The sequence below is a fragment of the Nicotiana sylvestris genome, chromosome 6 (assembly GCF_000393655.2).
Source record: "Nicotiana sylvestris chromosome 6, ASM39365v2, whole genome shotgun sequence".
Classification (NCBI taxonomy): Eukaryota; Viridiplantae; Streptophyta; class Magnoliopsida; order Solanales; family Solanaceae; genus Nicotiana; species Nicotiana sylvestris.
The window spans coordinates 207,500,231-207,572,319 of record NC_091062.1 but is presented as its reverse complement, the minus strand read 5'-3'; the positions used below and the strand labels follow the sequence as shown (position 1 = coordinate 207,572,319).

The 72,089-nt window shown below is 37.9% G+C and overlaps 3 protein-coding genes and 1 non-coding gene across 5 annotated transcripts; all 4 read left to right on the top strand.

The window, feature by feature from the left end:
* The first annotated feature begins 27,967 nt into the window (after positions 1 to 27,967).
* Positions 27,968 to 28,040, top strand: TRNAK-CUU (transfer RNA lysine (anticodon CUU)). Its single transcript has one exon. It is a non-coding gene; the product is annotated as a tRNA-Lys (tRNA).
* Positions 28,041 to 28,398: 358 nt separating this feature from the next.
* Positions 28,399 to 33,422, top strand: LOC104226916 (uncharacterized). Of its 2 annotated transcripts, XM_009779017.2 has the most exons (6): positions 28,400 to 28,609; positions 31,283 to 31,577; positions 31,752 to 31,847; positions 31,926 to 31,988; positions 32,114 to 32,209; positions 32,288 to 33,420. In XM_009779017.2, the coding sequence occupies exons 1-6, from the start codon at positions 28,451 to 28,453 to the stop codon at positions 32,359 to 32,361; spliced, it is 783 nt and encodes a 260-aa protein (XP_009777319.1). In that variant the 5' UTR covers positions 28,400 to 28,450; the 3' UTR covers positions 32,362 to 33,420. The 2 variants fall into 2 exon arrangements, with proteins under 2 accessions (XP_009777321.1, XP_009777319.1); XM_009779019.2 differs by lacking the exon at positions 31,752 to 31,847 and having other exon boundaries at positions 28,399 to 28,609; positions 32,288 to 33,422.
* On the top strand, positions 33,311 to 36,198 carry LOC138871982 (uncharacterized). Its single transcript, XM_070149911.1, has 5 exons — positions 33,311 to 33,455; positions 33,745 to 34,021; positions 34,393 to 35,355; positions 35,528 to 35,751; positions 36,194 to 36,198. The coding sequence occupies exons 1-5, from the start codon at positions 33,311 to 33,313 to the stop codon at positions 36,196 to 36,198; spliced, it is 1,614 nt and encodes a 537-aa protein (XP_070006012.1).
* A 6,815-nt stretch (positions 36,199 to 43,013) lies between these two features.
* On the top strand, positions 43,014 to 43,987 carry LOC104222142 (uncharacterized). The gene has a single exon (XM_009773339.2). The coding sequence runs from the start codon at positions 43,152 to 43,154 to the stop codon at positions 43,719 to 43,721; it is 570 nt and encodes a 189-aa protein (XP_009771641.2). The 5' UTR covers positions 43,014 to 43,151; the 3' UTR covers positions 43,722 to 43,987.
* The last annotated feature ends 28,102 nt before the right edge of the window (positions 43,988 to 72,089 follow it).

The following is a 72,089-nucleotide window of genomic DNA, read 5'->3' as shown; positions in this document are numbered from 1 at the left end:
GAGAACCTCTTGGAGATGGTGATGATAGTGGTGATGGTGACGGCGGCGATGAAGCCGAATGAAGAATGTTGCCCTTTATTTTTATTTCCATTTCATTTGTTAACTATTGTGTTTGTTTTGTTTTTTTCTTTGGTTTGCCTGGGCCATATGTAAGCGACGGTAGCCCGCACTATGACTTTGCATAATTAAAAGTTCTTTTCTTCGCTATTTTCCTTGTACTTCACTTTTTATTTGAATTGTTCATGGCTTCGATGTGAAATAGATGCTCGTCTGACGAGTCCCGATTTTTCTTTTCTTCCGATGGTTGTAGACCCTCAAGGGGTCGTTTCGAGCTTATCGAAATATCGACCCGTCTTAGTTAGATCGAGGTCGCACCCATATCCTTTTTTTTGTGAAGGCCCTTGGCCTTGAAGGGTGTTATTTCGAATCTTATCGAAATAACAGCCCATCGTCGTTCGATCGAGGTTGAGCTCTTCTTCTCTTTTGGCGAAGGCTCTTAGCCTTAAAGGGTGTTATTTCGAACTTTCGAAATAACAGCCCGTCGTCGTTCGAACGAGGTCGAACTTTTCTTCTCTTTTGGCGAAGGCCCTTAGCCTTAAAGGGTGTTATTTCGAACTTATCGAAATAACAACTCGTCGTCGTTCGAGCGAGGCCGAACTCTTCTTCTCTTTTGGCGAAGGCCCTTAGACTTAAAGGGTGTTATTTCAAACTTATCGAAATAACAACCTGTCGTCGTTCGAGCGAGGTCGAACTCTTCTTCTCTTTTGGCGAAGGCCCTTTGCCTAAACGGGTGTTATTTCGAACTTATCAAAATAACAGCCCGTCGTTGTTCGAGCGATGTTGAACTCTTCTTCTCTTTTGGCGAAGGCCCTTAGCCTTAAAGGGTGTTATTTCGAACTTATCGAAATAATAGCCCGTCGTCGTTCGAGCGAGATCGAACTTTTCTTCTCTTTTGGCGAAGGCCCTTAGCCTTAAAGGGTGTTATTTCGAACTTATCAAAATAACAGACCGTCGTCGTTTGAGCGAGGTCGAACTCTTCTTCTCTTTTGGCGAAGGCCCTTAGCCTTAAAGGGTGTTATTTCGAACTTATCGAAATAACAACCCGTCATCGTTCGAGTGAGGTCGAACTCTTCTTCTCTTTTGGCGAAGGCCCTTAGCCTTAAAGGGTGTTATTTCGAACTTATCGAAATAATAGCCCGTCGTCGTTCGAGCGAGGTCGAACTCTTCTTCTCTTTTGGCGAAGGCCCTTAGGCTTAAAGGGTGTTATTTCGAACTTATCGAAATAACAGCCCCTCGTTGTTCGAGCGAGGTCGAACTCTTCTTCTCTTTTGGTGAAGACTCTTAGCCTTAAAAGGTGTTATTTCGAACTTATCGAAATAATACCCCGTCATCAGTCCCGATTTCTGGAGAGTCAGTCATCTTCCGTGGGAGTTCCAGTACCTTTGGCATTGCTTGCACTGGACGGTACAATACTGGTGAATACGAGGTGTTGATGTTTCGTTTAGGTTCGTGCTGTGTACGCCCCATAGTTTTCTTGTCTGACTCCTGCCGTCCAGCTCGGAGATGTTGCCGGCAGGAGGTATTTTAGCTGTGTTAAAGCAATTTTTGTCCTTCAGTTGAGATGTTCCAGTGTACGTTTGTCCATGCGAGTCTTGTGTGCTTTCCCAGACAAAGAGTGAGAGGTGAGGATGAGATTTCCTTCGAACTTGCCCGGTGATCCGGTGGGGGAATACAGGTTGGTAATATCGCTTGCTTTGTTTAGTATATCGATGGTTGATGGGGCGAAGATTTTCGAGCCCGGTGATCTTGCTTGGCTCTTCTTCCTCTTCTGCGCTGTTTTTGAGTCTCGCGTGGGTTAGGTTTTTCCTCCGCGCTCCTTTTGGTGAGTGATTGTACTTCTTGGTTTCGATCTGAGAGAAACTAGGAAATTCTTACTAAGAAATCCCCACAGACGACACCATATTGTTTGACTCAAAAGATATTAAAACCTTCTTGAACAAATCAATCAAAAATGAAGGGGTAAATCTTAGCCGAATATAATTAATTCCGGATCGAAGCGTTAATGATAATGATTGCATATGAGACGGAAGAGGCATGATTGATCTTATTAAAATTCAACTTTTCCTTCTTCATCAATCGATGAGAAAGTAAATTTATATGTATTCTTCGAGGTCATCTCCCTATGTTTCTAGGATACAAGAAAGGAACTTTTTGTTTTACTCTCCTTGAAAGAATCCAAAAAAAAAACCCATTTTGAGAGCTCCTTTTGGCTATATATAGTCGAGGCCCTTTTACCCTTTGCTTGATTCGACACTTTCTTGTCACTAATGTGTCCTGGTTGTGATTTTAGGCGTTACTACTTTCGATTCGTCGATTGGCACAGAGGAGAAATGGAGTGGGCTCTATTGACTTTCACTACCCAATTACTGAGGTGAGGTGTCGAACAACCTGGTCGTGGTGGTCAAATTTTGACCAATACAATAATAAATACTGATAAAGCTGACCAGTGCAGCTAAATAGAGAAGAACTATTGATCAGATCATCTCATACGAAAAGAGAATGTTTCACCCTTCGAAAACAGTTCTATATAGGGGCGGCAAACGGGAGAAATTCAAAAATAGCCAGATTTATAAGTGGTCAGTCAAAAATAGCCACAGTTTCAAAAGTAATCGAATTTTAGCCACTTTTCATGTAAAGATAAATTTGAACGAAAACACTGTTCAAAATTCGGAAAAATACTCCAGTATATTATACTGGAACTTTCCGCGTGTTGGAGTTCCAGTATAATATGCTGGAAGTTCAGACACAGGTGCACCAATCTCCAGTATATTATGCTGGAACTTTTCGTGTTGCAGCAAAATAGTGACTATTTTTCAATGACTTTGCAAACGCTGGTTATTTTTGAATGACCAGTCCGAAAACTGGCTAAACCCGTGCTATTTTTACGCGGCAAATGCACAGGTCAGGTCGTATGTGGGAGGGCCGAAAGTGGAATACGTAAAAACAGATAAAATATCCGACTACCCATTTTTGATACAGATAATATAATTATCCATATTATCTATGACTTCTTGAATATTTTCATTTTTGATTTCTTGTCCAACTGCATACCACAGTACATCATTTAAGCTCATCAAATGATAAATAGATAATTACTCCTCTCAAAGAGATTGCGCCCATCACCAACAAATACACAACCTGCTCTTAGTACATCAACGAAATCAGTCACCAGAATAATCCACAAGACATAATATTAGGTAATCTATAAACTGGTGGACCTTCAATTATCTCCAATGTACTATTTGTATTTGTGAGAAAGTAGTTTCTCAACTCCTTCAGCTCCATATAGTTAAAGTTCTGCAATTTAACTTTCTTTAACTCATGCCTCCAACATTGCCAGGCTAGAGATGCACAACAAGGTTTCTCATCTTCATCATCAGCTGCATCTTTGTATGTAAACTACAAAACCAGAAGAAAAAAAACAAGTTAGAATCGAAATACACGACAGGGCTAGAGATAATGGATTTCTTCATGAAAAATGAATCATGCAACCAGAATTAGTCCAATTGGTACAATTTGTCTACATGTTAACAGATCAACCAAGAACGTAACCCCTAACTCTTAACCAATCAACAAACCAACATGTTTGCAAATAATTTCGGCCAAACTAGTTTGTAATAAAACAACTGTTATAAAGAATTTTTGTAACCTTGTTAATCCTTATAATAGGCTGAAAATCACTATTTTGTAGGTAACTTAGAATTTTGCATATGTGGTTAGCTGACTTATACCTTTTGGCTAATCTTGTCATAATTGGACTGTTCGGTAAACAAAAGATTTTAAACATAGTATGAAAGCTTTGTCACTAAAATAAAGAATCAAAAAGCATGTAAAAAGAACAACTAATTGCAAGAAAACCTTACAGGAAAAGGTGCAAGGAAAGACAATATGTGCTCCAAAATTGGCTGTGGCAGTTTCAAAACTAGATCTGTTCCTTCCATTGCTGCCAAAATATTTTCTATAACCTTTAACACAAAGGAGCTACCTGACACAGAATAAATAAAGAAATAACATATGTATGACTTGCACAAATTTATCTAAATAACAGAGTATATTCCGAATTTATTAAAAAAATTCGTAACAAATTTACGGCCAGTTGACTCTATGTATAAATATTAAACAGTCACATATTAATAACTATTGGGCCTTGATAGAATTTCTTTTTTAAATATAAAGAATAAATAAAATTTATATATTATTAAAAGCAAAAAAAAAGGTACCAATTAAGCCAAGTGACAGCCTAAAAAAAGCCACATGGCGTAATTAATTAGTAATTAGCTATTTAGTTAATACTTATTTACTGGTTATTGTTTCTGAATTTAAATATTTATAAAATAATTTCTTTGTTTCTTTTTTAAAAAAAATCGTTTTTATTTTTGAATTAAAAAGTGTATTCACATTAAAATTCAGACAATATTATTGATAATAATATATTAAAATTAAATAAATATCTATCTATATAGAATAGGAGAAGCAAATCAATGTGATGATGCCAAATGTAATAACAAAAATTTAATAAGTGTCAAATTTTAAGATAAACCTCCAACAAATTTGGAGATTCAAAAATTATTTTTAAAAAAATAAAAAATAATATGAAAAAATGAAAAGAAATACACAAAGAAATATTTTGGTTTAGGTTTAAAATTAACTACTCAAACATGGGTGAAGTTTGGTTTAGGTTAGTTAATTTCTTTGTTTCTTTTTTTTATCTAAATCATTTTTGTTTTTCTTTTTTTGAAATAAAAAGTGTATTTATTCATTAAAATTTAGACAATAATATTGAAAACAATAGAATAAAATTTTAATAAATAAAATATTTCAAGAGGAATAATTAATTAATATATATATATATATATATATTACAAAAAGAAAGTAGTAGACAACAATATTAAGCAAATTAATATTCTAATAAAAGTTTCTATTAATAATATAATTATACTAAACATTGGATAATATAATAAATAAAAATACAAAATAAAAAAGTTATTTGATGATTATATAAGTCCCTTTAATTTAATAGAAATTTTATTCATAAAAATTCAGATAATATTAATTTATATAGAGTAGGAGAAATAAATCAACTTGATGATACCAAGTGTAAACATCCAACAAATTTGGAGATTCAGAATATTTTTTTAAAAAAAGAAAAGAACTGATTAAATAAATTTAGAAAAAAAAAGATACAAAGAAAGTAACTTCCTAAAATTAACTACTCAAATATGGACGAGAGTTGGTTTAGGTTAGTTAATTTCTTTGTTTCTTTTCTTTAAAATCAATTTTTGATTTTCTTTTTTAAAATATAAAAAGTGTATTTATTTATTTAAATTCAGAAAATATTATTGAGAAAGATAGAATAAAATATAAATTAAAAAAATATTTTAAGAGTAATAAAACATATATCTTTTATTATATTACAGAAATAATTAAAGTAGTAGGTAAAAATATTAAACAAAGTAATATGCTAATAAAAGTTTCTATTAACAATGCAATTATACTAAACATTGGATAATATAATAAAGAAAAATACAGAACAAAAAAGTTATTCGATGACTGTATAAGTTCCTTTAATTTAATATAGATTTTATTTATTAAAATTCAGATGATATTATTGAGAATAATAGATTAAAATAAAAAATAAAAAAATAGTTCACGAGTAATAAAATATACATCTTCTATTATATTACAAAAAGAAAGTAGTAGACAAAAATATTAAATAAGGTAATATGCTAATACAAATTTCTATTAACTAAATATTGGATAATATAATAAAGAAAAATACAGAACGAACTCGATCACAATTTAATTTAATTAATTTTTTTTAATATTGAACCTTTTGAATAAAAAGGTGTGTTTTAAGTTGGTCTTTTTTTTCATTATACTTGTTATGTCTAGATTTGTTTCTCCTCCAAATTCTTTTTTTTCTTCTCCAAGTTGTGCACTTAAAAGCCATAAAATATTTTTTTTTGGTGCAAAGGAAACTATTTTATAGCATACTAAGGTGGAACATTACAAGTAGCAGGAGACAGCAAACACAACATTTTAGGGGGACGATCTCGGGATGAGTCGTGACAAAAAAAAGGGGTGCTAGGGGTAAACTAGTAGTTGCAGAAATCGTTCCTGAAGGATAACAAAAAACCCCGACAGGGGTGCTAGTCGGACAATGCAGTGGTAGATTCCTAACAAAAGAGGTTCCCAGGCGGTCGTCTTCAAGCATCTTGTGTACAAAGTGCGGTGGTTGAGCAAAAACAGTGATGTTTGGGGAAGTCTCCATCTGCAATCCATGTTTAGCTAAAGAGTCTGCTACTTGGTTTTGTTCCCTGTACGTGTGTAGATAACTGGGTCATGCAACTGGGCGATCAGGGACCTACAATCAAAGATAATGTTAGCATAAAGTGGATGGGAAGTATTAAGTAGAGGAATAATAGCCTTGGCATCTAAATTAACTTTAATGGGTATATATCCGTGAGTGAAGGCCAATCTGAGGCCATGGTATAGTGCTAGTAGCTCAACTTCCAAGCTTCCATGGATGAGTTGATGACTCGCGATCAGAAGCCATTTTCCTGTGGGGGTCACGAATGACCCCACCAATTCCCCCATGCATAGAGTGATGGAAGGCGGATCCATCTATATTAAGTTTATAGTAACCTGGTCTAGGAGGGTGCCACTTGACCTGTATAGGGATACGTGTAGACATGCGAGGACGGGGGAAACGATATAGTAGAATTCCGCAGCCATACAAAGAATAAGAGATGCGGAGAGGGGTTGAGGGTGGGAGCGAAAAAGCTTCCCATTACGGGCCGGCCAGATGTGCCATAGGGCGAAAGGGATAAGAATGTCGTTGGGGATATATAAGGAGATATATAAGGAATTCGACGTAGTAGTATGCAAAAGGAAATGTTTAAGCCATATGAGCGGGGTGTCAACATTGGTGTAGAGGGCCGTAATGGCTGGTAACATGGATAAAGCTGACCAAAGATGGACTGCAACTGGGCAGTGGAGGAATAAATGAGTGACTGTTTCAGGGTGGGTGTGGCAGAGGGCGCAGGTGTCATTAGCTAGAAATCCTATGTAGTGGTAATGGGTAGCAGTAGGGAGACATTTATGGCTAAGCAACCAGAGAAAGTGTGTGATTTTTGGCGGGAGTTGGAGTTTCCAAAGCCAAAGACGGTCTGGAGTAGTTAGGTAGTAAGCATTGATAGAGGGATTTTGTGGTGAAAGTTCCTCTTGAATCTAAGGTCCAGGCAAAAAAGTCGGGATTAGAAGTGTTAAGAGGGAAGATATGTGTTGAGGATTTACTGTAGGAGGTCTTGCGGTAATTCAAAAAGGACGTTGGTGAAGTCCCATTGATGACGTGTAAGATAAATGGATATGGTAGCATTAAGGGCGTGGTGTGGTAGAGGCCCAATAAGTCTTTTTCGCAAGGGTTGATTAGATCTGAGCCAGGAATCGTACCAGAAATACTTCTTGCTTTTCTATCCAGATTTGTCATCTATCGCATAATAGTATCTCTACCTTCCCATGGTAGGGATAAGATCTGGATATATATTACTTTTGTCATGCCCTACATTGCGGGAATATACTAAGTATGTTATTGTTGTAAAAGACTTACATATTCTTTTGTGTTCTTCATTCATTGTTTTATGGATTCATATTTTTCAACAATTTAAAAGAAGTATTTTGTTACGAAGAAGATATTCACTGCTAAGGAGAATTCAAAAGATTGATTCCTGATCAAACAAAGAAAGGAGAAAATATCACAATTAGGACGTGCTTGATTTGATGAAGTAGATTATCAGAGTATTGTATTCTCCATCTTCCTTGTGATGTTAAAATAAGGGTGTCTAACGGGCCGGGTTTAATCGTAACCGGACAGGCATAAGGGGTTCGGGTGGGGCTAGGTTAATGGGGTAAGGGGGTTGGTCCGTTTACGTTGGGGCTACCGGTTAACTGGCCCGGTCAAACCTAGTCAATGGTTTTTACTGTAGAACCGATTAACCGGCTCGGACCGGACCGACCCAGACCGGTATAACGGCTACTTAAATTTTTTAGTTTTTATTTTTATAGTGGGGCCTTTTTCTTCTGGCCTTGGAGTCGTTGTCCAACGGCAGATTTGCACAAATAGCCCATTTTGGGCCTTTTTAAAAAAATATAAATACTTTTTGTAATCACCTAATTAGCCCTTTAAAAAACTATAAATACATCCCCCATCTTCTTTATTTCTTCACTCATATCTCATTTCTCAAACTTATATTCTCAATAATTATTCTTTCATTCTTCACCTAAAGTGCAATTACGTATTTGGCTCTCATTTTTTTTGGAATTTCATTTATCGTATTATTTAATATTTTTGAAGTTTGAACAATTGACATTTCTTCGTGATAATATTGGAGTTGCGAAATTATCAAGTGTTCAATTTATTGCCGAATTCGGTGCACTCCCTCAAATTCTTTCTCTTATTTACTATTTTATTTGCATATTTAATTTTTGCTAGTAGTTAAATTTTCACGATGTGTTTAATGCTGCAAAAAGAGTTTGTAATAAGGTTACTAATGGGGGAAATAAAAAAAGAGATTTTACTTCTGCTTCAGTATCTGGTAGTAATTTAATTGACTCTACACATATTCCTGAAACATTAACTGATAATAATATGGATTATGAACAATTATAGGAAAATTTCGGTATAGAAGATAATGAATTAGAAATGGAAGATGAGATACCACTTACACCTAGTAGTGTTGGAGCTGGTAGCAGGGGTGGTGGTCGTGGTGCTAGTAGTAGACCACCTGTGGCCCCGACTACTAATCGAAGAAAAAGAAGTAAGGTTTGGAAATTTTTTGACGAAATAGAGGGTATTGATAGAGTTAAATGCAAACTTTGTAATGATACTTTTAAATATAAGACTGGAGGACAATTAGAGGGGACTGGGACACTTAGTAGACATATGAGAATTGAACATCTAATAGAATGAGACTCTGATGGAGATGAAAATCAAGCAACTCTAAATTAATGAATGCTTTAAGAAAAAAGAAAAATATAGGAATGTTGTTGAACAAATGCAAGCAAAATTCAAAAAATATTTCTTTCCAATTCCTCCAATTTACTTAATTGGTATTGTTTTAAATCCTTCTATTATGATGTCTGATTGTCACCAATTAATGAATGCTTTATATACTTATATGGAGATTGAACCAACTGAAACCCCAGATATATATGTTTGTATGAACAAGCTAAATGATTCTTTACAATTATTATATAATTATTATGCAAATATAATTGATGATGTTGCTTGTAATGTAGACAATGTTAATCCCACTATGCACTGTACCACTTCTACTATTGTGGATGATGATGAAAGCCTTGATAGCTTTAATATTTTTTCTACATTTTCTAACACTCAAACCAGTAGCAAGAACATTGATGAACTTCAATTCTATTTGCAGAAGCAAAAAAAGCAAAAAGAGCCTCACACAAAGGAATTTTCACCGTTAAAATGGTGGTATGAAAATGGAAAGCAATTTCCTGTTCTTTCTGCTATTGCTCGGGATGTGCTGAATGTGCCAATTTCAACTGTTGCATCAGAGAGTGCATTTAGCCAAGCAAGACAATAACTTGGAGACATCCGTCACTCATTGGGAAGTAATACTTTAAAATTTTTAGTATGTTTTATAGATTGGATTAGATCGGAACGAAGAAATCAAGGACGTGAAGATGTTGATAGCCCAGAAGACGAGGAACTTGGAGATATATTAACTATCACAACCCAAAATCCACTAAGGGTCGTGATGGCGCCGGACACCGCTGTCAGGCAAGCCAACCATAAATACTTAATTAAATTCTCATTTAAACAATTGTGAAAAACTTTGATTTTACTTTAATTTTTACTAGTAAAAGATACTCAGTTCAAATTAATTATACATTTCAAGAAGTCAATACGAAATACCCCATAACTTTCCCAGAACCTAGTGTCACAAGTGCATGAGCTATTTCTAGGAAGCAATATAATACAACAGCTGTCCGAAATACAAATTGGACAGAAAGTAAATATAGTAATCTGAAAGAGACTCTATTGGTTGCGGGCCATCTCGAGAAGTGCAGCTCACCTAAGTCTACGTATTAACCATGCTGCTACGCCTACTAGGCCACTAGAGATGCATGTGCCTGTGCAACAAAAATGCACAACAAGTGTAGTATAAGTACGAAAATAATGTATACGCAATGAGTATCCCGCCTAACCTCAGAGAGGTAGTGACGAGGGGTCGAATTAGGCACTTGCTAAAGGTCAATTAAGATTTCCAGGTGAAATGATAAGCATAAATGTTACTACCAAATAGCATATAGCAGTAGAGAGGGCAAGTTCTTCCATAAAGTACAAACTTTAAATTTTTGTCATTTTTCTTAGTAGGCAAGTATTAAATCCAGGCTGGTAAACAACTAAAAATCACCAATAGTTTGCAGCAATTATCATGCGCAAGCAATGCCGAGGGTTGAACGGCGCGGAACAACAATAATAAAATGTGCACTGCCGAGGGTCGAACGGCTCGAACCATAGATGCATCTATTTACCCCACTTGCGAATCGTACATGCGACACGGTCCCCGCTCGCGAATCATACATGCGACGCGACCACACATAATAATAGAGTTACCCTGCTCGCGAATCATACGTGTGACTCAGGTACTCATAAATACACATATTTCCACATTAAGTTCACATTTTTATCAGGAAAGCAGTTACTCAAGAAAGAGGTAAAATTCTCTTTAAATGAACATGAAGATAGCATTTCGAATCATTTCTGGGAATTTATTTGCCAAGTTTAGTAATGTTTAAATATTATAAGTTTATCAGGAATACAATTATCCACAGAAGAATCAATTCTCTCTCCGAATGATTAAGAAAGTAAACTCATTTTTTTTCTTAGATATTCAAATACTCATTTGATCATATTAACAGTCTAGTGTTTTTGACAAGATTAGCAGTACAACACGTAAAGCATGCTAGTGGGTCCTAGGCTACCCAAACACAAGTATGATAGTTGCTACGTACGGACTCCCGTCACCTCGTACATACGTAGCCCCCGTAAATAGTAGCACATAATTGATTAGTTCACTTATGGGGACAATTCCCCCTCACGAAGTTAGAAAGGAGACTCACCTCGCTCCGAAGATCCATAACCGGCATTCCACGCCCTTCCGAAGACTCGAATCGATGCTAAATGCTCCAAAACTAGTCAATAATTATGCAAATCCATTCATACTTGCTCAATTACTCATTACAATTCAATTTATAACAATTCCTAACCCCGATCGAAAAGTTGACAAAAATTGCCCTGGGGCCCACGTGCCCGGATTCCAAAATTTTTCGAAGATAAAGTTTACCCATGAACTTACGAACTCAATTATATGATTTTCTCCTAATTCATACCCAAAATCGTGGTCAATTTCCAAGAATACGAATTTTCTAAGTTTTCCCTCAAACCCCAAGTTTTTACCAAATTTTCATGCTCAAATCCGCACATAATCAACGTATTTAACTCAAGATAGGTGGGGTTAGCTTACCTTATCGTTGATGAAGAAAATCCCCTCTTGAAGCTCTCCAAAAATCGCCCCAACAAGAGTAAAATGGAGGAAAATTGTCAAAACCCGATTTTTAAAACACCTACTGCCTCCAGCACTTTCCGCACATACGGTCTCCTGATCGCTTCTGCGGTTCCGCAGGTGCGAGACCAATTACCGCTTCTGCGGTCCGAGGTTTCCCAGCCCATCTTACTTCTGCGCCCTCTCTACCGCAGATGCGGTTCCGCTTCTGCGGCTGCTCGAACGCATCTGCGGTCCCCTTCACTTTTTGTCCAAACCGCATCTGCGGCTCCTCTGGCTGCTTTTGCGGCTCTGCACCTACAGCCAATTCTCGTAGGTGCAGTTATATCAGCAACTTCAGCCTTCCGAAAATTCCATTTTCGATCCGTTAACCACCCGAAGTCCACCTGAGGCCCACGGGACCCCAACCAATCATACCAATCAGTCCCAAAATATATTACGGACTTGCTTGAGGCCTCAAATCATATCAAACAATGCTAAAACCATGAATCGACCTCCAATCCAAGCTTTATGAACTTTAGGATTTCAAACTTCTACTATCAATGTTTAAACCTATCAAATTACGTCCGATTGACCTCAAATTTTGCACACAAGTCATATTTGACATTACAGACCTACTCCAACTTCCGAAATCGGAATCCGACCCCGATATCAATAAGTCCACTTCCGGTCAAATTTCTCAAAAACCTTCAAATTTCTATCTTTAGCCAAATGACTTCAAAATGACCTACGGACCACCGAATTCACTTCTGATCGCGCTCCCAACACCAAAATCACCATACGGAGCTATTCCCAGACTCGGAATCCCAAACGGACATCGATAACACTGAAATGCGCTTCAACCCAAACTTATGAAATTTCTTTCAAAAATGCTAACTTCCACAATAGGCGCCAAAACGCTCTCGGGTCATCCAAAACCCGACCCGGACATACGCCCAAGTCCGAAATCATCATACAAACCTGCTGGAACTTTCGAATCCTGATTTCGAGGTCATTTACTCAAAAATTCAATCTTAGCTAATTCTTTCAACTTAAAGCTTCTAAAATGAGAATTTTCTTTCCAAATCAACTCCGAACTTCCTGAAGTTCAATTCCGACCACACGTGCAAGTCATAATACCTGGATGAAGTTGTTCATGGCCTCAAACTGCTGAACGGCGTGCTAGAGCTCAAAACGACCGGTCGGGTCATTACATTCTCTCCTACTTAAACAAACGTTTGTCCTCAAACGTTCTAATAACTGTTCCGAGGTTGTCCGAAATCACTGTTCAACACCTCGTGCACCTACCCGCGCTACCACAACCCAGTTGAGCATATTAGCTCGATCAATCTGGAGATATCCTTTTTCACTTAAGCAAATAAGCCTTAGAGCCCAATTCAACCATCCAGAATTCTCTGCCAGGCCTGTTCCAACATATGCTCACCGTATCAATAACTTCACGCAGCACCAGAACATGACTGCATACCTTAGATGAATTCACAACTTGTACCTCGTTATTCACAAGACCACAATAACATTCTCTGATCAAATAATTCGAAAATTCCACGAATCTGATGCTCTCATTGCACGTCATGACCTATATAGGTCTTGCTCTAACTCTTACAATACCGCCACGACGGAAGAGGTGTGTAGAAATTCATACCCAACTATCGAATCACAAATCATTGGGCTATACTCCTGACAAGAATCATTACTTTATTCTGAACCAAATAATGGTATTTTCTCTTTCACATACTTCATATAATCCGATCGCGTTGATCCTAGATCCAATAATCTCGTCTCACCCAGTACGAACTACTCAGGCAATAAGCTATCCCGGACATATCAAAAGTCGCATATAATGCCACCATGTGTCAATAGGCTACCAATTCGAATGTGATCCAAAGAAAAACGAACTCTGAAAAGGAAATCCAATTGCCCCGCTCGTGAATCATACATGTGACGCGGTCAACATAATTAAACAAATACCCTGCTCGTGAATCATACATGCGACGCTGGCACACAACTAATATGAGTTTTCCTTAGAAAGATAGGAAACAAAACACATAAAAAAAGATATAGGAATCTGTACTCAACATCACACTGTTGCAGCTCGCAACCCGATCCAAACATCATACCCATGGCGGCGTGCCACCCGATCCACACATAAAATTCATAAAGGAGTTTTGAGCCAGATTGCTCATTACAACAAAATACCGAATGTCAGTCACCAGCACGTCAAGTGCATAATACCATCCCTGAGGAGACATATAGCGTTATAAGCTACAAACTCAAGCACAACTGAGGTGCGATATACGATTTGAATCTCGAGAGCCATTCTGCTCATATCATCTTTACGCAGAACCTCAACACATAAGCAATTCACCAAGTCATCTCACGACTCACACGGCGCAACACATGATTACATGAAATAGCTGACGACGAAATAACATCCACATCTGAATACTCCTTCATAAGGAGCGCTATGCTGAAATAAACATATCCGGCTTGATGTAAGGCCCACATTCATACTTAAATCCATTCACAACCCTCAAACTGATTCTGATTGTATCGGACTGGGTCCATAATAACCCCTTTTTCCTCATAACGCACAAGAATAACCATCATAACCGGAGCAATCCTTCACACTCCATAACCCAATAAACGAAGTGCCTTCCAGGCATAAATTCTGAGATTAACGATATCGCCACAATCTTCATACTTGGTTTCATTCTTAAATCATTCAAGTGACTACATGCCACAATTATACAACCTTCCCGTGGGGCACACCCCCACAACCTTCCGTAACAGATAACAAGTCTATATATCCAAACCACCGATCGTACTAACGCTGAAAGCGATCAAGAATCCTTAACCAGGATGCAAAGTCCTTTTTCACAAAACACCGATCTCAGGTGACGCTGAAGACAATACCAATTTACTCTAATCATCCAAACTCCTTCCCTGCTCATCCGAGCTTGCGACATCCCTGTCAACACCGAACCGCAACCTTGATCCCCACTTTCAAATTTCATACCGCTTACTGCACCTAACAAGCCAATATGCGATAGTACAAAAATTTCATTATAACTCCTGAACCATTATTAAGGTAAACACTTCATCACATAGAATTTTTTTAATTAACTCATTCCAAGAGAACCATAGCTACACACAGGTGAATTTTCATAACCGTAGAACATTCAAATCCTCAAGTAGTGGTCTAAACCATCATGGCCCTTCCGGGATCCGCCTACACTACAAGGCCATAATACTTGAATACTTCCAAATAAAATCAATTATGGCGGCCGTCAAGCCTCGCACGTACCGCCACAAATCACATGCATGACTTAATCGCGCTAAATGAACTGATCACCACTACCAACATGCCAATTCAACCATGGCCAATCAATCTAACTTCTTCTAATTCATCCTTAACTTGCCTTAGAGATAATAATAACTCCATTCGACACATAACACACTCCATCCGCACTCATCCCGAGTGACCTTGAATCACGAGACCATGCTGTCTCAAATCCTACGAACCATTCCATAACTCCCAAATGCTACACTGCAAGTCAAAATATCATAGGACATTCTAGGCCTCTTCTCATAAGCTGCTACAAAGCTTGATCCTTAACCATACCTATAGGCTCAAAATCATTAGGTACCACACTTTACCCCTTTGAATCCACCAGGATTGTTGTTGAGAGACACCCGCTCTGACTTGACCCCAAATATAATCTACTCCATGAATTTTCTAGCACATGAATACCCTCTCGACGAAGCACCCGGCAGAATCACTTCCCTTGAAACCCACATCTATACAGGGCATAAATCCTGAATCCTTACCCAAGTCTGCACATGAGTCAATAAGGCCAACCATAGCGCACCTTTAACCATTCCTTTGCTCAAATTACCACTTATGTTTTTTTCCCGCGACTGAAATAACCCATCAATATGCTAATGACCAGAAACCTCGCAAGTAGTTAACTATGCAACCAAATCATAGGCGGTGTGACTCTCCCACTTAGCTCGAAGCCACTATTACACAACTCAGGAATTCACCAGGATTCTTTATCTCTTATTAACATAACCTTGCGCAATCAACCGCCAAAATTCTCGGAATCTTCCTGTAAAACCCCTTTTTATACTCTGAATTATCAACCACATTCACATGACTAATCTCTTTGTTGTTAACCAATAGAATTCTTCGCTGAAGCTTCGCCAACTATGCGACCGCCGATCTGCTCACTAGAGATAACCCACATGTGGAACTTACATGCCGACATCTCCCAACGCTGTTGCACGGGGTACAATCACTATGAAATCAATAATCCATCCTGAGTCCGAGCTCACTCTCTAGATGCACGAGTCCATTCATCCCTCGTGGACATCAATTAAATGTGCGGCAACATCCTTCCAATTCAAAGTTACGTTGTATCCTTCTTCATTTCAAGCAGCTCATTTCCGTTATATAAAATCTCCTACCACATAATAGCCCATGCTTCAAATTAATCCGTAGACCCTAATCGCCAATCACTGAAATTCCCAAATCGCTCCAAACCCTCCTTAAGGGGTGTAGTCATCTTACCACTAGACCCATATGCAACTCCACCACTCTCCCACTTTGGCGAAACTCCGACCACTCGACCTTTGCTTCTTATACCTGGCCTTCTAGAAGTTTTAACCACCGCTTGACATTTTTCACATGTCTTTCCTCATCCTTTGCTGCTCAGTTGTTGCCTTAATAAAGTCGACCTTCGTAGCACTTGAACCCACAAATCGCTACTAACTTTAAACCTTTCTGAAGATCATCTTTTTCTAGCCGTTGACATTAGAAACATCAACTAAATCCTGAACCACCGTACCCCGCGATCTCTGATCATCTCTTCTTCAATACTGTCTCGCAATATCCTGTTCCGAAGGTGAATTGTAGAAGATCATAACACCGACGAACCTAATACATTCAATAAAGACAACGACACCTCATCATAGAAGAAAACTCCACCACGCTCGCAATTACCAAGTCTCATTACTCCGTCAACCCAAATCGGAACGTTCTTAGTCTGATTGCCTTTCCCCTGTCGGGAATAAAATACTGAATCTCTAGATCGTGCACTAAGTAAACCTCCATTCAAGTCATTCACTGTCCCGACACGTAGGCAAACATCCTACCGTCATATCAATACTGCGGAACAATCGTTCATAGTATCATGGCATCTTGTGCCTAGCCTCAGAGCTCTTAGAAGTACCAGTACTGAGCTGAAACGATAGAATATCCTTCCACAAGGCTACGATAATAGCTCAAAAAACCCCGCAGGGAGAAACACCCCACACCACATTCGTGGTACCATTACACTCCTTCTATTCTCGACTTAAAACCAGCGGTTCGCATCGCGTAAGATTGAGTAGGAAGGAAACAAGGACACAAGCCTCAAGGAATCAAATCGCACGATAAGGAATCAAGAAGGGAAGTACTCCTAACAGCCCTATAGCCTCCCGAAGATAAGTATATACGTCTCCGTACCGATCCGCGAGATTCTACTAGGCTTACTCATGACTCGTGAGACCTAAGGGAACCTAGTGCTCTGATACCATGTTGTCACGACCCAAAATCCACTAAGGGTCGTGATGGCGCCGGACACCGCTGTCAGGCAAGACAACCATAAATACTTAACTAAATTCTTATTTAAACAATTGTGAAAAACTCTGATTTTACTTCAATTTTTACTAGTAAAAGATACTCAGTTCAAATTAATTATACATTTCAAGAAGTCAATACGAAATACCCCATAACTTTCCCAAAACCCGGTGTCACAAGTGCATGAGCGATTTCTAGGAAGCAATATAATACAACAGCTATCCGAAATACAAATTGGACAGAAAGTAAATACTATAATCTGAAAGAGACTCTACTGGTTGCGGGTCGTCTCGAGAAGTACAGCTCACCTAAGTCTCTGTGTCAACCATGCTGCTACACCCACTAGGCCACTAGAGATATATGTGCCTGTGCAACAAAAATGCACAACAAGTGTAGTATGAGTACGAAAACAACGTGTACTCAATGAGTATCCCGCCTAACCTCAGAGAGGTAGTGACGAGGGGTCGAATTAGGCACTTGCTAATGGTCAATTAAGATTTTCAGGTGAAATGCTAAGCATAAATGTTACTACCAAATAGCATATAGCAGTAGAGAGGGAAAGTTCTTCCATAAAGTACAAACTTTAAATTTTCGTCATTTTTCTTAGTAGGCAAGTATTAAATCCAGGCTGGTAAACAACTAAAAATCACCAACAGTTTGCAGCAATTATCATGCGCAAGCAATGCCGAGGGTCAAACGGTGGATCAACAATAATAAAATGTGTATTGCCGAGGGTCGAACGACTCGAACCATAGATTCATCTATTTATCCCGCTCGCGAATCGTACATACGACACGGTCCCCGCTCGCGAATCATACATGCGACGCTGCCACACATAATAATAGAGTTACCCTGCTCGCGAATCATACGTGCGACTCAGGTACTCATAAATACACATATTTCTACGTTAAGTTCACATTTTTATCAGGAAAGCAGTTACTCAAGAAAGAGGTAAAATTCTCTTTAAATGAACATGAAGATACCATTTTGAATCATTTCTGGGAATTTATTTGCCAAGTTTAATAATGTTTAAATATTATAAATTTATCAGGAATACAATTATCCACGGAAGAATCAATTCTCTCTCCGAATGATTAAGAAAGTAAACTCATTTTTTTTCTTAGGTATTCAAATACTCATTTGATCATATTAACAGTCTAGTGTTTTTGACAAGATTACCAGTACAACACGTAAGGCATGCTAGTGGGTCTAGGCTACCCAAACACAAGTATGATAGTTGCTACGCATGGACTCCCGTCACCTCATACGTATGTAGCCCCCGCAAATAGTAGCACATAATTGATTAGTTCACTTATGGGGACAATTCCCCCTCACAAAGTTAGAAAGGAGACTCACCTCGCTCCGAAGATCCATAACCGGCATTCCACGCCCTTCCGAAGACTCGAATCGATGCTAAATGCTCCAAAACTAGCCAATAATTATGCAAATCCATTCATACATGCTCAATTACTCATTACAATCTAATTTATAACAATTCCTAACCCCGATCGAAAAGTTGACAAAAATTGCCCTCGGGCCCACGTGCCCGAATTCCAAAAATTTTCGAAGATAAAGTTTACCCATGAACTTACGAACTCAATTATATATAATTTTATCCTAATTTCATACCCAAAAATCGTGGTCAATTTACAAGAATATGAATTTTCTAGGTTTTCCCTCAAACCCCAAGTTTTTACCAAATTTTCATGCTTAAATCCACATATAATCAACGTGTTTAACTCAAAATAGGTGAGGTTAGCTTACCTTATCGTTGATGAAGAAAATCCCCTATTGAAGCTCTCCAAAAATCGCCCCAACAGGAGTAAAATGGAGGAAAATGGCCAAAATCCAATTTTTAAAACACCCACTGCCTCCAGCACTTTCCGCACCTGCGGTCTCTTGACCGCTTCTGCGGTTCCGCAGGTGCGAGACCAATTACCGCTTCTGCAGTCCGGGGCTTCCCAGCCCATTTCGCTTCTGCGTCCTCTCTACCGCAGATGCGGTTCCGCTTCTGCGGCTGCTCTACCGCATCTGCGGTCCCCTTCACTTTTGGTCCAAACCGACTCTGCGGCTCCGCACCTGCGGCCAATTCTCGCAGGTGCGATTATACCAGCAACTTCAGCCTTCCAAAAATTCTATTTTCAATCCGTTAACCACTCGGAATCCACCCGAGGCCCCCTGGACCCCAACCAATCATACCAACCAGTCCCAAAACACATTACAGACTTGCTCGAGGCCTCAAATCATATTAAACAACGCTAAAACCACGAATCGACCTCTAATCCAAGCTTTATGAACTTTAGGATTTCAAACTTCTACTCTCGATGTTTAAACCTATCAAATTACGTCCGATTGACTTCAAACTTTGCACACAAGTCATATTTGACATTACAGACCTACTCTAACTTCCGGAATCGGAATCCTACCCCGATATCAAAAAGTCCACTTCCGGTCAAATTTCTCAAAAACCTTCAAATTTCTATCTTTAGCCAAATGGCTTCAAAATGACCTACAGACCTTCGAATTCACTTCCGATCACGCTCCCAACATCAGAATCACCATACGGAGCTATTCCAAGACTCGAAATCCCAAACGGACATCGATAACACTGAAATGCGCTTCAACCCAAACTTATGAAATTTCTTCCAAAAATGCTAACTTCCACAATAGGCGCCAAAACGCTCCCGGGTCATCCAAAACCCGACCCCAGACATATGGCCAAGTCCAAAATCATCATACGAACCTGATGGAACCTTCGAATCCTGATTCCGAGGTCGTTTACTCAAAAATCCGATTTTAGCTAATTCTTTCAACTTAAAGCTTCTGAAATGAGAATTTTCTTTCCAAATCAACTCCGAACTTTCAAAAGTTCAATTCCGACTACACGTGCAAGTCATAATATCTGAAATGAAGTTGTTCATGGCCTCAAACTGCTGAACGACGCGCTAGAGCTCAAAACGACCGGTCGGGTCGTTACATTAACACATGGTAACCCATCTGAATTTAACACTCCAGAAGAAGGTCAATTTGTTCATATTGATTATGAAGAACTTACTAAGACAATCCAAAACCTTTGAATTTACTCTTTTTTCGTTAATTTACTTGTTGTTAAATGTAAACCTTTCAATTTGTAAGTTTGAATTTTGAAATAAATGTAGCACTTGCAATTTATAAATGCAATTTTTTCCCATCTTCATTGTATTCTTTATATTTTTACTTTATATTAATATAACTTACAATAGTTATACAAAATACAAAAAAAAAAATTAAAAATTACACTAACTCGACCCTGCCCGACCCCTTGTACCCGTAACCCGTACGGTTTATTTTTTACTCGGATGAACTCGAATCCGTTAAACCCTGTAAGTCCTAACTCATAACCGACCCGGTTTCCAACCCGTCTGATTCCAAATTTTGCCTACCCAACCCAGCCCGACTAACCCGTTAGACACCCTTATGGTAAATATGAAGCAACTTACTAGTAGAAATTAAATCTCTTTGTCATTGTTAAATTAGCGATGCTTGTGCACAACAACAGAGAAAGGCTATACGTTTGCCCTAATTAATTTCCAAACTGTACCCATGTTATTCTCATGATTTTGGAAGCTTGTTTATTTTGCATCCACAAATTTAGCCAACTTATTTTTCTCTAAGTCTGGACATTTCTATTTAGGCAGCGTAATAGTTCAACTAGGGGTGGCAAATATGCGGATCAGGTAGAATATTGATCGGGTAAAAAATGAGTAATGCAAAAAACGGATAAATTATTCGACTTGACTCATATTTAATATGGATAAAAAATGGGTTAACAGGCAGATAATATGAAAATCCATATTATCCATGGCTTTTTGAATATGATCACTTTTGGGAGAAATATTCCTAGTCTCTCAAACTTGATGAATTCCCAATTTGAGGCTTTACAAATGTAAAAGTTAAACCCATTAGTTATACATTGGTTATCCATTTCATAAATTGATAATATGGTTCTTATTCATATTTGACGTTTTTAAATAGTTTATTATTCAACCCATTTTTAGTGAATAATATGAGTGGATAATTATTTTTTCTTGAGAAATTTTCATAAAGCACTATCTTTTAGTGGTAATTAGCTATCTATAGATATCATTTGCTATATTACGGATTGTAGATACATTTTCTGTTGTTATAAGATGTATTAGATGTATTTAAGCTATTGTATTCATGAATACAGTAGCAAAAATAGGCGTGAATCAGGAAAGTCCAGCTAATTAGTTGTTGTATTCGAGTGTATTCGACTGTATTCATGGCATGAAACATGGGATTACATCTGGACAGATTATTGTATTCGAATATATTCACAGCGTGAAACAAGGGATTACATTGTTTTTAAACAAAAAGTGAATCAATTAACATAATAGACTCCTAATATAACTCAACAAACTCAATTATAACACACAAATTTTGTATTTTCAGTTATAAAAAAATTCATAATCGAAAATACCCCAAAAATATAGAAATCTTCAGAGAAATTATATAATATATCCGAATACATAAATTATATTAATTAAAAAACATATGAATACATTCATGGCATATAGCGAGACAGTAAATACAGTGAAATACATAGAATACAACGTGATACATTGAAATAAAATGAAAAAAAGATAGTGAATACAATTAAATACATGGAATCAACGAGATACATTGAATTACATTGAAAAAAGGGCAATGAATACAATGAAGTACATGAAAATACAGTGTGATACATTGAAAATACATTAAAATATCTTAACAGAAAATCAAGTTGCTCAGCCCCAAACTCCGTAAAAAAGAGGAATATAAAAACCAACATTGTTAAAGTAAGAACCTAGGCCATCGATAGATTCTTCAGGAACAATGAGTTTCAACTAATTAAATCCTTAATATACCCATTCTTAGCAGCTTATCAGAAGAATAAATTAAAGAGAAGGCAAAATCTGCGTTTGTGACTAGTGGTAGGTGATGTGGGTGAGAGAAATTTTGAGATTGAGCATCGTGTTTTCAAGGAATAGGGGAAGAGAATGGCATGTATCAAAGTAGAGAGAGAAAGAAAATAGTGTAACTGAATAGCGTATTTAGTAGCTTAGGGACAAAAGGTAACCAAAATTAGATATTTTGCTATAAACATTAAAAGGTGTTTATAGAATATAATTTTTTTAAATGATATTTATTTAAAATAAATAAAATGTTAACCTTTGCTATAAGAGGTAAAAATTCTTTTTTTCTTTAAACAATTTTGTCACCACTGGTTCCAACTTCCAAACTGACCAAGTGTAAATATGGGCCTTTGTAAGGTAAAAATTGCACGGGGCGCCTTATTTGGTCGCCCCCATTTAAACTATACCCATTTTTTAAAAAACTTTTAACTTGTATCCACTTTTTAAACAACTTCAGCCCCTTTCTCCTCCTCCTCCTTCTCCCAGTGATCTCCATATCTCTCCGAAACTTAACATTGATGTAACAATATCTCTCCTTCTGTGGCTTCACTCAATTCCTCAGAAGCCATATTACTATAGAACAAAAAAATTTAAAATTCTAAGTTATCAAATCAACTCAATAATTTTTTCTTGAAATAATGTCACGAATTGAACCTCAGTGGTTTTCATTACTTGAGCATTTTATATAAACATTTGTTCATAATGAACGTACTTTGTTATTATTAAATACAGAAGCTGTTCTTTTTTTATTTTTCCTTTTGCTCATGGGTGCAATGGGCTTGAGTTTCAATGGGCTTGAGTTTCTGTTGAAAATGAAAGGGAAAACAGTGATGTTTGTGGGTGATTCTTTAGGGAGGGATCAATGTGAGTCTTTAATTTGTTTGATTTCAGCTGATGTCCCAAAAGCTCAAACGCAGATGTCTAAGAGTTAAAACACTCTAAGAAGGCTGAATATTGCCAGTTACAAATAAAAACTTCAGCTCTAGAGCTGAAGTTCGACAGTTACAAAACGAAAACTTCAGCTCTAGAGCTGAAGTTCGACAGTTACAAAATAAAAATTTCAACTCTAGAGCTGAAGTTTGCCAGTTACAAACAAAACTTCAGCTCTAGAGCTGAAATTCGCCAGTTACAAAATAAAAACTTCAACTCTAGAGCTGACGTTCGCCAGTTACAAAACAAAAACTTCAGCTCTAGAGCTGAACTTCAGGCCCAGCTACTAGAATGCTGAAGTTTTGTGTGATTGCCTTTGCTACTTTAGCCCTGTATGCTGAAGTTATGCGAAAAAGCGGGTACGCTTAGAATTTTTTTTGCAAAGTGGGCACAAGTTAAAACGTGACACAAAAAGCGGGTATAGATGCAAATGCCCCCTATTTGGTCACCCCCATTTAACCTATACCTATTTTTTTTAAAACTTTTAACTTGTACCCACTTTTTAAATAACTTCAGCCCCTTTCTTCTCCTCCTTCTCCTCCTTTGTTTTCTTCTTCTTTCTTCTGCTTCTATTGGTGCAGATTATTTCTTCTTCGTTTTGTCTCAATTAATATTCTTTTATGTAAGCATAGTTATGGATTTAACTTAACTGTTTGTTCAGATTTTTCATGAAGTGGAACGAGTCATCTATTGAGCTCAAAAATGGCAACCTGTGATGAAGTAGAATGGAGTAACATATTTGAAGGGAAGATATACGTACACAAACACAACTATGACAAGTAGGCCAAGTAATTTGTAGCAACTTTTCGCCTAAACAAAGAACCACCATAATTAAGGATAAATGACAAATTAACTACTCTCATCTTGGCTACAAAAAGTACAAAGAGTAATCCATATGAAATCACCAGTGATTATAGCTGTCTTTGCTAAGTACAGGAAAAACAGTCAAGTGATTAAAAAAATTCCGACTCCAGAAGAGGAGAGCCAAATAAAATATTAGTACAAACAAAAACTTCAGCTCTAGAGCTGAAGTTCGACAGTTACAAAACAAAAACTTCAGCTCTAGAGCTGAAGTTCGACAGTTACAAAACAAAAACTTCATCTCTAGAGCTGAAGCTTACAAACAAAAAGCCAGTTACAAACAAAAACATCAGCTCTAGAGCTAAAGTTTGACAGATACAAAACAAAAACTTCAGCTCTAGAGCTGAAACTTACAAACAAAAAGTCAGTTACAAACAAAAACTTCAGCTCTAGAGCTGAAGTTTGACAGTTACAAAACAAAAACTTCAGCTCTAGAGCTGAAGCTTACAAACAAAAACTTCAGCCCTAGAGCTGAAGTTCGCGAGTTACAAACAAAAACTTCAGCTCAAGAGCTGAAGTTCGACAGTTAAAAAATAAAAACTTCAGCTCTAGAGTTGAACTTCAGGCCCGACTACTAAAACGCTGAAGTTTTGCGTGATTGTCTTTGCTACTTCAGCCCCGTATGCTGAAGTTATGCAAAAAAGCGGGCACGTTTGCATTTTTTTTGCAAAGCGAGCACAAGTTAAAATGTGACACAAAAAGCGGGTATAGATGCAAATGCCCCAACTGTAAGTTGAAGATAGAATTGAATGGCCCCAAAACATGGGCCTTTAAGTTCCCTCGCACTTTGCAAGCCTGTAATGGGTCATTTTTATTTGAAGAATTGACCTAAATATATACTCATAATCGCTTAAACTAAAAATAGCTAGGAGATGTATGATATGTGTATAACCTATACATATAAATATGTATATAATCTTGTATAATTATTATATAATTTATGTCGCGGTTAAGAAAAGTAAACAATAAATTCAGGCGGCTATTTGTTTAAAAATCTTTTTTATTTGGTAATTCGGCAAGACCAGTCAAATTTGATCTTCATTTCTTCTCCTTTTTTTTTTTGCTTTTCTTTTCCACATTTTAAAAAATACCTTGCGCTGAGGTCTACTAAATCAGTGTGGTTGTCATGTTGGTTTCACTTTAGCTATAACTTTCTTGTAGTTTCAAATATGCTTGGCTTATTGGATATCAGTACTTTTGGGTTGAATGTTCTCTTTCACTTCTAATTTGCATAAATAACCAAGTAGAAGTGAGATAAAGAACATATTTTTGAGCTGCTCACAATATAAAGGAGACTAGGATTTATAATAATAAGTTAAACAAACATCAGAAACTGCATTTTCAGTTATTTGTACCACTAGTGGATATAATTTGTCCCCTATTCCATTATGTGTTCAATTCAGGGGCGGATCTACGTGTAAGGGACGGGGTGGTACGCCACCCGCAAGCTTTGACCGAGACTATGCAATAGTATATATACATACATGTATATATAGAAGGAATGTATACAAATAGTTTAAGTTGCACCCTTAGTAACAAAATGGCTCAAGGTGCCACTGGTAAGGCACTGACATTTTCACACCAACGGTGGGGGTTCGAATTTGGCATAGCCTTTGTTTTAAAAACTTTTGTTTGGTGCATTTAAGACCATTACATGATGATCCTTTGTCTCTTCTTTCTCTTTACTTAATTGCTCTTTTTTGTTTATTAGTAGGTCCTACTGACTTTTTCTTTGAACTTATTAATTTATTTTGATTTTTTTCTCTCCTTTTTTCCCTTAAACATTTAACAGAAAATATAAGAAAAAAATTATTTCACAAATCTATTCAAAGAAATCCCCCTTGTTGCACTTTACTAATTCCTCCGTGATTTATCAATAGATAATAAAAAATTAATTGTTTTCTCCAGGATTTATTTTGTTGTCAGATTTCTCTAAAGTAGGGCAATTGTATATAATATCTAGTGAATTAATTTTCATAAAAAATATAAATTGAAAAATATCTGTAGACTTACTTAATCTTTAGAGTGCGTATTAGTATAAGTTTTTGCCTTAAGTAGCTAAAATGATAACGAGCCTTTTTTCTTGTACAAAATTCATAATCTAGTTGAATTTTTATACTTGTTTTCCATGTTATCATAATTATTACGTAATCTTTTTGCTCGATCGATTTGTTTATATTAACTCCAAAGACGAATAATCCGAACCGAAATCCAAATAGACCGAACCGATTAAATTTATACCCTATTTAGTAAATTGTAATATGACTACGTTCAAAAATTTTGACACCCGGAGCCTCTAAATTCTGGATCCGCCTCTGGTTCAATTGAAAGCGTTTTCAATTGCTACAAAACGACTTGCTGGATAAGTGAAGTTTCTTTGACTAAAAATGTACTACATGTTCATTTTTAGTTGTCCACTTTTGATTTTATACTGTCTTTTTAAAAAAAAAAATGAAGTAAGTATTTTACAATTTTATCCATAATAATGATAACATTTCAAAAAGCCTTGGGAGATGATTTGGGGAATGCTTAGTTAATGATAAAGGTCAAACAGAAAAAAAAATATTTTTCTCTTGATTTGCTGAAATAGACAAGTTCAAGTGAAATTGTATTTTTAGTATAGTGTACAAGTAAAGTGAACGGAGGGAGTAGTATATAAGTATAAATGATACTGTTCAGCTTTACTCATTTAATTAGATCTTAATGATACTTCCTCTGATCCATAATAAGTGATTTTTTGGACTTTTTCTTGTAGTCCAAAATATTTGATTTTTTTTTCAGATTTCAAGAATGAATTAATTATTTTTTTCCTACATTGACCTTGGAGTAAATAGTGTTAGAATATGTGTTAGGAGTGTTTATTTGAGAAGATAGTAAAAGTCAATATATATGGTCAATTTCCTTGGTAATTAATGTTAAAAGATGAATTTCTTAATTTGTGTGAAAACAGTCAAAAAATTACTTATTATGGACCGGAAGGAATACTGTTTCAACTTTACTCATTTAATTATCTTTGGCATTCGTGTGTTTCCCTGCTAGACGAAAAAAATGTGGAATTCAAGTACCTTATCTGGAAGTTGAAGAATAATTATATTAAAAAAAAAAGTTTACACTTATTGTTTTTCTTTCATATTGTGCCAAGTTTCAGAAATCAAATGGTCTATACATGGCCACATGTTGAGTGGGTTTATTGGCTTTATATTGTGTTTCTCTTCCTTAATTTATCTGCAGGTACGGAAAGAAGATTGGATGAGTGCCTTAACTTTTGGAAGCCAAGTGAATCAGAGGGTCCAATATTTTTCTAGTATATATGTCTATTTTGCTACTAGCAAACTTCATAATTAAAAAAATAAAGAAAAGGAAAGTTGAAAAGAAAGATTTGATTTGTGGAATCTAAGAGTTATTCAATAATTGAGCACTACTAAAAAACTCAATTTTCTTTCTTATTGGATGAGTCCCTTTCGCTTTTGAAGTACTTTACTTTAGGTTTATAAAATTCTAAAAACTTTGTTAATGCAAACCTAATTTTCGTGCAAAAATTGCAGACCACAATATTTAAACCTATAATTGCTTTGCGAAAATAACCATAAACCAAATTGCTGTTATGTGCATGCACACTTCTTTTCTATTCTCATCTTCCCTCCCAAGTGGAAGTGTCTACGTTTGTAAGGGTTAATTGCACAGAATGTCACTCAATCTGTAATACAATTATAGGAAATTGATTAAACTAATTTTTCTAATGAGCAAGCATTTAGGCACAAGGCATAAGTTCAACAATATTATTATACTCCTAGTCCTGGTTATTAGCGCATAAATCTGGATCTCGGGAGGGTAAATGCTTGTGTCATCAAAATTGAGCAACAAAAGGCTAATATTTGAAAAAAGACTGAAGTAGCATCGATTCCTAAAATTGTTAAATATTTTACTATTGTGAACATTCACAACAAGCCCGTCTAGCTCAGTTGGTAGAGCGCAAGGCTCTTAACCTTGTGGTCGTGGGTTCGAGCCCCACGGTGGGCGTTTACAGTTTTTTACACTTTTTTTGCCACACAGGCCAGTGTATGCTGATTTTCTTCATTCCATTACAAGGTTACACTTAAGGCTTGCGAGGAATTAAAAAGAAGAAAGAGATTAAAGAACGTAAAGGAAAAAAGTTTAGACTTTGACACTTATGCACAAACACAATTTGAATAGGGGAAGAGATCGGAGCTTAACCTGATTTCTCATGCGAGCTGTGGCCTAGTCACACATGCAAAAACAATTATATAATATATATATATATATAATTTTTATTTTATAGAAGAGCGCAGAAACAGCTCACCGTCGACATCCCTGCTTAGCCACAAGGGTATTTAAGTATTTTCACATACCTTCTGTGCTCCCTTGCGCTTACACGTGCGCTGAACATTGCTGAGTAAGCTGCATATGAGATGAGAATGCATCTACAGATACTTCTCCTTCTTTTCCATGGAATTTCATCTGGCTTTACTCTGCTCCATCATCTGTTCCGCCGACCTTCTGCTATCTCAGATACCTATCGACTTCTATCCGCGGGTTTTTGTTTTGTCAACATCAGTATTTTTACCGAGGTCTGTATTCTCCTTCAGTTTTCGATTCTCTTCGCAAGTTATTTTTTGCTCAATAATAATACTTTTGCTGAGATTTTCACTGTACTTCCTTTTCGTTTGCTTTGCTTCTTCCTTTGTCAATGGTATTTAGTTAAAATTTTGATTACAAAGGGTGTCCATCTGGCTAATTTGTGATGCTAATAATATCATGTTTTCTTCATTAATGGTATCTTGAGTTTATATTGGTAGCAGTGAATTTTTTTTTAAAGATTGTTCGAACTCTATCTAAGTTATTCCACCGATAAGAAGCTAATTTTTTTTACATTTTCGAGGAAATAGCACACCAGGAGAAAATTCATTAGAACAACTCTCGAATTAGGTTTTCCATTGTTTGGTTACCTTCTGGTAATGACTCCAGCGGAAAAATAAATGATAAAACACGGCTTATTAATAGTGAAGGGAGAGGGAAACAGATAGATCTACTTTGATTAAAGGTGAAGGGATGGCGAGATGACCTGATCAGCAGGTGGGCTTGATCAGGTGGCCTTGAAACCTCAAAGCATAACCAAAGATTTGAAGATTATAGGTTCGACGTGTCACTAAACAACATTGACTATTTATGTTGTTGGGTTCAGAATTCAATATATATATATATATATATATATATATATATATATATATATATATATATATATATAAAATATTTTAATGCATATACAAGGTTCGGTCAAAAGCCACTAGGTTCGACCGAATCCATAGTTTATATCCTGCCCCGCGTGCCCTCGAGATCTCACAATGCATTTAAAGAGAACCAACAAGTTTTGTGTCAATTTCATTAGTTAGAAGCTACATAGGTTAATTTAAGCAATACTACGAGGAGACAAATCATGAAGGAATTACAAATACACATAATTAAGCACTAGAACATGACTTTCTAGCAGGAAGTATTAATTTCTGAGTGCTATCAGAAACAGAATGCTTTTTAAAGCAATTAGTTCCAGGTTTCATTTTATAGCTTCCTTATGCCCATTTTTTGAACTTTTGTATTAATTTTCTCCTTTTGGAATGATCATTTGAATGACCTCCATTAATAGGGGACTTAAGCAGGTCCCACTGATGAACTCCTCCTCATGATTTAGTCATTTACTTATGGTACAAACTCTGTGACAATTTTTGTATATTCTTTTTCCAAATTCAATTCTTGATCTTGGTTTTTCTCTTGTTCTTTATTCCTCCTCATTAATTCATCCTTAAACATGCATTATACCACCTTAAGTATATTAGCTCTTTGTCTTCAGTAATAATCAGTGATATTCTTTAGTATTTAGTCGGGCAGAATATTAACTATTATAAACAAGTAACTAAATGTATTATATACCACAAATTATTTACATAAGAATAATCCTTAAAAATTACTATGCTTTTTTGGTTAGAGCAGAACATCTGATGAAATATTCTTATGTAGATCCTTTTAGATAAGCGTAAGAGCTAAGGTATGTGATAAACAATTGAGTATCTGAAATGGTTGTACTTTGAAAGTTATTCAGGACCTCTTTTGTATCATTCCAAGCAAATGGCTGCTAGTGTGAGGCAGATACAAACAAATTCTTTTAAGCTTTGCTTTGAACGCAATGTTAAAAAGATCGAAAAATTAGTCAAATCAAAATCAGATTCTAAAACTTTTATGTGAATTACTTTGCAAGTATCATTAAAAAAATTAATTGTATACATCATGTTGGGCCTATCATGAGTAGTTTTGCTGTTATTTTTCTTTTCCTTTTGGGAAGGGCCTTAGGGATTTCCTATTTGCTGATTCAATATGTTCAAGTGGATGTAGTTGGTGCTTCTTTTCCCCCCCTTAAAGTTACCGCTATTGACTTTCATGATTGTCGTTAGGCAAAGTTATATGATTTTAATCTTTAAAGTTTTCAATATTGAATCCTCTTTCTCGCTTACTACGAATGTTACGAGGGATTACGAAGTCTTTGTGGGTAGATATAGTTGAATGTATGATATAGGTACACCGACGCATAAGATCTGCTGACCAAAAAGTGATCTAAAGCTTCTCTCAATTGCATAGCTAAAGTTAAGATGAGTCTTTAGTAGAAATGATTGCCTCCTCAAAGTTAAAATAGGCTCTGAGCAGATTTGTTCAGAAGTGGAACGAACGTTTTTTCCTTTCATGTTATTTGCAGTATTTATTGATCTAATATTCTCTTTTTTGTTTAATGTGCAGTAGGTGTTATTTATAGTTGTATAAAGATGAAATTGCTTTCTCATCTATAATTTGGTTATGTAGGATAAACTATACATAAATATGTATCATTATCTTTTACTTAACTCGTGCTACTTACAACTACGTGCGCACAATTTATTTTCTACATGCACATTGTTTTGCATGCTTTTACCTGGATAAAAAGAACAAAAAATCAAGTCATTTTGTCTGTTACCCACTAAGTTTTCCTATTGTTTCTCTGTGTTATCCAGTTTTGGTGCCTTAATTGTGCAAAGTGTCTTTTCGTAATTGCATTCGGCATCAACTGCTCATTATTCAGGCTACATTGGTTCTAATATGATAAGAGGAACGGGGAAACTGCTTCTACAAATAGAATAACTTTGCTAGAACTTTATGTCTTATTAAAGTAGCTCTCAAGTTTATCTGTTTTAAAGATTGCCAAACTGCTGAAATTACAGATGCCGGCCGATAAAACAACCATAGCATCAACAAGCTGCTCATCTAAAAAGAAGCGTCAATACTCAACAGAAATAATATCTAAAATGAAGCTTCGGCGACGTGAGCTGTACAAACAACTATCATTTGATAAAAAAGAATCGCTTTTATCACAACGACGATCAAAAGAGTTTGAATCAAAAAGTCAATGCCTACTGCTTGATTCCACTAAAGAAGGGTCATCCTTCAAAGCTAAGGTTGACTTGCATTGGAAAAGAACTCTTACAATACGCGGGCCATGTTCTTTTACTGAGACAGGTAGGAAACCAAAAAGATATAATTTTTATATGATACAGACTAAGTACAAAGACACAGTTATACGTTCACATAGTCTTTGTATATACAAATATATGAATGCAAATACGTGTTCTTTTTCATGACACTACATAGATATCATTTTCTAACGCTTTATATGTTTTGATACTATATTAGCCGATATATCCTTAACTGCTGAGGCGGCTGCTGGGCCGACTGGTGGCTCTAGCAAAGGAAAGAATCTTACTGACCACTTTTCTGTGTTTGAGCTTGGTAATCCGAAGGAAATATCTTGTTTAAACTTGAATATACTCTTTTCTAATATATTAATTATAATTATTTGTATATTAGGTTCAACATTTGCTGCAACCCATGAAGGACATGATACACAAATATTGGCTATCCCAAACAAAGGTTCGTCTCAATTAAATCTTATACCAACACCCACTACTAATCTCTTCTCAACAGTAATGGTATCATTTTATAACGCTACTTAGATATCATTTTCTAACACTTTATATGTTTTATTACTATATTAGCCGATATATTTTCAGTTGCTGAGGCGGCTGCTGGATCGACTGGTGGCTCTGGCAAAGGAAAGAATCTTACTGACCACTTTTTCGTGTTTGAACTTGGTAAGTTGGAGAAAATATCTTGTTTAAATTTGAATATACTATCTTCTAATATGTTAATTATAATTATTTGTATATTAGGTTCAACATGTGGTGCACCCCATGAACGACATGATCCACAGGCATTGGCTATCCCAAACAAAGATTCGTCTTAACTAAATCTTATACCAACGCCCACTACTAATCTCTTCTCAACAGTAATGGTATAGTTGTTTTAACTAATATAAACAGGTTATAGATCAACAAGAATAGGTTTGGACATTAAACAACTGCCCAGTAGTGCAAGTATTTTAAAAACGGTACCAAACTGCAAATATTATGGTGCAAAAAAATTTGAATATGAGCCGCCAACATTTTGCTGTAGTAATGGTTCGGTTAAGTTGACATCACATGAAATGCCTACTGAATTGTTGAATCTCTATTTAGGAAGTACTGAAGAATCTGAACACTTTCGCACTTACCTTAGAATGTACAACAACATGTTTGTATTTACTTCACTTGGAGTGAAGTATGACAAAGTTCTAGCAAAAAGGAACCATGAAATTTACACATTTAAAGTACACGGGCAAATGTATCACTTCATAAATGATTTGATTCTGCCAAATCAACAACCATAAAATTTACAGTTGTATTTTTATGATGATAACACAGAAATATTGAATAGAATGGCTTCCTCGAGTATACTTAGACAGTCAGTTGTTGAGAAGCTAATGAATATATTAAAGATAAATCCTTATTGTATATTCTTGAAATCTCTGATACATATCCCAGATTTATCAAACCTTTATATTGCGTTGAAGTGTGGTCCTGGCTTAGATCAACGAGTATATAACCTGCCCAGTGTATCAGATGTAGCAACATTATGGCTAGAACAAGAAACAACCAATAATAGTTCTACACCGCATATTCGAATTCACACTCATAGTAACAAGAGCTAGTTAATAAATTATTATTATGGTTGCTATGATGCTTTGCAATACCCACTTTTATTTCCGTATGGTCAAAATGGATGGCACTGTGGTATCAAAAGATTACACAACCTGGACATAAACTGAGAAAAAAAGAGCTTACTATGAAAATGAACAACTTTCAAGTGTATCAAATATGTGTTCAATTGATGGACTACTTGAGATAGAAGCTGAAGTTCTACAAAAGGGTAAACGAAAAAGGGATACTGTTTCTTGTCGTGAATACTACTGTTACAAACTTCATATGAGAGATAACGAGGAAAACGGAGTTTTACATTCTGGTAGATTATTTCAATAATATTCAGTTAATGAATTCATAAAAGTAGAAACTCAATGGTTAGATTTTGCCTCATTTAATCAAGATTTATTTCGAATTGATGTACTGTAAGGTCTTTTGGATATCCTAAAACTTGGTGAAAGAGAAGCTTCCAAGATAGGAAAAAAGAATTTTCTTCCGACAAGTTTTACAAGTGGTCCGAGAGATATGCGTCAACTTTATATGGATGCTATTGCAACATTTTGGAAAGCCTGATATATTTTTAACTATGACATGCAACCCATGTTCGCCAGAAATAAAAGAACATTTGCTCCCAACTGATGAAACTCAAAATAAGCTTGATTTAATTAGTCGGTTATTTAGAGCAAAGGTAGAAGAGATGAAAACAGATTTATTAAAAAGAAACATATTTGAAAAAGTTGCAGCTTTTATGTACACTACAGAATTTCAGAAACATGTTCTTCCACATGCTCATTTTCTTCTTATACTTGCTGATGACTACAAATTATTAACACCTGAAGCTTACGATAAATTTGTTTCTGCTGAGCTGCCTGATGCTGATAAAAACTCGTACTTACATAAGCTTGTTATTAAACATATGATGCACGGGCCTTGTGGTCATTTGAATCCTATGAATTCATATATGTAGAAGAAAGAGTGCAAATTTAAGTATCCAAAGAGCTTCGCTACTAAAACAACGAAAGGTAACTCATATCCAATTTATAGAAGACGTAACACTGGTAAATATGTGAAAGTTAGAAAACAATTTCTTGATAACTCATAGGTTGTTCCTTACAATCCTTATCTCTTGGGCAAATATAATTGTCATATAAATGTAGAGGTTTGCTCTGATATTAAAGTTGTCAAATATATATACAAATATATTTGTAAAGGACATGATAAGATTTCATTTGGCTTACATGAAAATAACACAAATATAGAAAAAATGAGATAAAAGAGTATCAATCTGCTAGATGGGTATCACCTCCAGAAGCTATGTGGCGGTTATTTGCCTTTCCTATCAGTGAAATGACTCCAAGTGTTTATCATCTCCAGTTACATCTTGATGGGCTACAATTTGTCTCTTTTAGAAAAACGGACACAATAAATAGTATTGTGAAAAACCCTATGATTAAGAAAACGATGTTGACAGAATTCTTCCTGATGAATGAAACAAACAAAGATGCTAAAAAGCTTAAGTTGTTGTATAAAAATTTTTCACAATATTTTGTATGGTCATCTACTTACAAAATGTGGATTCGACGACAACGAGGTAATGTTATCGGGCGTGTTGTAACATGTCATCCAACAGAAGGAGAAAGATATTACCTTAGATTATTACTAATGAATGTAAGAGGACCAAAATCATATAAATATCTTTTGACAGTAAATGGGATATGTTGTGACACATTTAGAGAATCTGCAGAAAAAAGAGGATTGTTGCATTGTGACAACAACTTAGTTGAATGTATGTCTGAGGCTGCCTGCTATCAAATGCCTTATAGTTTAAGACGTTTATTTGCTACAATATTAGTATATTGCAGCCCTAGAAATCCAAGAGAACTGTGGGAACAACTTGAAAATTCAATGTCTGAAGACTTTAATAGCTTAGCCAATATAACGGCAAAAGATATCCACCTTGCTATCTTGAATCACATTAATGATATACTACATTCTATGGGGCATGATATTAATGAATTTAACCTTGTTCCGGAAACTATCAAATCTTCAAAAATAGCAACTGAAGCAAAGGAAGTGTATTTTGAAAGAAATATCATTGTGAGCGATGAAGATTTATTGTTACATACAAAATTAAATACTGAACAAAAGAAGGCATATGACATCATTCTCCAGAGAGTATTTTCTAACAAATCTGGAGCATTTTTTATTGATGGTCCTGGAAGGTAAGACATTCTTATATTGTGCCTTATTAGCAACTGTAAGATCTAAAGGGTTTGTAGCATTAGCAACAACAACTTCTGGAGTTGCAGCCTCGATCCTTCTAGGAGGACGAACGGCTCATTCACATTTTAAAATTCTGATTAATATCGATGAAAAATTCACTTGTAATATCAGCAAGCAAAGCTCACTAGCATATTTTATTCGTGATGCAAAATTGATTGTTTGGGATGAAGTGTCGATGGCAAAAAAGAATATGATTGAAGCTTTAAATTCTCTTCTAAAAGATATAATGGACACAAATACGCTTTTTGGCGGAAAAGTAGTTGTATTTGGAGGAGATTTTAGACAAACTCTTCATGTGGTTCAAAGTGGAAAAAAGGAAGATTTCATTCGGGAAAGTATATTGAACTCCGAAATATGGAATGAGCTTGAAAAACTACGATTATCAGAAAATATGCGTGCAAGAATTGATCCTTCTTTCTGTGAATATTTGATGCGAATAAGAAATGGAATAGAAAAGACAAATATAGATAACAAAATAGAAATTCCGAGATCTCTTATTGTTCCTTATATTACTGAAAGACAATCGTTAGACATGTTATTCAAAATAATATATCCCGATTTACATGTATCTTTTCAAAATTATTCTTTTTTAACTTCCTGTGTTATTTTGACAACAAAAAATGACTTTGTTGATAAAATAAATAATAGACTTATAACTCAATTTCCTAAAGATGCTAAGACATTTGTTGCAACTGATGAAACTATTGAACCGAATGATCAAAGTCAGTTTGAGGATTTTTTACATTCATTGAACCCTGCTAGTTTTCCTCCTTACAGGCTAATATTGAAAGAAAATTGTCCCATCATGTTATTGCGAAATTTAAATCATTGTGAAGGTTTATACAATGGTATACGATTGATATGTTGTGATTTTAAGAGTCGTGTTATAAGCGCTCGAATTTCATGTGGTGATTTTAAGAATACACATGTATTTATTCCTAGAATACCATTACTATCTTCAGATGATGAAAAGTTACCTATCCCATTTAAAAGAACACAATTTCCTGTACGTGTGTGTTTCGCTATGACGATAAATAAAGCACAAGGACAAACATTAGATTATGTTGGCAAAAAGTGCCAAGACCACAGAAAATATTGGAATGGATCAAGTACGAGTGTAAATATAGATGCATTGATATTATAAAGAGAGGAAAACATATCAATGACACAAACTGGATAGAAGTCTTGCACAAACATGCAAAGTGTAGTAGTATAGATTCAAAATGTATAAATGAATGAAGGGGAGGAGAGATACAGATTCATAGGATGGGATTGACTGACTAGGTTCTGTTATGGAGTTTTGATGACTGTTTGATAGATGTAAATGTATTTGTTTCGTGGTGATTAATTAAACTTTTTATTTCCACCAAAAAAGTCTATGCTATCTGTATATGCTTCTTAGTGTTAGTTGATGACTGTCACAACTCCTTTTTCCGCCACCGCGAGAGTGCGTAGGGGAGTTTTCTCCAATTAAAGGACAGTCGAAACGGGATTTGTTTGTTTGTTTCAGAGTCGCCACCTGGGAATTTTAAGGCGTCCCAAGTCACCGGTTTTAATCCCTGAATCGAGGAGAATATGACTCTGTCTATTTAACAGTCTGCGCACCAGAAATCCGGATAAGGAATTCTGTTAACCCGGGAGAAGGTGTTAGGCATTCCCGAGTTCCGTGGTTCTAGCACGGTCGCTCAACTGTTATATTCGGCTTGATTATTTTGATTTGTAAAATACATTTTTATTGCATGATTTTATTGTTACCGCTTCTATTTAGATTTAAAGACCCTTCTTTGAATCGAATCACGCGTACGTATATTCATGTTATAAATTATATTTTTTTTAAAAACATGCGGAGTTGTGTCCCGCGCACGTGTACACAATAATATAGATAATATTTTTATTATAATAATTATTTTCGAAATTATGCTTTAATAAAATCAAGAACATTTGCCATTTTTGTATAATTAAGTAGTGCACCTCACATCTCGGGTTTTTATGAAATTAATAATGATATTCTCCGAGGAATCCCTTTTATTAAATATTCGATCGAAGTTGCGCGAACGCATAATCCGAATTGCTTTTAGAAATATAATCAGGTTACGCGAACGTATCCCTAATCACAAAAATATTCTTGATAAGGTTCTCTACAAATTGTTATTATGTGTTGACCGCGAGCCTTGTTTTACACATATGAATCATATACCTCAAATTTTAAAGAATTAATGACGTGAAAAAGAAAACAGACAATATGTATCTAAAACTAACATTTTTTCGTGGATACAACATTTGGATGTCCATAAATCGAATCGTGTATAAAATTGGGAAAGAACTTAAAATGATAAACAAATTAATAGTTTCCGCAGAATCTTCATTGTTTCATTTAAGGCGAACTCTTCTTCTATATATCTTTTACATAAAATGCCACGATTCGTTTATAAATCCTATGTCCTTCTCATGTATTTGTTTTAGTCCAAAGTTGCAATGGTTTGGTTAATGTTTGCAATGGAAGATAAGAGTCAAGTTGATAAGAAAGAGAACTATTATACAAATTGATTCAATAAAATTACATCACATGCAATATAGTTGTACGTTTGAACCATTCCTACGTTTGAACCATTCCTAATATTGTATCAACTCACCTTCCACATATGATTATATATATACTCATCATCATGCCATATATGAACATACAACTTATATCAATCTAAACCAAAATCAGATTTTTTACAAGATATACTAATAATGTAATTTCTTGATACTTCCATTCTACTTTACATTTAGCTAACAATATTACGGGATGTAATTAATGGCCCATTTTATGCCATGTTCCCTACCTTGATATTTCAATCATGACTTCACTTAATGAAAATTCCGAAATAGATGATATTATTACAACGCTTAAACGAACTTTAAGAGGTAACAATTATCTTATATTCATTACGCCAAACGTACTACTATATTAATCAACTGAAACAAAAACCAAATTTTTAACTAATGAACTTGAACGAATGGAAAACAGAATTATAATTCCCGAACTTCATTAATTTGTCATGTTGAAGCTTTTCGTGACATGAATTTACAGATATGTACCTGATATTGGAAGCAAAAGAAAATGAAGATGAGAATCAGCAGCAGTAATAACAGTACAACAGCAACAACTGCCCAGCAACAGTAACAACCCAGTAACAGACCGGTGGAGTAGTAATCCCAAAAATAAAAGCTTTAAGCTTTGAATGAAACAACAACCATTAATACTAATTTCAAACAAAGAAAGAAAGCAAAAGATTTTTTAGTTTTTATTTTTATTTTTTGAAAGCTTAAATATTTTTCGGAATTTTTCTTTCTCTTAAATGTTCAGCCCTTTTTTTTCTTCTCTCTTTTTCTTCTCAGATTCGTGTGTATTTTTTCTTGTCTGTATGTGTTCTCTATCTGATTTCAAGACTTCATATATATAACCCATCCCATAAACCTTTCAATTAATTAAAATCCATACTTTTTCCCTACCCAACCCATTATCTTCCCACTCATCCCCATTACATTAAATAAACATATCACACCACCCCATTTCATTTTGTCCCCCATGCTTCACTTAAAATAATACAAGATTCCCCCCACTACATTTTGTCTTGTCCCCCCTTTATATTAAATAACCATATCACAACCCACCCCATTTTATTTTGTCCCCCATGCTTCAAAATAAACAATTACAAAATGTACAATTCCTAAACTACCCCTCCGACCCTATTACAAATTACTATTTTACCCCCGAAAGTACTGTAAATTACCAAACTACCCATCAGCTATAACACATCATTTAATCAAACTTTAACCAAAATATAGGCAATATGATTAATTTCTAACAATGTTCAAACAACAAATTTCATGAACATGATTTCTTCAACATTTCAATAATAAATCACATGAACATGATTTCAACCACAAATCATATGAACACAAATTGAACAACCAAGAACAACTAAAATTTGATTGAACAATATTTTTAGAAACAACAAACCTATTTTCGGATTTAAACAACAACAACAATCAAACAAGTACATTTAGATTTCTAAATTCAATAATATTGAACTTAAAATCAATTCTAACAACATTACAACAAACAATTCCTATATTAAATTTAAACAAGATTATGAGACAAATTCAAGAAATAATCATAAGTGATAAACAAGAAATCAAACTATACAAATTTCGGATTCAAGAACAATCAAACAAAGTATGAACATGAATTAGTCTATTTTAACACAACAAACATGACAGATTAAATGATTAAATCAATATATTTCCTTTAACACAACTAAATTCTTTTTAGACAAATAACAAGATCGACGAATAAACAATTATGAACTTAAGCTTGAACTTAACAATATCAACAATTTCTAACATAAACACATGAAACAAATTGAAGAAACAATTAATTAAACTTCAATTTGTATCTAACAAACATTAAACTAACAAATATTCACTTAAACAACAATACAAACATGAAATAAACATGAAACATAACTAATTAATCTTTCGTTTGAAATCTGAAAAATTAATTTAACAAACAACACATGAGCATGAACTAAAAATTAATTCAAACGATAAACAAAACAAACATTTGCCGATTTTAGATTCGAAAATATCAAAGCAAAATACGGACAAAATAAAACTCAAAAACTACTAACCGGATCGAAATGAAATATGTACGGACTGTTTCGACGAACCTCGAATGGGAATGAATCTGTCCGGATTCGACGACGAACTCAACGACGAACTCACCTTCCTTGTAAACTTTGACGAACTCAAAACGACGCTCGAAGACCTCGACTAAAACTCAACCGAGCAGCTCGTCTGAAGATATAACAGCTGGAACGAAGGAGAAGTGATGAACGGAAGCAGCTGGAAGTGAAGAAGAAGGTGGAACGGGGAGCAGCTGGTCGACGTTTGGACGCCATGGACGTGAAGCAGAAGCAACATCTCGGAGATGGATTCCATGGCGACGCTCAAGCTGAAGAAGACGAAGAAGAACAGCAGCAGCTGAGGCTTGTTTTGGCCTCAAGCTGCTCGACGGAAGCAGCTGGTCGATGCTCATCCATGGCGGAATGGACTGCTCCCGATGGCAGCGTGCGAGCTTGGCCGTGACGAGCAGCGGCGATGGGAGCTTCGAACAACAGCTGACTCGTCGAAGCTGTGTTCGTTTGGTTGTTTGGTTGAGACAGAAGCAACATGGTCAGCCATGAGCATCGAGCTCAAGCTTGAGCTCGACGAGCTTCGTCAATGGCGGATAGGGCTAGGAATTTTGGACGAAGAAGAAGGAAATGAAGACGATATAGCCATGGGTGGTCGGAGAGCAGCTTTGTTGCTGCGTTAACTGTTGGACGAAGGGTGGTCGACGGGCGGACATGGGAGGGCAACTTGGAACTTGAGGAAGAAGAAGAAGATAGGAGGGTGGCGGATGATTTTGCAATTTTTTTTTAGGGTTTTCTTCATTTTGTTTTGTTTTGTTTTTTTGTAAAATGTAAGACAAAAGGGGTTTGGGTCTTTTGGGTTATGGACTGGGTCGACCCAGTTCGAAATGGACTGGGTCGTAGGGAAGATTGGGCCAATTTTTGGGCCTGTGGCTTGAAATTGAAGAAGAGGCCTAATTCCGACTTTCTTTATATATTTTCGCTCTCTTTTCTTCTTTTATTTCTCTAAAACTAAATTATAAAAATACTTAAACTATTATTAAGAACTAAATTAAGTTATAAAAGCGCAAATTAACTCCCAATAACAATTAACGCACAATTAAGTATTAATTAAGCATAAAATCGTATATTTGGACATTAAATGCTAAACGATGCCTATTTTTGTAATTTTTAATTTTTGTAAAACAAATTTAATTACTAACAATTGTAGAATTAAATCCTACATGCAAAATGCGACATATTTTTGTATTTTTTTTATTAATTTAGCAAATAAACATGCACAGACAAATACAAATAATTATTCAAAATATCACAAAATATCACAAAATTGCACACCAAAGAAAAATCATTTTATTTTTGAATTTTTTGGGAGTAATTCTCATATAGGGCAAAAATCACGTGCTTACAATGACAATGTACTCTTTCCTGCATCAGTTGTGCTTATAAAAAAATGAGACCTCTCTCATGAATTAGTGATAAATTTTATTTTTCTAGAAAAGAAAGTTACAACAGGCGTGACACTCATTTGGATAAGAATTATTCATCAATTCTCAAATGCTAGCAGCCTGAGTATGGATTTATTTGATGCACACTATTTTTGAAAAAATTAGGAATTAGAACTTCCTACTGCTACAATCCCACTAAATTACAGTATTTGTGTTTTATGAAAGATTTGCACACAGTAATAAACCAGACACATAATCTGATCCACAACCACTACATTACATGAGATTAAAAAAGATCATAACAACGTGTACACAAACACCACTAACAAATTTTTAGTAATAAAACATCTCAATATACACAATTTTTCCTTGTTCTTGAGTTTTGATATTCATATAATATTTATCAAAATAAAACACAGTATAATACAAAATGTTGGGCCCGGGCTTGCACGGGCCTATCCCATCTAGTATATATATATAATTTTGACAAAATTTCTGATTTTGCCACCGCCCGTGATGGATTACTTTCAGAAGCGGAATCAGGATTTGAAGTTTATGGGTTCCGAATTTGCTACCGAACTCATAACTCATTTAGTTACTGGGTTCACAGTTAAATATTTATATATATTTAGTTATTTTCTAATACAAAATAGGGTTGAAGTAAAAACTAATGGGTTCATCCGAACCCGTTAATCATACACTACCTCCACCCATGATTACTTTATTTTTGAATGGGCGGTAACATTGGGTAAGTAAGTGTTGGCATGAAAAAGATGAAGGGTAATCTCAAGAAAGAAGCCTCCTTTTCTATGCACCTTAGCTTCCCTGCCTTCAGCAGCCTTCTTAAAGCTATTGTAGCTTTTATTTATGGAGTACATAATTAAAGCAATTTTACCTTTAGAACTATATGAGGAAGACAAAGTCAATAATGCACGTATCCTGGCAAGAAATAGGCCACGTACACATAAAAGCCAACAGGTACTATTGTTTTTTCCGAACCAGCTCTTTGACAACTGATTTTAGAAACAAGTTTATGTTGCCTTTCCGCTTGCGTTTAAAGATTGGTACATATCTGTAAATGTACTGTATTATTTCTGAAACATGTTTTTCCTTAATTCGTAAATATTTTCTCTTTAACGTTCTTGTTCATGTAATTAGTATGAGTATTTCCTTTAGCAGATACTAATTTAGCACTGGAAAAGGTAAAGTGATAGTTTTGCACTGAAAAAGGTAAAGTGAGTTCCAAATACCAACCGTCTCAAATTTGCAATTAATCCATGTGAAAGGAGAGGAAAAAATGGCAAACTTATAAAAGACTCTCTTAAAGCTGGATATCCTTTAATAATTGAACAAATAGAATATTGAATCAACTCCTAATATCCATGTTCCGTGCCCAAACGTGTCAACTTTAACATAAACATGATAGAATACTTCACTGCATCCTCTTCCTCTATATGAAGGCTCCTATATATAGACCTCTCATATATTGCTTCCACATAAACTCACATCTCTACCAACTCTCTCTCCTTACTTCTTAAGTGAAGAAACAAAAATCCACAAACCAAAAAGAAGTCTGCACCTGATATATACTACTTATATACAGAGAGAATGGATCAAAATGTACCAGTAATGGCAAAAAAGTTCTGGAAAATAGTTCGAGTAGCTTTTTTCATGCTGAGGAAAGGGTTATCAAAGAGGAAACTAATGTTTGATCTCAGCTTATTAATGAAGCGTGGCAAAATTGCTAGCAAAGCCGCCATTCAAAACCTCATGTTCCACCATAATAATAATAATACCTACGGCCACCAATGTCCTTCCTCCACCTCATCTTCCAAAGAGTACTACGAATTCAGCTGCAGTAACAGCCCAGCTTTCCACCTTCCCTATAACCTCAACAAGCGCAGTAAGCACAGTCATCACCATGCACCTGCAACTGACGACGACGTTTTAATGGTGAACGCGGCCGTGTTGAAGGCGTTGGAGATGATTCAGAGTGAAACGGCGTCGCCTGCTTTGCCTGGATTTGGGAGAACTCCTACGGCGAGGCAATTAAGGGTAACTGATTCGCCGTTTCCTCTTAGAGATGGAGAGGGTAACAGTCACGTGGATGAGAAAGCTGATGAATTCATTTCAAGATTCTACAGAGATTTGAGACGAGAAGCTTTTGCTTTTGCTTAATTTTTTTTTTTTTAAAGATTTTGAGAGTTTCATGCATGTAATTGTGTCCTTTGCAATAAAGAAGAAGGATATTGGATTTTAAACAGTTTCTCAGCGTTAATTGGTGGAGTAGAGGAAAATTTGCCGCTTCCATTATCAGAAGAAAAAGAAAATAATGCTATAGTATATAAATGTGATGATACCGTCCCTTTAATTTTGATTCTTCCTATGACATTTTCAAGGCTAAAGTCCTGAAATTTTGCATCCAAAAAATTCTCTCTTGAGTAGATTGTCGAGTATTCGTTACCTTTTCTTCTCGAAAATAAGAAAAGTAAAAAGTGAAATTAGAAATCATTATTTACTCCTACAAGTTAAAGTAAATCATATTGAACAAGGTTAGTGTTTAACCAAAAAATTGGATTTCGGTCAAAGCTTTAATTTAGATGAACTCGGGTTACTGATAATCAAAAGAATATATGAAAGAAAGTAATTTGGCTAGTAATAAGATAATCAGAAGAAAAACAAGTAAATCGGTATATTCAGATAGTATTTCGTGTCCCTACAATTGATCCGTTCTCTCCCTTTTACAGCTATTTTGGAGATATGCGTTTTGCTTTTGTCATAATAAGGCCATTATGGACAATTAAAGACATTAAATGCTATGTTACATAATCATTGTATTTAATACAGATTCTCTAACGTTTTTAGTATTTAAGGCTCATTAAATGTTGTATCTGTATTCCCATGTAGTGTCAGATTCATTCCCCTTGATTCTTGGACTTAAATAAGTACGAGCGCTGAGTCTTTTGGATAACCGCTCGTGCTTCTTCCTTTACCTCTGCTCATATCTGTTGCAACTCGTGCCTCTTTGCTAGTTGTAACTCTTTGACCAGTCTATGTGTCACGACACGTCATCTTTACACCACTTTAATATGTAAACTCAATTCTTTCGAATACAGATGGTCCCCCCACTTGCCATTTATTCATCGATTGAATATTTGGGAAGTGAATTTCACTAAAATGAGGATTTTTGTCACCATTAATGCTATGACAGAATCAATGCTTCAATTGTCACTTTTCTTTAATGCTCTTCACACATGTCACCTTTTCATTAGTTCTACAGTTTTGCAGCACTTTTTAAGGCTTTTTCACAGCTTCACTATTCACGAAGCGTCAGTTATCATTATTATGGTCCTTCCATCATCACCCCTTTTTCTTTGGCGGTTGCTTATCAGTATAAATATAACTTCCTTCTTTGTCTTTACCACATAAAGTTTTCTGAACATCCAATTTTCTCAAATCTCTGTTTGCTTCTTCATCGTATCATCATGTCTTCACCAAACCCTAACCCTAGAAGGGTTTCCATTGTTGATACCTTCCCTAATGCCCCTAGTAGTAGCAGAAGAGGAGGTAGGCTCCGTAGTTTAGGGTATGCACGTGGTTCTTCTATTCCTTCACCTAGTTCTGGCCCTTCTTCTAGAACTACAGGTTTTCTTTCATAAAGATCTTCTTCTAGGGATAAAGAACCTTCTGAACCTCTTCGTGAGCCTTCAGTAGAAGAGATAGTTCCTGCGGAACTATCTTTTTATCATGACAGAGAGTCTCTTAGAAACCAAGTATCTTCTTTAGATCGTGCTGATATCTATCCCACTCAAATTACTGAAGGTTTGATTTCTATAGTTCGTAGAGACTACCATTGGAGTCATGATTTTCCTATTATCATTCCCAATCCGAATCAAAGAATACTTCTTATTTAACCGGATTTTCCTTTGTTTATACATACCCTTTTACTTTAGGATTTAAACCAGCTATTGACCCTGTTATCCTTGAGTTCTGTCATTTCTTTGATGTTTGCTTGGGTCAAATTGGCCCAATAATATGGAGGGCTATTGCATGTTTGAGGCATTTGACCAACACAGCCAATGTGCCTTTTACTTTCCCTCATCCGATCCACCTTTACTCCCTAGACTCATTCGTAATGGTATTTTTACACTAGTAGCCAGAAGCAAAAGAGTTTTAGTGAGCCCTGAAGATGACAAAGACCGTGGCTGGTATGCCAGGTTTGTTGCTGCCCCCACCGTTGGTTTAGTGGGTGATGAGAACGTTCCCTTCCCTGAGAAGTGAAATTTTGCACGTGAGTCTTCTGACTTTCTCGTACCTTTTTCTTCAAGTTTGTTGATTTTTCTCCTAATTTTCCTTTTCTTTTTTAGCAATCATGGGAGTTGTGGAAGATGTTCCCAATTTCTGTGATTGGGTAGACAAGCTATTGAAGATTGCTCCAATGGATGGTAGATCTTGGAAGACCCTTTCCCGGCGATTTGGTTGGAAAGTAAAAACTCATGGTAAGAGCTTTTATTTTATTTTATCTTACATATATTTTTTATTTCTATGAACTAATTTCAATCCTTCTTTCTATCAGGATTTGCTATTCGAGGAGTTACTGTCGAGGCGGTCGCGACTTCTCGTATCTCTTTGGAAAGGGCCCAAGAAATAATCTTGAGTTCTTCATCAAAGAGAAAAGCCGTTGATGGACAAGATTCTGAAGAAGAGGAAGATGGGGGCTCTTTGGTAACAAGGCCAAGGGCTCGAAGACGCATCATTTCTGATGAAGAAGAAGAAGCATCCCCCTGCCGTTCTATTCCCCTTACCGAGTTTGTTGAGGCCCCAGTAGTGATTCCTGACGATGATGTTGCTCCCGTTGCTGCTCATGACTCTGTTGAGCAGCTTTTTATCAGCGGGTTTAGTGGTGAAGGCTTAGGCCCAGTTTTGGATGAAACACCTCTGGCTTCTTTTTCTACACCCGTGTCTGTGACTCCTTCTTTGCCGATCTCTGTTATTTTTCCTCCGCATACTGTCTTTACTACTTCTATTGTTCATATTCAACAATTCCTCCCCCAATCATTCACCGTGCTGAAGTTGGATCCTCAAGTAGGAGTGGTGCTATGAGGCAAGTGATCATTGAAGTTCCCGCTAAGGTCAATCACTTAAGGAAATCAGGTCAAGCAGATATATGGCTAAAGCCCTTAATTGGACCAATTGAAAGAGCCAAGCTAGAGAGCCATAGCTCTTTGACTTTGATGAATGATATTGTGACGCTTCTTTAAAGGTATTCCCCTTCTCCTTTTTCCTTTGTTGTGCTTTAAAATTTTTTCTATCTTTGAGATTCTCATTTCTCTTCCTTTTTTTAAATATTTTTATAGGCCAATCTTATCGGCACAGAGATGATGAAAAAGGTTGCCCTCTCAGAGCAATTAGTGTGTGATTCTCAATTAGAGGTTGTCACACCTCTTTTTTCCGCCCCCGCGAGGGGTGAAGGAGTTTTTCCAATTAAAGGACAATCGAAACGGGATTGGTTTGTTTATTTCAGAGTCGCCACTTGGGAGATTTAGGGTGTCCCAAGTCACCAATTTAATCCCGAATCGAGGAAAAGAATGACTCTGTTTAACAGTCCGCGAACCAGAAATCTGGATAAGGAATTCTGTTAACCCGGGAGAAGGTATTAGGCATTCCCGAGTTCCGTGGTTCTAGCACGATTGCTCAACTGTCATATTCGGCTTGTTTATATGATTTTATACAATTATGAGCTCATGTGCAAGTTTTAACTTTTAACCGTTTTTGTCATTATTATATTTTTTTTCATCAAGAATTGCAACATCATGGAGATACATCTCCAACCACGTCACATCAATGCACCCGTGGTTGTTGGCATATTTCAACTCTGTTGAGATTTGGATTTGGGTCACATAAATGTGCACCCGAGTTTTAAGAAAATTAAATTATTAAAGGTGCGCCTAAAGCGACTAGCGTATCATTTACTTTGGGTAGGGCCGTAAAATTTTGCTAAGCGGTCCATCCCGAAGTCTAAGCAATTTCAAAGCAAATATTTACCGAGGGCCCCACAATTTTATATTTTTATTCGGCGAGACTCATCTCATTCTTATTTTTTAAAAGGAATTTGCAACGTCATGGACATGCATCTCGGACCACGTCACAATCAATATACCCGTGATTAGAGACACATTTCGACTCCGTTGAGATTTGGATTTGGGTCACATAAATGTGCACCCGAGTTTAAGAAGGTAAGATTTATAAAAATGCGCGCCTAAAGCTATTAGCGCATTATTATTTTAGGTAAAGCCATGGAGTTCGCTAAACGGCCTATCCCGAGTTCTAAGTAATCAACACATACATATTTGTGAGGGCCCCGCAATCTGTGCGTTTTATTTGGCGAGGCTCATCTCATTTTTATTTAAAAGGTCGTCCTATAGTGGCTATGTTTTCTATTGAGTTTGTCTCTAATAATGAAAGAAGAAGAATGGGCCAACTTTATTTACATGCTTACAAGTTAGTTATAGTCGGGTTCCGAATATTATTTGCAAAATCCGAAACATGAACGCGTATATGGGCAATCGTTTAGATATTATGGGCCCAGGCCCAATGTGCACAACGTGAAACTCGACCTGGGCCATCCTTATTCCAATTGGGCTTAGTCAACTTATTTTGTATATGTTTGACATTTATAAGGGGGGGGGGCTGAAATATAAGGTACTGCTTGTCTGGTCAAGTAATATTCCTACCAATTTGAAAACAAGTCATTTGTTTAAAGAAGTAACTATTGGGTACCTAACATACTTCTTGACAAACAATAATGAACTAATAGAACATGGCTACTACCACATTAGTCCCTTTTAATTATAAGCAAAACATAGAGTTCTCCAACTAAATGATATGTATAAAGGTTCAATTACATCACAGCTAACTACATGGTTCTAGTAGAGAAAGTAAACTATCATACATACAACTAACGTTCAGTATATTTCTAAAGTTAATTCAAAGTAACTTCAACTCTTCATTTTTGTATTCATGCTTCAAATTTCAGCCTACATTGACCAGTGTATCAGTTGTGTACCTGGTATAGGAAAGCAAAAGAAGAAGAGGAATGATCAATGCAGTAGTAGCATACACAACAACAACAAATAGGAAAACAACAACACAACCCCAGCAGTCAGATTTTTGTTACCAACAGCAAACCCAGCAGAAAAATCCAATAATAACCAGTAGGAGGAACTAGCGACAGATTTAAACCAAGCAGAAGACCAATGAACTTTCCAACCAGCAGAAAACCAAGGCACTTGACTGAAACAATGTTCAACAAATAAAGAACCTAGGAAAGACTAAGCTGGAACCCAGCAGTATCCCAACAAAACAGACGGATGCAAGAAAGTAGTGGTTTCTGATTTGTCAAACACTCAAGAAAAGCAGCCTGAAACTCTTTAATGTAGAAGTTCAGCTTTAATACTCTATCTCTCTGAATTTCTGATGTCCAACCAAAGGTGGAAAGATCAGCCTTGTTTTCTTTGCTTTTCTTTTCTCTCCAAACTTAAAACTGTCCAGCCCCCCCCCCCCCTTAGCCAAAAAATAACTCTATTTATAACCTAATATCTTCTGACTTATGAAGGTTCAAAAAGAACAATAGCTAAGAGCCTTTTTTAGAATTCTGAAATCTTAGTGTTCACTCCTCTCAAAATCAGTTCAAAAATCAGTTTTCTGTCCTTCCAAAATCAGTCCCTCAAAGTCCGTCCCTATTGCTCTCAATGAGTCTGCTTTTTATAGCCAAAAGGGCAAGCACCAACTGCCTTTTTCTATTCTGCCCATACCCCTTAAACTAATCAAAATGCCCATCCTCCTGACAACCCTCTCATGTGTTTTGTACCCAGAAGGTATGGGGAGACTACAATATTCAATTACCCCATGTTATCAAGTTTTGTTCCCCACTATTGTATTAGTTTAATCATATTTCAGTACCCTATTGTCAGCCCTTTTTAAACTAACCAATTTGTGAATTTTTCAATCCCCAAACTACCCCTTTTAACCCCTGTGTATTACTGTTTTACCCTAAGCTTCAACAGACTGAAATTTGAACTTATGGAAGTTCAAACTCAACAACTGCCCTAAACTGAGTTCTAGCTATTTCTCTAATAGCACTGCAGCTACAAACCATTCACGGATAATTTCAAACAATCAGCTAAACTACAATGGTTCGATCAATCATGTGAAGCTATACAAATCAGAACATTTGAACATCCAGCCCTGTAAAACTAATCGACGACGTTTATCTAATCGACTATACTAATTATAACATAGAACAATCAGTCGATAAACAAATAACACGAACAGGGCCCCAAATGGCTTCAGACAGCTTTGCACAAAACAAAGGAACAACATGAATGAAACACTTGGCAACACTGATCAAATAGAGTATGTATCTCACCATACGTATTAAACAATAGACAGAATAATAGTCGACCAAATAAAAAGGTTTTACGAAGATGGAGAAAATTGAAAGAAAATATCAGAAACATCAACAAACTAACTAATCATGTTAACAAACACAAACATCATTCAAACCAAAAACAGAAAAGAAAAAGAAAACTTACTTTGGAAGCTCAACAACAAACGACCCAGGTCTGACTGGATTTGACCATTTGAGGTCGAACAGACTTTAATCGAGGTGTTCTCAATCGAGAACACTTCGATTAAGGTCTATTAGACCCCAACCCTCTGTTTAAACTGGCCGGATTCCCAAAGTTCTTGTGTTCTAGGGTTTACACGGTCTGATTTGGGGCTTGAGGGTTTGTGGGTAGATTCGGACCAAACCAAACTTGGTTTGGTCACGAGTGAGGCCAGGGTAGTGACCAGTGTGAATCTGGGGTGGGTTGGTGTAGATCGGGGTTTTGCTCAAACCTTCAAACGAAGATTCGAGACGATGGGGAATGATTTGAGACAAGCTGCTAACGGATTCATGTTCAGGGTGGTTGAGTGCATCAGGGATGTTAGTTTGGTGGTCACCAGCGTCATGGTTGCCGGGTTTATGGTGAGAGTGCATGGTGGCGGCTAGGGTTTGGAACGAGAAGTTTGGGTTCGTCTCTGGGACGATGGTGCACAGTAGGCGAAGGGGGGGGGGGTTGTTTGGGGCGTGGGTAAAGGGGTGAAGCCTTATATACGGAGGAGGAAAATGGATCCTGGCCGTTGGATCAAGTGAAATTGATGGCCAGGATCCCTTCACTTAAAGGGAACAGTGCCGTTTTGATTGAGTGGGGATTGGGTCGGGCTCAGACGGGAATGAGTCGGGTCATGAGGGAAGCCGGGACTGTTGGATCAATGTAGATGAACGACTCAGATCCACTTGCCTAAAACGGCGTCATTTTGACTTAGCAGGGGCTGCACTGGACCGTCTGATTGAAACAAATCAACGGCTCAGATTGAGGTGCCGAAACGGTATCGTTTTGATGCATCTGAGGGGTCAGGCAATTGGACTGGACCAATGCAATGGATTGGGCCTAATTTTCAATTGAATTTTTGGCCCAAATCCGGTATTTTCTTTCCTTATAATTAAACAAAAATTCCTAATTAAATAAAACCAAAATTAAACTACACAAATATTAATTAACACCTAACAACAATTATCACACGAATTAAAACATTTAATAAAATCACCATGACAAAAAATAGAATAAAAATGCATATTTTGTGATTTTTAAAACCGAATTATGGTTAATTAATTCCTAAATGTACCATTTATTCCTAAATGCATGCAACATGTATTTTTGTATTTTTAACTATAGCAAGGCGAGCATTTACGGACAGAACAATTATCAAAATGTCACGCAAATTCTCAAAATTGTACTCGAAGATAACTTGTTTTACTTCTTTTTTGATTTCTCTTGGAGTAGTTTCCGTGAAGCAAAAATCACGTGCTCACAGCTGCCCCTCTTTGTCCGAAAGCACAAAGAGCTTTCGTGCAAAGATAAAGTGAGCGGATACGAGCGATTTTTGCCCTGTTGGAGTACTCCGTGCGAAGCATTTTTCGAGAAAAAGATTTAACCGAACCTTTGCTTCAAAGGTTTCCTACATATCCCCGGCTAAAGGGGAATCAGGTTAATGTAGTTCGGAAAGTTTTGGTAGCTGGGACTACCATGGGACTGCGATTTGCTGTTACTGCTGCTGCATGCCGTTACTACCGCTTACCGATCTCCTTATTACACCGTGCTTAAAAGAAAAATCAAGAAGCTAGGCTAGATAACGGATTACAAGATCCCATCTATCTTCCATTTGTTCTTGATACCTTGCTTTCTTGTCGGCTTGCGTCTATTCCGGTGCTTCTTTCTTCTGAGAACTGACGGGGATGATACCGGCCTTTTGCTTCTCTGAATACCAATTCTCACTATCTGGTTCTGTCCACTGGTGGATATGGCTTCCTTTATTAAGCTTTTGTTATGCTGGGAATAATTTGATGTTCAAAAGCCGCTCCTCTCGAGATTTGTCTTATCTCCCTTTTGGCTCATGCTCTTGAATTTGCGCTGGGATCTCTTGTTGCAACCTTCTGTTTTCTGGTGAGTTGCTGGGTTCAAGACCTGAAAATGCAAAGACTAAAAAATATTCCTCTTGTTATACAGGTGGGCGCCTATTTATCTAAGACATGAAAATATTCCTCTCGTTATACAGGTGAGCGCTTATTCATCTAAGACATAAAAATATTCCTCACATTATACAGGTGAGCGCCTATTTATCTAAAAACATGAAAATATTCCTCTCATTATACAGGTGGGTGCCTATTTAACTAAGACATGAAAATATTCCTCTCATTATACAGGTGAGCGCCTATTTATCTAAAAACATGAAAATATTCCTCTCATTATACAAGTGGACGCCTATTTATCGAAAAACATGAAAATATTTCTCTTATTATATAGGTGGGCGCCTATTTAACTAAGACATGAAAATATTCCTCTCATTATACAGGTGGGCACCTATTTATCTAAAAACATGAAAATATTCCTCTCATTATACAGGTGGACACCTATTTAACTAAGACATGAAAATATTCCTCTCATTATACAGGTGGGCGCCTATTTAACTAAGACATGAAAATATTCCTCTCATTATACAGGTGGACGCCTATTTAACTAAGACATGAAAATATTCCTCTCATTATACAGGTGGACGCCTATTTAACTAAGACATGAAAATATTCCTCACATTATACAGGTGGGCGCCTATTTAACTAAGACATGAAAATATTCCTCTCATTATACAGGTGGACGCCTATTTATTTAAAAACATAAAAAGTATTCCTCTCGTTATACAGGTGGGCACCTATCTATCTAAAGCATAAAAGTATTCCTCTTGTTATAAAGGTGAGCGCCTATTTATCTAAGACATAAAAAGTATTCCTCTCATTATACAGGTGGACGCCTATTTAACTAAGACATGAAAATATTCCTCTCATTATACAGGTGGGCGCCTATTTATCTAAGACATAAAAATATTCCTCTCGTTATACAGGTGGGCGCCTATTTATCTAAGACATAAAAAGTATTTGAATTTCCTCGTTCCTCCGAGAAATTTTTTGACAATGGCAGAAAATGTTCTGCCCCGGTTTTGGTGACTTTCTTTGTGGCGTGTCTTTCTGCCATCATCAACCTTTATTTTCCTATAGAAATCAAAGAAAATTTTGTTAGTTGTGAGCACGTGATTTTTGTCTTACGCGACAATCGCTCCAAAAGAATTAAAAAATAATAACAAATGGTCCTGCTGTACAAATTTGGATTTTACATGGCACTTTGTTAATTATTTATGATTTTTGCCCATTTTTATTAAAACAAAATACAAAATGTATGTGTCGTGCGTAATGTGAACCGTAATCCGATTGTTAAATGGGAGATCACAAAAATACGCATTTCTTTTGTCCTGATTTGTTGCCTTGTTTAATTTTACCTACTTTTAACATTTTATACGCGTGAAATAAATATGTTAAGTGTTAATTAATGGTGTCTAGTTTTATTTAATTAGGTTGTGTATTTAGGAAATTAGAAATAAAGAAAAAGAGGGTAAAAATTTGTTTTAAATGAACCTGGGCCATGCCCATTTCAAAATCTGAAGCCCAAATGAACAACCCAAGCCACCAGTACGAACAGCCCACCCCGAGGCCACAAAACGATATAGTTTAACACCAAAACTACGTCGTTTCAATGCCGATTCATCTCAACCATTCAAACCAAACTGATCCAACGGCCAAGATCTCACACCCCGTACCCACTAACAGACTCGACCCGTCTCACCCGGACCGACCCCAACCCTTTACCCTCAAAACGACACCGTTCCCCGTTAGTTGAAGGATCCTGGCCCTTTATCACGTCACATCCAACGGCCAGGATCCACCTATCCACTAACTATATAAACCCATAACCTTACCCTGCCCCCTATCCGAACCCCAGCCTTAGGTCACCTTCGTCCTCATCCCTTTCCCCTCCAAAACCCTAGCCACCCCTGTATTCTTCACCATGAAAGCCGGCGGCATGGACGCCGGTAACCCCACCCTTAACACCATAGAACCCCCTTGCCATCCTGAACATGGATCTGTTAACTACTTAACTCGAATCCCTTCCCACCGTCTCGAATCTTCGTTTGAAGATTCGAGTCGGAACTTGACTTACACCGTTTAACCCCAGTTTCACACCAGACACTCCCCAGACCCCCCTCGTGACCAAACCATGCTCGGTTTGGTCCGAATCTGACCAGGGAAGCATGAATCCCAGATCTAATCTTTGGAACCTTAGGGTTCCTCGTCACTGGTCCGTATCTCGTTTAAACCAAGAGATTAAGGTCTAATGGACCTTAATCGAAGTGTTTCTCAAGTCCGTTCAGCCTTAAGAAAGGTCTGTTCGAATCCAAGTTAAGGTTTTTTGATTTTTCGGGATTTAAGGTGAGTTTTGTTTTGTTTTCTTTATTCTGTTAGTCCATGTTTGTTTAAAAGGCTGTTCATGTTGCTGTGAAATTTGTGTTTCGAATTTTACCGACTGTGTCCTGTCCACCTTGCCTGAACCTCTGTTTGTTTGATTGAGTCCTTCTTCTACTTGTTCTGATAATGTGTATGTACGTATTTGTTGTGCAATAAGTTGAATTTCAAATTTAAACTGATTAACTGATTCCTCGAGTACAATTCTGCTTAGTCAGTACAATTCAAATCATGCGTTCGATACTGTTAAATGTCTGATTTTTGGCTACGATTGTACATGTTATGATTAATATAGTCGAGTCGACATGTGTCGTCAATTAGTTTTCAACTGCCCGAACAATAACAAATCGATTTGCTTCTGGACACATTTGTTTGAATCGATTAGGAACTGAGTTTAGTACATATAATTGTTGATTTGAATCAGGAATGTGAAATCAAATGTTTTGTTTAGTTACAGTTTCTGAAATTGCAGGGCATGTGCACTTGTGCACAACATGTGCATTGGTGCACCACAAGGTGCATTTGTGCACAGCTTGTGCCCTGCATAAGGGCTTTTGAATAAAATAGTTGACAGCACATGCTGTCAGACATATTCTGCTGCCCATTACCCTGCTTTAGTTTAAGAAGTATTAAACCCCATTTAAAAGAGTAAGTCTGCCAGGGAATGTGATGGGGGGGGGGGTTAATACTTAAATAACTAAGTGGAAACTGAAAAGAAGATAGCACATGAGAGGGGTATTCTTTTGGTCTAACAGGCTGTTAAGGGGGGTGATGTTAAGGCTTATAAAAGGGACAGGCATACAAACCTATAGGGGACAGATTTTTGATATACACACACACAGATACAATAGAGAAAGGATATAGAAAAATCAGGAACTGTTTTCTTCACATTGTTGTCGGATTTCATTTGTTCTTCTACTTGTTCAATCGATTCTGATCCTTCCAAGTTTAACTGAGCTCACTGGTTGTAGTTTGCATTGGTTTATTTCCTGAAGTTTGGTCTATCTGGGGTTTCTATTTCCACTGCCTTGTTTGTTACCTGCTGTTACTGCTGCTGTTTGGTGTTGCTCCTATTGTTACTCTGCTGACTTCTATTCTTCTTCAACTGTAAACACTTCCAGGTACACACTTCTGAAATTACTTGTTGTTGAAAGCTTGAAGCTTTGAAGCAGAAATAAAAGAAATGAATGTTGATTCCTTCACAATACCTATGTTCAAAACATGGCCATAGGTTGAATGGTAGTCGGTCCGCATTTGTTTAAGTTCGTTCCAACAACAATTGCTCTGTATAAATTAACATACATTCTGTTTGAGATGAAATATTAGATAGCATTGTTTATTAGATCAGGTGTGTTTTAATGTATATAGCCATTGGGGTCTTGATTTAGTTATGACAGTATAACATAGAATCATTGGCAAACATCTGCATGTATTTTGTCTAGACCACTGAATTGTCCAAATCTGTTGTATTTGGTCCGGGACAAATGTACCCGAACAAACTCTCATGCGGTCACATTAAGATTTTGGCCATGTACGCCAACTCTTTTGTCATATTACTTGATCCGATACAGGTTCGATATTGGGCTTCGGTATAGATTCACTGTTTCGAAATAATGCGATGACTTTTTGAGGAAAACTAGCAGGCGTTTTTTAGTTCAATAAGTAGTAGTTTTCTTATTAAACAACCAATTTCATTTATCAAGTCCAAATAGGCTAGTTTTAAAAATCAAACTTGGAGGTCGTCAACATGAGTTTAGTATATGTTATTAGTTTGCTTGCAATCTCACTTAGCAAATTAATAAGCGTATTCACTCAATGAAGACAAGGTATGAGGTATCTCTCACCGCATAAACAATCAATCAGGTAATCGAACAAAATTCGGATTCGGCAGACATAGTAAAAATTCAGTATGTACTTGTCTAAACAAGTAAGTTTGGCATCTTCCTTTTTTTTTATTTTAGAGACAAACGTAATAGAAATGTAGTCACTTTAGGATACCCTTCTAAAAAATGAGATGAGCCTCGCCAAATAAAAATGCGAATTGCGGGGCCCTCAATAATTAACCATAAAAAATACTTAGAATTCGGGACAGGCCGTTTAGCGAATTTTACGGCCTTCCCCAAGGATAATAATACGTTAGACTCTTTAGGTACGGTTTAATTAAATTACATTCTTAAATTCGGGTGTGCATTGATGTGACCCAAATCCAAATCTCAACGAAGTCAAAATGTGTTGACAATCACGGGCGCACTGATTGTGACGTGGTTCGAGATGCATTTTTACGACGTTGCAATTCTATAAAAATAAATGATAATGATAAAAGCGGTTTAAACTTAATAAAAGCACGTAAGTCATAACATATATTTAAATCAGATATTTAGCTATTATAACAATTTAAGCGACCGTGCTAGAACCACGGGATTCGAGGGTGCCTAACACCTTCCCTCGGGTCAACAGAATTCCTTACTTAGAATTTCTGGTTCGCAGACTTCATTTGGAAAAGTCGAAAATTTCCTCGATTTGGGATTCAAGATAAACCGGTGACTTGGGACACCAAAAGCCAAACCTTTCCCAAGTGGCGACTCTGAATTAAATAAATAATCCCATTTCGAATATTGTCACTTAAATTGGAAAAACTCCCCTCGCGCATTTTAAACCCTTCGGGGCGGGGCGCGCAAAAAGGAGGTGTGACAGCTCTGGCGACTCTGCTGGGGAAAATTAACCCAGAACCACTGGTTCAGGGTTCAAGAATTCGAGCTTAGAATAATTGTTATATTTGGCTTTATTATCTGATCTTTATTACATGTTTTTGCATAACGTGCTAAATGTTATTTTTTTTACCGCTTTGATATTATCTGAACTGTATATAAACTGTGCCGAAACCTTTCTCTTCTTACCTCCGGGGAGAAGCTCGCTGGTCGAGACTCCCTATTCTGTTAGTGTCGATACCTGAAATAAGAAAGAGGTCGGACAAGTTACAAAGCCGGACGATCTCGCGGGTCCCCGGTACGTAGCCCCCTCCTCGACTCGAGTTGTCCGCTCGGGTACACAGTCTAGAACAAATACCCAGGGTATAAACCTAGTATAACGAAACTTCATGCCGGATCCCTAGTAGGAACGTTTATTTGCATCATGTTGCATTTGACTTAGGGGGCTCAACACAGGGGTTGGGTCCGTCTAGGACAGGCAACCTGAAATGAAAAGACCATCTTGCTGCATTCCTATCTGTTTTGCGCATTTATTTGCTTCAGTTCCGCATGCTGACCGGTTTCTAAAAAAAGAAAATAGCAGCGTAGGGAGATAATTACTTATTTTGGAAAAATAAAACCAATGTCCAAGTAGTGTCAAAACCTCGCCGGAATTTTTCTAAAAAAAAAGAATAAAAATAAAATTTGTCTTCTTAGTTTGAGTTATTAAAAAAAATAATATAAAAATCTTTTTTTTATCACTTTCAAAATAAAAAAAAAGAAGGTATTTATTTAAAAGAAAAAAAAAACGGAAAATTCATAATTCAAAAAATGTTGTTTCTTTCGTAGTACCCCTTTTATAAAATCAGACTAATAGTCCAAATATTTCCTAAAAAATATATTTTTCTTTAGTCTTTATCTCTTTTCAAAAGAAAAAAATAAAAAATAAAAAATATATTCTTGTTTTCTAGGTTTATTTGATTTTCTCTATTCACGATAATCTCGAACTACGCAGGTTTGATTCTCACCGGATGTGAGATACGTAGGCAACCCTCGTCGGGTTCAACCCCATTTTTTCAAAGTAGCCAAAATCAATGAATAAATAAAAAAAAATGTGTTGCAAACTTTAAAGAGTCGTAAATAAATCAGGTGATGTTGTTTTGTCATAAATAGCCGAATGTTCCCGAAAGGGACGCCGGAAGGCTGACTTTGCATAAACAGCCACCTTTGAGTCATTTTTTAAGGTTTGGTCCAATTGACCCACACAGCCTTAAAATCCTCGTCACCGAGGCGTTGAAAGGCCGTGTTGGCAATATTGAGTTTTCTAATTCGAAAAACGATAAAAAGAGTCATAAATAAATCGGGTGATGCTGTTTTGTCATAAATAGCCGAATGTTCCCGAAAGGGACGCCGGAAGGCTGACTTTGCATAAATAGCCACCTTTGGGTCTTGTTTAGTATTTTTGTCCAGTTGACCCACACGGCCTTAAAATCTTCGTCCTCAAAGTGTTTAAAGGTCGTGTTCAAAACTTGATCCCCTTTGTAAAATATTTTTGAGTCAAAGTCATTTTTGTTGAAATCACCTTAATAAATGTGCAGGATGAGCACGATGCAAAATGAACATTTTTCAATAATGACCAAAATCCCTGTCAAGTTACGGCTATGGTGGAATGATCTAGGTGCTGAAGGACAAAATGAGGTCAAGAAATATCTGAAAGGTCTCGTGGGTTTGTTGGAAATCCAGCCTCGGGGAGATATCATAAGAGCTTTGGTTACCTATTGGGACCCGGCACACAATGTTTTCCATTTCTCTGATTTTGAACTCACCCCGACTTTGGAAGAAACGGCCGGATACATCGGGAATGCTGAACTTCCCTTGAGGCAAAAATACTTGGTCGCCCCAAGAGTTGTCACGGTACATAGGTTCCTAGATTCATTGAAGATACCTAGAACAGTCCACAACCCGGATCTGGCAGCCAGATTTTGTACTCCATGCTTCATATATGATAGGTACGGTCATGAGGGGGGATTCAATAATCCAATCAACAAACTGTGAAGCAAAAGTGTTCGTCAGAAGTGGGACAAGCACAGACGGGTAGCATTCATGATGATGTTCCTGGGCCTTCTGGTATTTCCAAGGAAAGACGGAAACATTGATTTGAAGATATCCGGGGTCGTCAGCACTTTACTCACGCAAAGTGACAGTACTCTCGCGCCTATGGTGGTATCTGACATCTTTCGAGCTCTTACAGCTTGTAAAGCTGGGGGAAATTTCTTCGAAGGTTGTAACTTGCTCCTACAGATATGGATGACCGAGCACCTCTGCCATCATTCCGAGATTTTGAGCCATGGTTCCCCGGAAAAGACTTGCATAGAAGAATCTTACACGAGAACCAAAGAGATCAGTTTGCCCAAAGGAGTCCTGGCATGGACCTCGTTCTTTCAAGCTCTTACTGCCAGCCAAATACAATGGACGCTAGGATGGTTGCCTGTTGATGAGATCCTATATATGTCGGCAGCTAAAACTTATTTCTTACTGATGGGGCTTAAGAGCATTCAACCTTACGCACCCTGCCGAGTTTTGAGACAGTTCGGAAGATGCCAGACAGTACCTCATGAGGAAGATCTTAGCACTCAAGCAATTGAGATAAGTCCTAACGGACAATTCCCAGAAGCAAAGATTCGCCAAATCTGGAGTGAGTGTCAATATTTGAAATCAGATACTTGCGTGCGGGATCGAGCCAAAGGAGAGACAGCGCCAGGTTACCTTGCATGGTATAGAAGGGAACTTGAGCATGAAAGGCCAGCTAAGAGACCCCACATCCGGAATTTCACCGAATCATCGCAAAGGCAGTGGGATTGGTTAGCAAAGGAAAGAGGCTATTGCGCCGAAATCAGCAGGTTAAAGCAACAAGTAGAAGGCTTGAAATATGAGCACAACGTGCAAGCTGCTACCAATCTGGGAGAGCGGAACAGGTTAATTCAGGAAAACGAAATGCTCAGAGCCCAGATCAAACAGATAAGGGTGGATGCAGATAAACAGCCAAGGCGTCGATCAGACGAGGAGCTGATAAAAAGGTTAAAAAGTGAAATTAGGGAATGGCAAGATGGTTTGGAGAAATCTGAAAATGTCATAACGGAGCTCAGGGCTCAGTGGGATACAAGAACAGATAAGCATCACCGATACTTGAATCAATTGGAAGGCGACCACGAGAAAACTGTTGCTAAAATAAAGAGAGAGATGGCTGCACTTGAGATCAAAGCAGCTAATCAGGCCAAGGATTTCCAAATTGAGAGCAGATACTGGTACGACTCAATAGCCCAGATGAAGTTGGAAGTACGGCGACTGAAGCATCAGCATATACAGGATACTCAAGTATTCAAGATATGTAGCGATCAGATAAAACGCCTACTCGTAGAGAAGAAGCAAACCAGAGATAGGATCAAGGCCATTGCCCATGCCATCACCAGACGATGTCTACGATGTGAGAACATGTCCAGCGTTACCGTCCTCTCGGCAGTGATGGGTTATGTCAAGCAGACTATGCATGAGCTGGAGCAACTTGAGAGGGATATCACGCCTAGGACCGCGGCGAGGCCGAACGATGCCCCGCGGACACCAATTTTCAAAACCATAATGCACTCATAAGTCAAGCCTGTATCTTAGCATCTTCTGCCTGTTTTTCCATCAGGGTGATTTTTAGTCTATTTTGAGTCTAGGTTTATTTTCAAAGTTTGCTCTTTCTTTTGCAAAATGTAGTTTGTAATAGACCATTTCAACAATAAAGAGGTTGCTTCTTTTACGCTCATTTGTGTTTTTCGAACTACGTAATGATCTGATTCACGTAGGCATCGTGATACGTAGGCAATCCTCATCGGATCCGGTCGCATTTCTTTTACTGCAAAATAATAATAAAAAAAAGGGGAAAAACTAATAAGAAGAAAATGCCGGAATGACGCATGCTCTCGTAGCAAACATGTAGTAATCCACTTAACTGTATAGGTGCATCATGCCCAACGTGAGATTGACTATATGTTATTTGCTGCAAATTAACAGTGCGTTTGTCGTTGAGTACTTCCAGGGTTTTGAAAAGACGGTTGGTTTGGTGAAAGTCTAGCCTCGCACTCATACTTCACGAGGTCAAGGAGAAGTGTTCAACTACCTGTTGTTAGGACTAGAAGTAGTACTCACACTTACTTTACCAGGTCAAAAGGAAGTGTGGAAATGTCTTCAGAAATTCCATTGCAAACAATCCCTGTTTCTGAGGAGATCTCAATCTCAGCCGTCCTCACACCTGAATCCGCAACTGCGGAGGAAAATAGAATCCTACGGCTCCGCATGTTGGAAATGTTGGACGACTGGAATAATGGGAAAGAACCGCCAAGTGTCGTCCCCGGATTCCCTGAATTATTCTCCAGGTCGAGTGGGACTTCTAATGTCCCCATAAATTATCCTGCTACCCCATTCAGGTACCCAGCCACCTCAGCCTTCTCTGCTGGATCGCCTTCTGAGCCTCATCCCCGAATGTCATCCACTGATGCAAGCATGAACATCTTTACTGCATCGCCTTGCCCGATTACGGCACAGCCTACCACGTACAAGCCAAGCTTTGACTCATCCTCTTTTACATTCCAAGCACCATCGTTCTCAATGGAACCAACTAGGTTCGCTACCAGCACTAATCCTCTACCGCCTCAGTGCGAGCTTGCACCCGGGCAGGATCAGAACCCCAGAATTGCAGAACAAAATGAGATTGCCAAGAGAATGAGAAGCCTTGAACAAAGTTTGAAGAATATGCAAGGATTGAGCGGACAGAAGAGCGTCTCTTACGCCGACCTGTGCATGTTCCCTCACGTGCACCTGCCAACGGGTTTCAAGACCCCAAAGTTCGAGAAATACGATGGGCACGGTGACCCCATTGCACATCTTAAGAAATACTGCAACCAATTGCGGGGAGCCGGCGGAAAAGAAGAACTGCTAATGGCATATTTTGGGGAAAGTCTAGTAGGGATAGCCTCGGAATGGTATATGGACCAGGAAATGTCCCGATGGCATATATGGGATGATCTCGCCAGAGATTTTGTGAAACAATTCCAGTATAACATCGACATTGCGCCAGACCGAAATTCTCTGTCGAATTTGAAGAAGAAACCTTTAGAAAGCTTCAGAGAATATGCTATTAAGTGGCGTGAACATGCGTCAAGAGTAAAGCCTCCCATGGATGAAGTGGAAATGGTCACTACCTTTCTCCAGGCTCAAGAGTCTGACTATTTCCAAAACATGATGTCAGCCATGGGTAAGCCATTCGCGGAAGCGATCAAGATTGGAGAGATGGTGGAAAATGGTTTGAAAACAGGTAGGATTCTGAGTCAAGCAGCCATAAGGGCGACCTCCCAGGCCGTCCAAAGCGGGTCCGGAGGAACGACAAGAGGGAAAAAGAAGGAAGAAACGACTATGGCAGCCTCGGAAGCAAGGGAGTATCGTCATCCCAGGCCCCGTTTTCCGGAAAGAACCCCACAACACTACTACCCCCACTCAAATTTGGCATATGCTCATCAACCTTATATGGTCATGAATGCCCAACCTTATACCCATCCACCACAACAAGCCAACCGAGGCCCAGCTCCACCTCCCAGAAATCAGCCTCCTTACCGCAACCACTATAACCCACAACCCCCGCAGAATAACTTCCGCCCTCAGGAGCCACCCAGAAGGCGGACTTTCACGCCCATCGGTGAACCATACTCAACTTTGTTCCCAAAGCTGGTCCAGTTGGGTTTCTTGCAACCAATCCCTCAAACAAGGCAAAACCCGACGTCACCTTCTTACAAAGCTGGAGTCAGATGCGCCTATCATTCAGGGGCCGAGGGACATGATACAAATGACTGCTGGTCGTTGAAAAGAGTGGTCGAAAATTTGATAGAGCAAGGGAAAATAGTGCTAAGGGACGAGGAGATCCCGAATGTAACTAACAATCCATTACCTGCTCACAATAATGGGCCGCTGATCGGAATGATTTGTGAAGACAAAGAGTTCGACCCTGCTCTGAAAGCCATAATTGCCATTGTCGATACGGGGAAGAGGCCCGAAGCAGACCAGAAACCAGAAAAGGGGGAGGAGGCCAAAGCTATAAAGAAAGTGCCTGAGAAGAAGGTGGAGAAGAAAGTGGTACCGGTAAAGGGTGGAGTTCTTTACATACCACGAGGTCGAGCTGAGAAGACGCAGAACTTCGGAATCAAAAAGACAAAACCTATGTACGTGCCGAAAGGGGCCTATGTGGTCCGGGGGACGATTCAACCACCTCGGCTGAATGAGCCAGTGGTTATCGGACGCGTGCCACAAAAGCCAATGACCAACCCGTCCACAGTGCCGTGGAATTATCAAAAGACTTTGGTAATGTACAAAGGTAAAGAGGTCATGGGAGAACTTCCAGAAAATACTTTCATTGGAAGGTATTCAAATACCCAAGAACTGAACAACGCCACACAAAGGCGCTTCCCGCCAAAGAAGCCCGTAAGTGTTGAAGAAGCGGAAGTGTTCTTCCAACAAATGAAAATGCCGGATTACGAAGTGATAGATCAACTGCGCAAGTACCCCGAGCAAGTGTCCATGCTGTCATTGTTAATGAGGTCGACCGAGCATCAAAAGATCTTACTGAAGACCCTGAATGAAGCATATGTGCCAGTTGAAACCTCGGTAGAACAATTAGAGCGGATGACAGAAAGATTCTTCGCCGTTAACAAAATCTCTTTCAGCAAGAACGATCTACCCCCGGAAGGAGCGGCACACAACAAGGCTTTGCATCTAACAGTTAAATGTGAAGACTATTATGTCAAGCAGGTAATGTTGGATGGGGGCTCAGGCGTTGACATTTGCCCGCTCTCCAGGCTACAAAGAATGGAAATTGGGACCGGAAGAATCCGACCCAACAATGTCTGCGTAAGGGCTTTCGACGGAATCAAGAGAGATACCATGGGAGAAATAGACCTATTGTTGGTCATAGGACCAGTCGAATTTCAAGTAACCTTCCAGGTGCTCGACATGGATACATCCTACAATTTTCTCCTTGGCAGACCTTGGATCCATGCGGCAGGAGCCGTGCCTTCCACTCTTCACCAGATGGTGAAGTTCGAGTACGAAGACCGAGAGATCGTGGTCCATGGGGAAGATGAGCATGCTATTTATCGGGACCCATCCATCCCATATCTGGAACCGAGAGAAGGGAGCGAACATACGGTCTATCAAGCTTTTGAGATTGTACTGGCAGAGCAGCACGAAGAGGGAATACCCTGCCCCCAGCCTTTCTTGTCTAACGCCTCGGTTATGGTGGCCAAAGAGATGATCCGGCACGGATTTAGGCCAGGGAAGGGGCTTGGACGAACCCTTCAGGGCATAACAGAACCCATTACCTTGCCAGTCACCAAGAAAGCTTTTGGACTAGGTTTCAAACCTACTTCAGCAGACGAAGAGTGGGCAAAGAAAAGAAAAAATGAGGGTTGGAAGTTACCTCGACCACTGCCAGATTTATATGCAACTTTCATCAGGCCAAGGTACGCCGAAGAAGAAGATGACGAGGTCTTCACAGCTGAGGAAATCGAGGAGATATGTGGAGTGATGAGAGAGATGCTCTACGAGATCCACATGGTTCAACCAGGTGAAGGCACAAGCACTGCTGAGATGATGTACGTGGGGCCAAACGCCGAACTTCAAAACTGGGAGGCCACGCCATTCCCGACTAGACGGAAGTCCGGGTAAACCTGTCCTGCCACCTTTCCTGTGTCACAAGTTATCTCCAGGACATAACTTGAACGTTTTCTTCCTTTCCATTGTTTGTTTTGTACTCCTGAGTTGTAAACATTGTTGTCTTCCAACTTTCCAAAGAAAATAAAAAAAATCATCATTGCTTTCCCATTCTTTCTTTTGTTCTGATTTTTGTTATTTTTCCTTTTATCTTTCTTTTCAGTTATAATAATGCGGCTTTAAATATGACATGCTTGCGGACTTCACGCCCAGATCACAATGAGCTATTTAACTGCGAATTAATGAACCCAGAACCAGAATATGATGCGGAAGAAGCTTTTAGGGAAATAAACTGAGAGTTGGAATATTTTGAGAATAAACCTAAGCCAAATCTGAATGACACCGAACCGGTTAATTTAGGAACTCCTGAAGAAATCTGGGAGACCAAAATAAGCATTCACACGGACAAGAAAATGCGAGAGGCGATAATTCAACTTCTTTTTGAATTTAAAGACGTGTTTGCTTGGTCATATGATGACATGCCGGGTCTAGGTGTTGATCTAGTGGTTCATAAATTGCCGATTCATCCTGATTGTCCTCCAGTTCAACAAAAGCAACGAAAGTTCAAAACTGAGGTCAGTGACAAGATTAAAGAGGAGATCACTAAACAACTGAAAACGGGAGTGATTCGGGTAGTCCAATATATAACATGGTTGGCGAATGTGGTTCCGGTACTGAAAAAGGACGGGAAGACTCAGGTATGTGTAGATTACCGAGATTTGAATAGAGCAAGTCCCAAAGATAATTTCCCACTTCCCAACATCCACATCCTCGTTGATAATTGCGCCAAACACGAGATACAGTCTTTCGTAGATTGTTACGCTGGGTATCATCAGGTACTGATGGATGAAGAGGATGCCGAGAAAACTGCCTTCACCACGCCTTGGGGCACCTACTGTTATCGGGTTATGCCATTCGGTTTGAAGAATGCTGGGGCTACTTACATGAGGGCCATGACTACCATTTTTCATGACATGATGCATCAGGAAATAGAGGTGTACGTGGATGACGTGATAGTCAAGTCTAGGACGCAGGATAATCACACCCAAGACTTGAGGAAATTCTTCGAGAGACTAAGGAAGTATGACTTGAAGCTAAACCCAGCCAAATGTGCTTTCGGAGTTCCGTCGGGAAAACTTTTGGGCTTCATCGTAAGCAGGAGAGGTATCGAGCTAGATCCAACTAAGATAAAATCCATCAGAGATCTGCCTCCCCCAAGAACAAAGAAAGACATAATGAGTCTTTTGGGCAGTTTGAACTACATCAGTCGGTTTATTGCCCAGCTGACAAGCACGTGTGAGCCCATATTCAAGCTATTAAGGAAAGATGCGGCGATTAAATGGACAACTGAGTGTCAAGAAGCCTTTGATAAAGTCAAAGAATACCTTTCGAATCCCCCAGTCTTGGTCCCTCCAGAACCAGGGAGGCCACTTTTCTTGTATCTAACAGTCCTGGAGAACTCTTTCGGTTGCGTCCTCGGGCAACACGACATAACCGGAAAGAAGGAGCAAGCAATCTACTACTTGAGCAAGAAATTCTCCGGTTACGAGGCCAAATACACTCTGCTGGAAAGAACATGTTGCGCTCTGACGTGGGTTGCTCAAAAGCTGAGACATTATCTCCAAGCCCACACTACTTTCCTCATAAGCAGGCTGGATCCTTTGAAATATATATTTCAGAAACCGATGCCTACCGGGAGACTGGCCAAGTGGCAAATCCTGCTTACCGAATTCGACATAGTCTATGTCACTCGCACAACAATGAAAGCCCAGGCGCTAGCAGATCATTTGGCCGAAAATCCGGTCGATGAGGATTACCAGCCATTGAGTACCTACTTTCCAGATGAAGAAGTAAACGCCGTAGAGGTGGTCTCGGAGGACGCTCATGTTTGGAAGATGTTCTTTGATGGAGCCGTGAATGCCAAAGGTGTAGGAATTGGGGCAATTTTGATCTCGCCCTCCGGTCAGCATTATCCCGCCACAGCTAGACTGCGTTTCTTTTGCACAAATAATACAGCTGAGTATGAAGCCTGCATCATGGGCATGCATATGGCAATCGATCAGGATGTCGAAGACTTATTGATTATGGGAGATTCTGACCTGATTATCCGACAAGTCCAAGGTGAATGGGAAACTCGGGATGTCAAACTTATCCCATACCGACAGCATGTGGAGGACCTCAGCAAGCGCTTTACATCAATAGAGTTCAGGTATATCCCGAGGTGTCACAATGAACTGGCAGATGCACTTGCTACTTTGGCTTCAATGCTACCCTACCCGGGCAACGCCCACGTCGATCCTTTGGAAATCCAAATCAAGGAAAGACACGGTTACTGCAGTGTAATCGAGGCGGGATCAAATACGCAGCCTTGGTACCATGACATCAAGAGGTTCCTGAAGACACAAGAATACCCCGAGCACGCTACTGGAGATCAAAAGAGGACCATTAGGCGACATGCAAGTGGTTTCTTTCTGAGCGGTGAATTGTTATATAAGAGGACCCCGGACCTCAATCTCCTAAGATGTGTCGATATCGAGGAAGCAAGGAAGATCATGCACGAAGTACACGCAGGTGTGTGCGGACCTCACATGAACGGGTATATCTTAGCGAAGAAAATCCTTCGAGCAGGTTATTACTGGATAACCATGGAAAAGGATTGCTTTAGCTTCGTTCGGAAGTGTCATCAGTGTCAGGTGCACGGTGATCTGATTCATGCACCTCCCACAGAACTGCATCCCATGTCTGCGCCTTGGCCATTTGTCGCCTGGGGCATGGAACGTCATTGGACCAATCGAACCAAAGGCTTCGAATGGACACAGGTTTATACTGGTTGCCATAGACTACTTCACAAAATGGGTAGAGGCTGTCACTCTCAAGTCGGTCACTAAGAAAGCTGTGGTGGATTTTGTACACTCAAATCTTATCTGTCGTTTCGGTATTCCTGCGACTATCATTACAGATAACGCAGCAAACTTGAACAGTCACTTGATGGGAGATGTATGCGAGCAATTCAAGATAACGCATAGGAATTCTACTCCTTATCGGCCGAAAGCCAATGGTGCTGTGGAAGCGGCGAACAAAAACATCAAGAAGATTTTGAGGAAAACGATCCAAAGTTCCCGACAGTGGCATGAGCAGTTACCATTTGCATTATTAGGGTATCGCACTACGGTACGCACATCGGTAGGAGCGACTCCCTATCTTCTGGTTTATGGGACCGAGGCTGTAATACCGGCAGAGGTAGAAATTCCTTCGCTTCGAACCATTGTCGAAGCAGAAATCGAAGACAGTGAGTGGGTCAAGACTCGGTTAGAGCAATTGACTTTGATTGATGAAAAGCGAATGGCCGCGATTTGTCACGGACAGTTGTACCAACGAAGAATGGCCCGTGCTTACAACAAGAAAGTCCGGCCCAGGAATTTCGAAGTAGGTCAGCTGGTACTGAGGCGTATTCTGCCGCATCATGAGGAAGCCAAAGGGAAGTTTGCTCCAAATTGGAAAGGCCCATACATCATAAGGAAGATATTGCCAAGAAGAAGCGTTGTATTTAGGTGATATCGAAGGAAATGACCCCGAAACAGCAGTAAATGCAGATGCAGTCAAGAGATACTACGTCTAAATTATACTCCAGTGGTCCTGACACATTTGAAAATGACGAAGGTCTTATTCCCCACTACTCCCAAACACTACCCAATTCTCTCTACAAGCCTTTGGGCCGCTTACAAAAAAAAAAAAACAACAACAAAAACAAAACATTGATTGAGGCCTGAACTACGTTTGACTTGATTCCGAAAGGATACGTAGGCAGCCTCTCCCTGAGGTTCAGTCACACCAATAATAAAATCCCATTCACCCTGAAATTGAAACCGGGGCACGTCGAGTAGTTTAGAAGTTAGTATCATCTACCTCTCTTTACCAAGCACAAGCCTTCAAATCAATTACCAAAGATATTGGGAAACCAATAAGCGTCACAAATGGAGACCGGCACACTCTGAATTGAGAGAGATAAAATGAGAGAGTCTCGTCGGTGAAAACCTTCGGGCACCACGAGGCGACGGGAGTAGAGAAACCAAAATGAGAGAGCTTGTTTAGTAAAAACTCACAAAGAGTGCTATCAAGCGATTACAGGAAGAGAAATGAGAGAGGTCAGCCAGCGAAAACCCGCAAAGGGCGCTGTTGGCCGAAAAGAATGACTCCACCCCAAAGAGGTCTCGGCAAAGCTCCACCGGTTTGGAATCACAGATCCGTTCTAGTTCAGGGAAATGCAAGTTCATGGAAGATCAGGCGTCCAGTCCAAAGAGCATGTCATGTCATTTAAAGCCAGCGTTATCTTCCTCAGATAAGTTTTTCTCGTCCCGAAAGAGACATTCCCTTCCTGAAATTTGTTTTCTCCTTTCTTTGTTTCTCTTCGAATACCGTTTTATGTTTTAACCACAAGTTCAGGATACACCGGAAAGGGCAGGTGGCAGGTTTGTTTTCACGGAATTCCGTTTCATGAAGGAAAACACCCCGTTTCGTTGGTACGTCTGTCCAAACTTGATAAATCATGATATTTGATGGCGTTCAAAGTAAAGAGGAAAAGAGAAATTTCCCCAGCAAGTCCGTCTTTGGACGAATCCCACAGAGTCTCTCCTTGTACAATCCCCCACAAAGTCTCCCCAATATAAATTAAAAAAAAAAAAAATCCCCGTTGGAATTTCCCCAACACATCCCCAACGAGTCCCTTTGTAAATGTTCCCCCACAGAGCTTCCTTTTGTACGAATCCCCATAGAATACCTCCAATAAAATCCCCGTTGAGAACCTCCAAGCAAAACGGGACAAAAAAAAAAGAGAGAAAACAAAAAAGAGCCTTACGAGGCAAATCATCACAGAATCTGGAAATACAAGCCTGAGCGGTCTAAAGGGTTTCGGCATATGAATCAAATCAATGGCAGGACTTCACAACAGAAATGAAGACGCAACAAAGCAACCGGGAACAATCAAGGTCACCAAACCGACCGTCATTTCCGAACTAACAATTGTTCTTTGTCTAAAAAGTTGAAACAAGTGTAATCCAAGACAACCGTGCAAGAAGCAGGTGTCGCCCAAAGAAGAAGGTACATGGGTACAAGAAATATTTTGGTAATAAGGAATTCACTCGAAAGGTAAGTTTCCACGGAACTCCCTTTTATCTTTACTAAAACAAGAAAATTCAGAAAAAAAGTCAGTTGTTGTTCTCGAATTTTGTCCCCAGCATCAGCATTAGGGTTTTAAACCCTAAACTGAAATTTTCCCATTTAGCCAGCATTAGGGTTTTAAACCCTAAACTGAGCTTTTTCCACGCAATCAGCATTAGGGTTTTAAACCCTAAACTGAATTTTTCCTTTAGTCAGCATTAGGGTTTTAGACCCTAAACTGAACTTTTTCCTTTCAGTCAGCATTAGGGTTTTAAACCCTAAACTAAGCTTTCCCATGAAATCAGCATTAGGGTTTTAAACCCTAAACTGAACATTTTCCTTTAGTCATCATTAAGGTTTTAAACCCTAAACTGAACTTTTTCCTTTCAGCCAACATTAGGGTTTTAAACCCTAAACTGAGCTTTTCCATGCAATCAACATTAGGGTTTTAAACCCTAAACTGAATTTTTCCTTTAGTCAGCATTAGGGTTATAAACCCTAAACTGAACTTTTCCATTCAGCCAACATTAGGGTTTTAAACCATAAACTGAGCTTTTCCATGCAATCAGCATTAGGGTTTTAAACCCTAAACTGAACTTTTTCCTTTAGTCAGCATTAGGGTTTTAAACCCTAAACTGAACTTTTTTCTTTCAATCAGCATTAGGGTTTTAAACCCTAAACTGAGCTTTTCCATGCAATCAGCATTAGGGTTTTAAACCCTAAACTGAACTTTTTCCTTTAGTTAGCATTAGGGTCTTAAACCCTAAGCTGAACTTTTTCCTTTCAGCCAGCATTAGGGTTTTAAACCCTAAACTGAGCTTTTCCATGCAATCAGCATTAGGGTTTTAAACCCTAAACTGAATTTTCCCTTTAGTCAGCATTAAGGTTTTAAACCCTAAACTGAACTTTTCCTTTCAGCCAGCATTAGGGTTTTAAACCCTAAACTGAGCTTTTCCATGCAATCAGCATTAGGTTTTAAACCCTAAACTGAACTTTTTCCTTTAGTCAGCATTAGGGTTTTAAACCCTAAACTGAACTTTTTCCTTTCAGCTAGCATTAGGGTTTTAAACCCTAAACTGAGCTTTTCCATGCAATCAGCATTAGGGTTTTAAACCCTAAACTGAATTTTCCTTTTAGTCAGCATTAGGGTTTTAAACCCTAAACTGAATTTTTCCTTTAGTCAGCATTAGGGTTTTAAACCCTAAACTGAACTTTTTCCATTCAGCCAGCATTAGGGTTTTAAACCCTAAACTGAGCTTTTCCATGCAATCAGCATTAGGGTTTTAAACCCTAAACTGAACTTTTTCCTTTAGTCAGCATTAGGGTTTTAAACCCTAAACTGGACTTTTTTCTTTCAATCAGCATTAGGGTTTTAAACCCTAAACTAAGCTTTTCCATGCAATCAGCATTAGGGTTTTAAACCCTAAACTGAACTTTTTCCTTTAGTCAGCATTAGGGTCTTAAACCCTAAACTGAACCTTTTCCTTTCAGCCAGCATTAGGGTTTTAAACCCTAAACTGAGCTTTTCCATGCAATCAGCATTACGGTTTTAAACCCTAAACTGAACTTTTCCTTTCAGCCAGCATTAGGGTTTTAAACCCTAAACTGAGCTTTTCCATGCAATCAGCATTAGGGTTTTAAACCCTAAACTGAATTTTTCCTTTAGTCAGCATTAGGGTTTTAAACCCTAAACTGAACCTTTTCCATTCAGCCAGCATTAGGGTTTTAAACCCTAAACTAAGCTTTTCCATGCAGTCAGCATTAGGGTTTTAAACCCTAAACTGAACTTTTTCCTTTAGTCAGCATTAGGGTTTTAAACCCTAAACTGAACTTTTTCCTTTCAGCCAGCATTAGGGTTTTAAACCCTAAACTGAGCTTTTCCATGCAGTCAGCATTAGGGTTTTAAACCCTAAACTGAATTTTTCCTTTAGTCAGCATTAGGGTTTT

What these genes read in the sequence shown, in the direction of transcription:
- LOC104226916 (XM_009779017.2), top strand. Translation starts at nt 28,451, where the DNA reads ATGAGAATGCATCTACAGATACTTCTCCTTCTTTTCCATGGAATTTCA. An exon ending in ACATCAGTATTTTTACCGAG is followed by an intron (nt 28,610 to 31,282) that starts GTCTGTATTCTC and finishes CTGAAATTACAG; the next exon opens with ATGCCGGCCGATAAAACAAC. An exon ending in CTTTTCTGTGTTTGAGCTTG is followed by an intron (nt 31,848 to 31,925) that starts GTAATCCGAAGG and finishes TTTGTATATTAG; the next exon opens with GTTCAACATTTGCTGCAACC.
- LOC138871982 (XM_070149911.1), top strand. Translation starts at nt 33,311, where the DNA reads ATGTGTTCAATTGATGGACTACTTGAGATAGAAGCTGAAGTTCTACAA. An exon ending in CCTGATGCTGATAAAAACTC is followed by an intron (nt 34,022 to 34,392) that starts GTACTTACATAA and finishes ACACAAATATAG; the next exon opens with AAAAAATGAGATAAAAGAGT. An exon ending in TTTATTGATGGTCCTGGAAG is followed by an intron (nt 35,356 to 35,527) that starts GTAAGACATTCT and finishes TTGTAATATCAG; the next exon opens with CAAGCAAAGCTCACTAGCAT.
- LOC104222142 (XM_009773339.2), top strand. Translation starts at nt 43,152, where the DNA reads ATGGATCAAAATGTACCAGTAATGGCAAAAAAGTTCTGGAAAATAGTT.